Source organism: Hyperoodon ampullatus (assembly GCF_949752795.1).
Source record: "Hyperoodon ampullatus genome assembly, chromosome: 4".
NCBI lineage: Eukaryota > Metazoa > Chordata > Mammalia > Artiodactyla > Ziphiidae > Hyperoodon > Hyperoodon ampullatus.
In genome coordinates, this window is record NC_136917.1 from 7,314,469 (window position 1) to 7,386,557 (window position 72,089).

Consider the following 72,089-nt stretch of genomic DNA (forward strand, 5'->3'; position numbering starts at 1 on the left):
GTGTGTGTGTGTGTGTGTGATGCCAGCTTCAGCCCTCTTGATGCCTAGGCACAGAACACTTGTTTTAGGCCTAGCTAAGGGCCTTTGGCTGGAGTCAAGATGTAGAGTGTTAGGTTCTAAGATGAAAAGTATGGAGTTATACTTGTGATGGGCCATACATTTGCAGAGTACTTTTGGTGAGAGATTATATAATCACTTTTAGATAGTGTTAAGCATCTAAAAGAACTCATCCCACTGTTCACCGTGGAGAGAAAGAACTCTTCAGTATCACTCATGTTTGATTTTCTTTCTTTTTTCTCTTTAAAATAAAATCACCTAAATTCTCATCAAACCTGAAGACCCAAGCAAGCTTTTTCTCTTTAAGAATACTTTTCCAAACTGTATTTTTAGTCATATCGCCTGTACCTTACTGTTTAGCATTTGATCACACAACATTATCTATTATTCTGTAATTGTTTTGCAAGCTTGACATCTTCCCAATTCTATTACATGCTTTTTAAGACCACTTTTTTAAAAAGTTCTCAAGTTTCTAGCCATACAGATTAGTACATAATGAATATAAGTGAATACAACTGAAAGGTCCTGGTCAAAAATACTTCCCTTGAGTCAATTTCTATTTCAAATGCAGTCATCATTCAAATGTGTTTGAACTTTTTTTGGGGGGTGGGGGGTTGTCGTTGAAACTACTGCACATATTTATGATCATATATTTTATGTTCATGTATGTTTAAGTTTCATATAATAGTAGCAAGAAATAATAAAAGGAATAACACTACCATTCATTGCATAATTACTATATGCCAGAAACCAATAATTCCAAGTATCTTATGGGCACTATCTCATTGCATCTTCATCAAAACCCTAGATCACAGATCACTGTGAAAATTAAATGAAGGATTTTAAATAGAGTCATAAACACAGAATCTTAATAATGATCAGTGAAAGGGAGCAGAATATACAACCCCAAAACATGACTGCAGGAGTTCAGGACATACTACCCCAAAATATGCCACTTTGGTATGTTGATTATTTTGAACTGGAAGCACTAGCAATTAATTCAGCAGCAAATGCAGGGGGAGGCTTTCTCTGAACTGCCCTTATCTTCCTAAAGACATATCCTCCAAAAGAAACTCAGCTGTCACAGATCCCCTCCCCTAGAGTTTCATCAGCCAAGAAAGATAGAGTCTTATCACAGGAGATGAGACTAGACATTGACACCACAGCCAAACTGTGTCTCAAACTGTCATACCTCCCATCTATTCTTCTAAGACCCCATTCAACCCTTCCTAAAAATCATTCACTCTCCTCTAAGAGGCCTATATTTCCCCTCTCTTTTCCTTATTAAGATGGTATTTAATCATGAATTCTAAGCCACTTCAGGGAGTTACTAATTTTCCCTGGTTATCTCCCATATGTACATGAGATATACATGTTAATAAACTTGTTTGTTTTTCTCTTGTAAGTCTTTTATTACAGGGGTCTCAGCTAAAAATGCAAAGGAGCAGACAAAAATTTATTTTTCCTCCCTTACAATCAGCTGTCAAAAACTGTTAGCTACTATTTAATTTTCATGTTATATATCTTTCACCAAAACAACTGGAATTCAATAATTTCAGTGACCCATTTCTTGGTATTTAATAAAAATTAATAACCCCTCAACAACTAAGAAGACATCAACGACAGCATAATAAATTATTCTGACCTAGTATGGCTCATTTTCTTGCCCCAGGATTCTTCCCAGTATGCATAAGCATTTGCAATATTTCCCAATGACAGCAGACAGCTTGCTTAATTTTGTTCCTATGGCATCAAAACTATTCCATAAATAAAGTTTTTAAATGAAAGGCCTTGGGTGACTGAATTATAATGACCAAACATTTCAAAGCATCCACCAAAACAATCTGAGCCCTCAGAAGAGCTGAACACATTAATAAAATGGCCTCCCTGTGGAGAGAAATACAAAAAGAGCCACATTTTGTTTGTGTTTGAAAATAAAGCAACCAATTTTTCAGGGGTCCAGAACACTAGAGAAGGATGACACTCTTTGGTTTGGAGGATAGAATGATTAGGTGGTAGGAAGCACACCTGCATACCTCAGGTGAGTGCATATCAGAAAGACCTACTTTAGAGTTCTAGAAGGGTGAGCCATACATGCAAAACCTGAGGCAAACAACAAATGAGTTTGAGTATCTTTGAAAAAACGTTGCATACTATAGCAAAACTTGAAAGAAAGTAGGTGTTTCTTTAAGTTTTGGAATTAAGTACAGTAATTGCCATTATAATTCATCTATCATCAAAGCAAGCTTGTGGAATAGAGAATGGGGTGCTGTTCTTCAAAGCGCTTCTCTATTTCTCAGGGTTTAGCATGGCCCTTCAGGCAAAACCACCATAAAAGTCCCACCTGCTATTTCAGTGTAAACTTAAAACACTAATGGTGCTGAAGAGCAATACTGCCTTTGGAAAGCCATCTATCATCTGCAACCATACTTTATTTTCCAGGGAACTGAGATACTTCAGTACTGAAATGGAAATCAGTGGAGGAGGAAGGGCAGGTTTTCTACTACTTTCCAACCCATATTTTTCATGAAAGTAGAACTACAAAACCCTTTTCCAGCCCAGACTCTGTTAAGACCCCCTGGGTCATTTCATGTCTTGAATATCTCTACCTTGTTCCATTTTGTTTTTCACAGCTCTTCTTCACCAGCTCTGCAGTCTGAGAGCAAAATTTTAGAATCTCACTTTGACATACCTCATATCAGGGCAAGTAACAATTTCAAATAGTAGGAAAATCACATGGGTAATAAAATACCCAATTTTATATATTTAAATACAATGATATTAGTCTTCAGATGATCAGGAAAGAAATAATTTACTTATTAGATTATTTTCATATCCGTTTTACTTAATTCTTTCACACTATTCACTAAATTCATAGGTGCGCCAATAAGGAAAAAATGTTGGGAAACCATTCCTTTAATCCAAAGACATAAAATTGACTAACCAGTCCAACTTGGGTGAAAAATGTTACCCTTCTGTCGCATATTAATATTTTATTCAACTGTCTACATGTAACATACTAACAATAATAATAAAAACATCATCATTGAAAATTTACAATGGCATTGTAATGGATAAGCCCTTATCAGCCATTATTTTATTTAATCCTCATAGCAAACTCTATGTGGTACATACCATGTGTTATTTCACAAATGAGAAAAACGAAGCACAGTGTGGTTGAAGGCCCTTACCTAAAATCACATAACAAGTACACAGTCGTCAGGATTTGAACCTAGGCAGTGAGTGTGACAACCAATGACACACTCTAAAATTTCTCATTCATTTCAAAGAGAATTGTCTACTCCATTTCTTTCCCCATATGGGAAAATGAAATGGGGAGTAGGAATTTGATATTTAATGAAAACTAGTGTGCACTAAGCATTGAGACACTGTATTGTTTCATCCTGGTACCTTTGCAATTGTTTTTGTACAGCACAAAAACAATGAGGTGCTTCTAAAATGTTGGTGGTGTTTCAGTGCTTTACAATATTAACTCATTTAATCTGCATAATGACCCAATTAAGTAGATATTGTTTTATATACCTGTTTTCCAGTTGAAGCATCTTTAGCACAAAAAAATTAAGTAATTTAACCAAGATTATGCAGCTGGTAAATGGTAAGATATATTCATACATAGTTCCCCATAGCCATAGCCGATGTGAATCTTATTATATCAGTTCAATGAAGTGGATGTTTCCTATACTCAGAGGAGACTCTTTTATTAATACCTATGCCTTAACCAAGAAAAGCTGGTATATGACTTAGAAACAAGGCATTTCTATTTTCTATCCTCTGGGACTCCCATTAAATAAGTTTTTTCACAAGGTTCACCGGACTAATTCCAGTTTCTCACATAATTGCTAAGTTATTCCTCTTAGTTCCTTCTACAACAGTGGCTCTCAAAGACGTCTAAACAAAGCAAAGCCAGTTAAGCAGTTGTACATAAATGGGCAATAGTGGAAACAGTCTTCTCGCTGAAAGGTTTAATACCAGCTTCTCCAACAGACTGAGAAATGCTTTTGACAAGCTGCAAAATGCAAAATCATACTCTTCAAAACTCACTATTTGTATGAACTGCATGACTTAGTATGACAGGAATAGTTCTTGTTTTTGATATTCTGAAACTGGATATTACAACTAATATTGTTAATAACAAACTTATTCCTTAAAATATTGTATTTTCTTACATGTTTTAAAAACTAATATTTCTCTGAATTATATTTTTATAATTAAAAAATTGTGGTTATCTCTGTAAATTATCTTAGCAGCTGCCAAAGGTGCAAATAGTCAAATAAGCAAGTCAATAAAGGTAATCTAAGTAGCAGAGGTGCTACAGAAAGGTGAAATATTAAGTGGAGAGAAATTCCTAGTGAAACAAGAACCATAAGGGTAGTTTAATTGGTTTAACTGGGTCAATAGCCATAGTTAAATAAACCTGTGGCTACTGACCACACTGAGACAAAGAGATCCATTTCTACAAAGTACCTTTAGGAGTCTTGTCTTCTTTTTTATTTTTCCAAATGTTGACAAGAGAGATGAATGAGCAACCAGTCCTGCCAATTGAAACAGTCATCTTTTCAGTTTATCTCCAGAAGATTAAATGTAGTTCAAGAAAATTAATCATTTTATACAATCTAAAAATCTACATATTGCTGAAAACGTGTGATCAGAGTATTTTCATGATAAATTTGTAAAAGACCAAACTAAAGTCCTTTACTGCAGATTATTATACTTTGACCTATTTAAAACAAGCACTTAACCTGATACGTGTGCCACTATAACCAACTTCATGTCCACATCATTTCCTGAGAGAAACAAATATCTTATCAATAAGAACTGGACTGAGATTGTAAGCACCACGCGCAAGTATGGTATTTCCTCACTCACAGCTGTGTTTCTAACACTCTTAAAAGCAGTTATACCTTATGCCTTTTCAATTAACTTATCCCTTCCATGCAACAAACAGCTTGCTAAAAATGTCTAGATGGGGCTTCCCTGGCGGCGCAGTGGTTGAGAGTCCGCCTGCCGATGCAGGGGACGTGAGTTCGTGCCCCGGTCCGGGAGGACCCCACATGCCGCGGAGCGGCTGGGCCCGTGAGCGATGGCCGCTGGGCCTGTGCGTCCGGTGCCTGTGCTCCGCAACGGGAGAGGCCACAACAGTGAGAGGCCCGCGTACCGCAAAAAAAAAAAAAAAAAAAAAAAAGTCTAGATGCCAGGAGTTACTCACCAGTTCACCATTTAAGGTCACCATTCCTTTTTCTATAATTGCAGAGTTCAGTACTGCAGTCTAGATACCTGCTACATGTTTCTAAAACTCACAAGTACATTCTTTGGAACTCTAGCTCCTGTACTCTATGAAACTACATACTTGTCCTCAGGCTGAGTGAAGTTGCAATTATAAGAAACACTTGTTGGAGGAGGCTATCGAGAGGCTGTGACCACTGGTTGACCCTCAAGCTAGACCCAGGCAATTGGAGGCTCCTCACCCACTCCTTTGTCCTTGGAATGTATATTCTGACCATCATTCCCACACAAGGAGCTGTTTCAAGGACGTAGTCTTGAGAGAGTAACGTGCTGTTGAGACCATCTGGAAAGTAAGGCGACTTAACTCCACTGAGGCCTCTATAAACTTTTAAGAGTCCGCCAGGTGGGTGCGGAGATGCCCTCGTTTTGCGGCCGCCCAAGACAAGCGTCATACGTAAGTTCCCTTTTTCAGTAAACCTGCTCTAACCGCAGAACCAGCCCCCCCAACTGGCCCTGTCCTGATTCTAAGAAGATACTGAGCTGTTTTTCAGCGGTAACAGAACGAAACCGAAACTCACACAGCCGAAGCATGCGCAGAGGAGAAAATTTTGACCTCAACACCCGGAACCAAACTTCCCCCTCCCACGGAACCAAAGAATCAGGGCATGACCGGAAGCTGAGTGCCGGAACCCTTTCAAAAAGGACGGGTCCGGGGGCCTCCCTGGTGGCGCAGTGGTTGAGAGTCCGCCTGCCGATGCAGGGGATACGGGTTCGTGCCCCGGTCTGGGAGGATCCCATATGCCGCGGAGCGGCTGGGCCCGTGAGCCATGGCTGCTGAGCCTGCGCATCCGGAGCCTGTGCTCCGCAACGGGAGAGGCCACAACAGTGAGAGGCCCGCGTACCACAAAAAAAAAAAAAAAAAAAAAAAAAAGGACGGGTCCGTTGTCCAGGAGGTTGTGCTGCTGAAGCCCTTTTCCCACGCTTTTTCATAAATGGCCATGTTCCAGACAGAGCCTTCCAGTCAGAACCTGCACTGCCAGGACTCCAGCATACCAGCTGTCCTCCCCTGATTTATAAAAGCTGGACAGGTATGAGCCTTGCTTCCTGTCTCCCTGCCAGCCGACCTTGCAATAAAGCTGCTTCTTCTCTCAAAAGCGTGTGCCATAGTATTGGCGTCTATGTGCATCAGGCTGGCTTACGTGGCCATCTATCAATGTGGAGTGGTCGCCCTCTTTCTTCACTGTCTCCTTGCCCTCGCATCTGGGGGGCCCATTTGTGAAGCAACAGCACTCCCACTACCTGTCCTGTTTCTTCAGGACTCATCCTAACAAGGCTAGTTTATCCAAGTTTCATATCAGTCAGACAGAACAGGATCAATAGCTGATTCTCAGGAAAAGAGTCAGGTATGGTTGTGGGCTATGGACGTCTGCAAAAAAAAAGAACTTGCAGAAGAAAGGAAAAAGAGTAACTTATTTTCTTATTTAAGCTATTAAGTGAAAAGAGAACAGGAAAATTACTTGTCCTGCGTGAAGATCACAGCTCTAGTGCTACAGTTCTCACCTTGCACAGTATTCTCTTGTACTAAAGATGCCCCTTACTCTCATCCCACCTCTCTATCGAGCAAGGTACTAATGCCTGAAATTGCTTTCCATCTGTGATGGACATTCTTCTGCAAAGATTACATTTTGAGTTTGGAAAAATCCACTTAAAATATGTAATCCTTATGCAAGTGCAATCTGTGCACTGTACATCAAGCCTCTGCTTTCACACCAAAACCCTGATTCTGTTTTCTTTTGCCTGATTTTCAATCAGTAATTTTCCTCCTCTGATTCCAAGAGGAAGACCAAAATTCAAAAATTAAGTGTACATAGCACCTCCATAGTTGTATGTGCATTATGTATAATAAGATTATGGGCTTCTCCCCTTCAGAATATTAACTTCCAGAGGTCAGATAATGTGTGTTATATTCTGCAGGAACATCCCAATTTTCACCCTGGTACGCATACATTCACCCTAAATAGTTTCCCATTTAAAATGTCTTGCCAGAATCATGTGTCAGTACGTGTAGACTCATACCTCCCTATCCCTAAAGAGGAATAAAATAACTCGGTGTTTAGCAACCAGCTAAAAGCATACTGTGGCATGTTACCAATGGAATATATCTCTGGAAAACAATTCCTGTGGATTGTAAATAATAGTGTTGACCAATCACCACTAAAAAAAGGTAACAAAGTAATTGATATTTCTCCTAGAGTTACCAAGGGAATGGCTTGACTATATTTGTGAGAATTAAAAACAAATTGCAAGCTCCTAGTCTGTCCTCTGTCCTTATAAAGCACCAACAACGTTTTGTTGTCTCTCAGTACCCCATTTGGTGCATCTCAACCTGTTTTTTTTTATGTCTTAGTTTATTAAAATAAATGTTGTACATTCTCATTGTGGTCAAAAATAAACGATGGCTCATATTGTGCGTAGGTTCTTGCTCATGACAGTCCAGACTGCTAACAGATTGCTAATATGTTAACAGCTCTATTATAAGACTCTTAAGAATTCAATTTTTTTGTGCCATTTCTGAAGTCAAATTCTCCATGTTAAAGGAGTACTGCACAGGAACACTGGGATAGATGCCCAGACTCTTTCTGCATGCAGATATCTACAGTGTAATAGATCCAGATGGCTGAGAATTTTAAGGTAACATTCTTCAGGGTGTGCTGCTTATTCAGGTGTGCCCACTCTGGAAACCAGAATATTGATCTGAAATACTCAGATAGGATCTCTGCCTCCTGGTCCAGATCTACATATAATAAAATTTAAAGGTACCCTAAATGTAGAAGTTTCTGGAAATGATGGAAGTTAAAAAAAATTTTAAGAATGGCTGGACTCAAATAGTGAAATTAGATAATTTTTCAGTTTCTCCTTCCAAAGATACTGGTGAAAATCTTTAAATAGATGTGATTCAGTGTCTCTAGTTCTTGTGCGATCCAGATTTTTTTTAATATATTATTTACATTGGTTAATATCCCTTTATGAATTTTATGCAGTTTGTCCCATAGAGTCTTGGTATTGATATTGTCAAGGGAGAGTCTGACTTTAGATAGGAGCATGGATGGTGGCTAAGAGCATGAACACATGTCTGATACACGGAATGTGCTCCATAAAGGCATCCCAGGGAGGTTGCTCAAGATAATTGGTTCTAACTTTTTCAAAATCATCTGTTCTGTTTCACCAAGTTGCTCATTAGTGCTAGGAGAGTATTCTGTAGAAGACTGTCAGGGTCCCTCAATCTTCAGTTTACAGTGTCAGTGAGGTTCAGCCATTGATTTAGATTGACTCAGGTAACACACAAACAAATCACACTGAGTGCTTACCTGCCAGTCACTACAGCAAAAACATACTTTATATGCACAAAATTCCTACAAGAAGAATATAAATATTACAAATCTTACTCTGTGTATTCAACACAGTCTTTTCATCATCATCATCATCATCATAATGATAATAATAAATGAGATTTATTTGTTCATGAAACTGAAATTGTAAGGAGGGGATTTGGCTTCCGGCACAGCAAGATTCAGATGCCCAAACAATATTGCATGAATTCTCTTTACTCTCCAGTTGTTTTGTTTTCCATTCTGCTGACTTTATTTGGAAGCAAATTCTTTAAAAAAAACATTTAACCACGCCTCTGGATTTTCCATCCTAGTAGATTTTCCAGTAATTCCAACTAAGATCCTGGGCTGTTGCTTGCTCATTGATATTCTGTGATTGTGCCGAAATCATCTGCCTACCTCTGAAGCCACACCACAGGTTCAGCATCCTCTGAAACATGAGCATTGAATCTAAGGGAGGTTAGTTCACAGAAGAAACTCAGGAAGCTGTCATTGGAAGAGAGCTAAATGGAGCTGACTAAAACAACAGATATCCACTGTACTCTCACCTTATGGAGAATTACATTGAAGCTTTGGTAATGTACCAAGTAAGTAAAACCAAAACTCACACTCAGGCCTACTGACCTCAAAGTTACTCTTGACAACTGTCCCTTATTGTCAATCAGTACCAATTAAACTAGCTCTGATATCAAACTTAGGGAGGATTGTTTATTCAGATCCATTCTCTAGAACTGAAATGAAAGTAATTTAACAAGTGAAAGTACATATGTTTTCTTCAAATTTTTATCTGTAAAAATAATGTTTTTCTTAAAATTCAGATTTATATATGAATATCAAGAACTTCAGAGGTATATCCCACTAAGATACTGCCCTGCTATAAGGGCAATTTATAAAGGGCTTCAAGGTCTCAGAAAAGATGAACTATTAGTCAAACACATTATGATTCTTTTGTTGTAGCTTGGATTTTTTAAATTATTATTTTAAATATAAGTAATTAATGCCAAACTGATTTTCTATAAGCATAGCTCTGAAATATGACAAAGCAAAGAGCTTAGGCAGACAAAGTAGAGGGTGATTCAAAGACCTTCCTTTCAGTATTCTTTTTAAAGTATCTGTCATTCCTCATCATTTTTTTTCTTTACCCTTGACAGTCATTTTTAAAAAGCCTTTCTGAGATCAGAGAACAGATCAAGTTTCACAGAACTGGATATGTGTCTGCTCACATAGGAATGCAGCCTTCAATCCACGTTCTATGTCTTGTGCTCTAAGTCAGCTAACTAGCCTCTCACTATGACTTCTAATAAAAAATTCTCATTATACCACAGCATGCTTGGCAGAGCTCATACTGCTTTACATAAAACGTCTTCAGAAGTGAGGAAGAAAATATACATTGCCTCACACGGAGTTGTGTTGATTATGACATTATCATTTTCAAGATGAGAAAACATAGAAAGGTTAAGTGACTGTGGAAGGTTACACATTTCCTCTGTGTAAAGGAGGATGACAGTTTTGTTTGCAAAATTTGAAGAACTGGAAACAGCATTATCTAAGCAGTCACAGATTAACAGTCACTGCACCTTCTGGCTGTAGCACACTATTAGGAAGGCATATACCCTCACAGATCATGTGTCGTTGTTTTGGTCCTGTGTAATTAATTGTCACAATGATGCTTAAGGTGCTAGATTTTTTTCAGTTTTCACTTAGTTTTACATAAAAATTTACCAATTTATTTAAAGATCGTTCTTCTAAATCTCATGAAATGTTGGCATTTTTATTGTACAGGATAACTGAAACTCTATAACCTCTACCTTTAAATAATTTAACATGAGAAAGCAGCTGCCCTAAAGGGTAGTTCTAAGAACTGAGACTCCACTTTCTGAAAAAGAACAGCATCCATGAAAGCTTTTAGAGCAGTAGTTTCTGACTTGTTAAAGATACCTAAGAAAAGACCAAATCATCTTTTGAACCAAGCATAACCCTCCCACAAAACTTTCCTGTAATAAAAATATTTTAATGCTCTGAAGGGGGGGAAAAAACATGGAGAGAAGATACAGATATTTAGCTGATTCAACTAAAATCTGGTTTCTTTAAATTACCTTAAGTTTTTTCACTGATTTTTCCCATGGCACAATCAGAATGTCATCAACAGCAAGCCTACTATGTGAATGAACAGATGGGTTAATGTGAAGAGTGAACTTTTATGAGTAGAAGCCCAGCTGACACTAATTCCTTGATATAGCCTTCCAACTGCAGGGGCTCTATAATCACATCAACCATTTTTCTTAACTTTGACAAATTTTGAACCTCTGTTTTCTGCTTCATAGTATTCCAAAAATACTAAGAAGCCATTTCAACTTAGTACATGGAGGTCAGCTCAGTTCTTAAAGGAATTGTCTTTAGGAATGAGTTGATCAAAAACCCTTATTCATGGAATGTAAAAAGACTTCACCTGAGATTGTAATTATAAAATAATTATTTTTTATTCAGAAAATATGTATTGCTTGTGTACGAATTAAAAGTCATTGTGCTAATACAAAATAAATTAAAGTCCCTGCCTTCATGTTGTTTTCAAGCTAGCAGCGTTGGTTAAACATGTATAAAATTAATTTTAATGCAACTAGGATGTAATCCTGTCATAAGAGAGAGACTGTCTCCATTGAATTTTAGAATAGGAGTGGTCACTTTCATGTATGATTGTATAGAAAGGACAAAAAGGGTTGACTCTGTAGAGCAGGAAACATGTTAAGATCTTCACAGATGGTTACAATTTTTAATGCTGAAATGAGAAGCAAGAGGCATGGAGAGAGTAAGACACAGAAGTAGAAAGCCACATAGATTGTTCAGCGATATACTGAAACCAAACACATAATGGCTTGAACAAACGTTGGAATTCATAAAGCCAGACTAAACTAAAACGTTACAAGAAAAGTTTTCCTCTTTGATGAGCACGGTAGAGATAGTGATATGGAAGCCTGAGAGTAGCTTTTGGTATGTTGGAAATATTTTACTTTTTGATCTGTAGGGTACATTACAAAAGTATGTTCACACTGCGATAATTCTTAAGTTATACAGTTATGATTTATACACTTTAATGTAAATACATTAAACTTGTACTAAGAGTGTGTTAAAAATAAAATAAATAATATAAAATTTGACTGTGTGCAGCCTTGATTTTCTTATGAAAGCATGTTAATTAGTCCAGTAACTATGATAACGTCTTAACTATGTCTTCATTTAATAATTTCTCGTCTTTGAATAATTCAAAACACTTTGTAATCTGTGAACAGGGAGTTGAAAACCTCAGAAAGGGTGTATCCCAAGCATTTGAAACAAGGGTAGGAAATATCACTTGCAGAAACTGAATAAAAATCCACATAGTGGGCTGCCCTGGTGGCGCAGTGGTTGAGAGTCCGCCTGCCGATGCAGGGGACACGGGTTCGTGCCCCAGTCCGGGAAGAGCCTACATGCCGTGGAGCGGCTAGGCCCGTGAGCCATGGCCGCTGAGCCTATGCGTCTGGAGCCTGTGCTCCGCAACAGGAGAGGTCACAACAGGGAGAGGCCCGCGTACCGCAAAAAAAAAAAAAAAAAAAAAATCCACATAGCAAGGGTTAGATTACTCATTATGGAAGCTATTTACAACAAATAAATAATTTATATCTAAGTTATCTATAAGACTTCAGCGGTTCTTAAATATATACTGGCATTTTAAAATATGTAAAATGGAAGAAATATTTAGAAAATTGTAATATTTCAGGTGTGATGAGTTATTACAGTCATTTTTTTTAATGGCTAAGTAAAACAAAAGATATTAAGTAGAAATTTCCAGTCAATAAAAAGCGTGATTTGATTTTAATAATTGTAATATTCATTAGCTAGACAGAAATTAACTCCCTATATTGGAAAAGAAAATATCAAATACATGTGCCTTATGACATTGTCTCTTTGTTCTTCCATTAACTTCCTTTACTCATCAAAAAATCTACAAATGCTGGAGAGGGTGTGGAGAAAAGGGAACCCTCTTCCACTGTTGGCAGGAATGTAAATTGATACAGCCACTATGGAGAACAGTATGGAGGTTCCTTAAAAAACTGAAAATAGAACTACCATATGACCCAGCAATCCCCCTACTGGGCATATACATTGAGAAAACCATAATTCAAAAAGAGTCATGTACCAAAATGTTCATTGCAGCTCTATTTACAAAAGCCAGGACATGGAAGCAACCTAAGTGTCCATCAACAGATAAATGGATAAAGAAGATGTGGCACATATATACAATGGAATATTACTCAGCCATAGAGAGGAACGAAACTGAGTTATTTGTAGTGAGGTGGATGGACCTAGAGCCTGTCATACAGAGTGAAGTAAGTCAGAAAGAGAAAAACAAATACCGTATGCTAACACATATATATGGAATCTAAAAAAAGAAAAGAAAAAAAAAGGTCAGAAGAACCTAGGGGCAAGACGGGAATAAAAATGCAGACCTACTAGAGAATGAACTTGAGGATACGGGGAGGAAGAAGGGTAAGCTGGGACAAAGTGAGAGAGTGGCATGGACATATATACGCTACCAAATGTAAAACAGATAGCTAGTGGGAAGCAGCTGCATAGCACAGGGAGATCAGCTCAGTGCTTTGTGACCACCTAGAGGGGTGGGGTAGCGAGGGTGGGAGGGAGAGAGATGCAAGAGGGAAGAGATATGGGGACATATGTACATGTATAACTGATTCACTTTGTTATAAAGCAGAAACGAACAAACCATTGTAAAGCAATTATACTCTAATAAAGATGTTAAAAAAAAAACTGTTTTGTTACTTCATTCTTGAATGGTCCTACCTATATAGAGTGATGTCCTTTGTTAATAATTAATTTGTTCCAAATATCAGTAACCTGCCAAATATAAAATTAAGCAGCTATCATTCTGGATCATTAATTAGTATTCTCTGAGCTAGTATTGACATGATTAGAGTAGGCTATGGATAAAATTAGGTATTTTAAGCACCTCCAAAAACACCTGGGACATTGCAGGTGCTCATTAAATGTTTGTTATTACACTAGAAACTAGAACTGACCACTACCCAATACAAACTTACTGTTGATTAGTATCTTGTTAGTGTGTCATAGGAGGGGGCTTCTTAGTGTCTTTGAAATACACTGAATAAATCTGCCATGCAAAGCAAAAGCTAATGCTTGTTAAAAATTATCATACTCTGGCTTCTTTCATTCAGCATAATTATTTTGAGAATCATCTGTGTTGTTGCATGTATCAATGGTTAATTCTTTTTTAGTGTTGAGCAATATTTCCCTAGGAATACTCTAGAAAAGAACAATTTTGAGCTTTCTCCTGTTAGGAGAAGAAAATTTTCATGAATCACTGGAACTTCCATCTTTTTTAACAGTTAAATGTACCTTCTTGACCAAAATAGGCTGATATTACATACAACAACACAGATGGCTCTCAAAATAATTACGCTGAGTGAAAGAAATCAGATTTTAAAAAGTAATACTGTATGATGATGTCTTTTATATAAAACTCTAGAAAATGAAAACTATAGGTAAAAAAAAGCTGAGGTCAGGCACTGTAAGGGGAGGAGGGAAGGATTACAGAAGGGCATGAGAAGACTTTCTGGGGTAATGGATATGTTTACTACTTTATGGTGATGATTAATGGGTGTGTACATGTGTCAGCTGTACATTTTAAATATGGAGTTTACTGTTTACTGTATGTAAATTATACCTCAATAAAACTGTTTTTTAAAAGATAAATAATAATAACAACAATCATTATTTTTCCCTCCATATGCTACAAATATTTATTGAGTGGGTTTCCTGTGCTGGGTTTGAGCAGCTCAGTAGAGATTAGGTCAAATATAATTCTTGCCCCATGGAGTTTAGTTTAGAAAGGGAAACAGACATTCTTTAAATGTAAGTGTAATATGCATTACAAAGTGTATTGTGAAACTGCACGATAAAGAATTGAACCTAGTCTGGGGTTTAATCTGAGTGTTCCAAGACTTAAAAGATGAGAATCATATGGCCAGGCCAACAGTAGAAGAATGATCTTTTCTAGGCAAAGAGAATACAATATGCAAACCTTACAAGGTAGTAAGAAGTTTTTCATATAGCATAAAAGGTCCATGTAACCCAAGGAGCCACCAGAGAAGACTGAGAAGGTATAGCAGGGAAAAAAGAGTGGGTTATCGATTAGTAAAGCTCCTAAGTATATGTACTATCGGATAAATACTAAAAATTATTCATCCCTTATCTGAAATTCAAATGTAACTGAGAATCCTTTATTTTTTATTTGCTAAATCTGGCAACCTGTGTTATCAGGGATGTCAAAAGTAGAAAATATTTCAAGGAAAACACAACAATTACAAATCCTGTCTATGGAGCATTGTGCCAAGTGCTTTAAATTTATTTCCCTGTCTCTGCCAATTCCAGTGGTCACAGCTGGATCTACTGATGGCCTGATTTGAATTTCCTGGTAACCTCAATTTGTTGTAGGCACTAGAATAGACACGGAAAGTTTTAATATTTTTCTTTCTCAAAAACCCATCCAGGGCTTCCCTGGTGGTGCAGTGGTTGAGAGTCCGCCTGCCGATGCAGGGGACGCGGGTTCATGCCCCGGTCCGGGAAGATCCCACATGACGTGGAGTGGCTAGGCCCATGAGCCATGGCCGCTGAGCCTGCGCGTCCGGAGCCTGTGCTCTGCAACGGGAGAGGCCACAACAGTGAGAGGCTCGCGTACCACAAAAAAAAAAAAAAAAAAACCATATTGACCTAGCATTTTTGTATGATCCCTACTTTGCTGACAGCAGAATTATTCGAGAACCATAATGTCTTTCTAGGACTAAGCCCCTGCCCTAAAGTTTTGTCTAATTAGATTTATGCAAGTGCTAGTTCTTCCCTGAGTAACAGGGTCTCATTCCTCACATTCTCTTAACCCCCAGAATTCTAAATCACAATTGGCTATCACCATCTCAATCCTAATCATTATAATATTTAACATTTGCTGAGTTCTTACTATATGTCAGACGCTCTGCTGAGAGCCCTATATGAATTATCTCATTGCATTTCACAACAGACCTATAATGTTAATTTCATCAATTAGTCTTCATACACATGAAGAAACTGACACCTGCAGTTAAGCCACTTGCCAGGATAAGAGAATTGAGGCTCTCAGAAGTTGCTTGTCCAAGTTCAAAGTGAAATCCCTTGACCAAGACCACTCAGCTATGGATTCAAGATTCAATTTACATGACTGTCAACTAAGCCCAGTCTCTTTTTTCTTTTCAATTCTTTTATTCTTTTAAGCCCAGTCTCTTACTAAATAACCCTATATTCTCCCCCATCAACTGAAACATTTCCTTGTCATTTTCAAAGCCTGACTTTGGCCTGTTGTCTTGGCCATTTGCCCAAATGTCCCTCTAAGAAACAAGGACTTGGATCTTTTGACAGAGTGGTCTTTGTGTCAGAGTCTCCCTTTTCATCAACCCGTTTTAGCATGTCTTGTATGCAAAGCAACTCTCATTACCTCAAATGTACCAACTCTACTGTACCTCTAAAAAATCCACATAACATTTGGGTTTAGGATTCTCCTTTATATCTCAAACTATGTGTGGAATTAAGGGAAATGAGATGAATTGTGTATCTGGATTACACTGTGAATATATAGAAACATTGGTTTGTTTCATTTAAGTTGTGAATGTAATACAGAAGCTTTTTAAAAAAAATCTCTTTAAACATGTCTATTAACTCTCAGTATAGGCCCTGCTTCATTAAGCCTCCTTATTTTGACTACATTAGTACCTCCATTTCTGTTCCAGTTAGTTTATCAGACTGATAAAGTACAAAAAAAAATTGCTGATGAAACCATTTGAAATGGCAGATGAAATAACCTGGAAGATTTAAGGGAGATTATGTAGGCTCTAGGCAATCATTTGAGGGAGTTAAATCTCCAATGGCTTTAGAAAGATGAAAAAATTGCTTAACATTCTGGAATATAAGTTGAAGGACATAAGAATGTTTAGAAAATAACCAAAAAAGATAATGCTAAAAATAAAATACCTATTGTCGGACAGCATGGTGACTGAAATTTTTTCCCAGCAAGTAATTTTTTAAAAGTTTACTACACATTATTTTGGGACAGAAATGACATTCCAATACAGGATATACATTTGTTCTGAGGTAACATAAGTTCTAGATAGAAAAAAAAAATACTAGAAAGCTGATAAATGGGAGTATTTTCCTGTTATAATTTAAAAAACGGTAAGTCAAATATAATGAAAAACTCTCAACTTGGTTCATTACAACTAAAGCTACCTGTGGAGTGCTGTTGAAATTAATCTGAGGAGCCCCAGATTAACATCATCTGATGTTCTAGATTCAGGCCAAGTAAAGCTTCCCCCATTAAACTGTATATTATTCAGGATGCTTTCATTGCAACAATAGACATCCAACTCATGCTTACTTTATATAAAGCTTACTTGATGTAGCTCCTGTAACAGAAAGGCATGTAGCTTGGGATATGACTGTGCCCAGGGGTTCAAACAATGTCTTTATGTGCTGGTAGTTTGCTCTTCATCTTTAAGATCTGTATTTCTCCCTATTGGATTTACTATGTTTGGCCTTCTCCATGCCACCCTTTATAGTTTCTACCTCCCATCCCATTTGAAAGAGAGATACTCTCTTCCCAAGAGTTTGGGCAAAGGTTCTAGAATTAAGGTTGCTTACCCTGATTGGGTAAATAAGTCAATCCCTGCAGCAGGCACTTTGGTGAAGGAGATATAACTAGCAGATTGTTAAGCATGCTTAGATCCAGAAGTGGACTGAGTTCTTACTCCAACCAGTGGGGCTAAAGGGAAGGCTGAATGCCTTGGAAACTGGATTAAGACACTATCGCTGGGCGAAGCAGGAAGGGGTGCTGGAGAGACTAAAGCCACAAATGTTCCCTTTACCTTTGTTCCATTTTCTCTCTCTAAATAATAAAAAAATTGTTAGGGCTTCCCTGGTGGCGCAGTCGTTGAGAGTCCGCCTGCCGATGCAGGGGACACGGGTTCGTGCCCCGGTCCGGGAGGATCCCACATGCCGCGGAGCGGCTGGGCCCGTGAGCCATGGCCGCTGGGCCTGCGCGTCCAGAGCCTGTGCTCCGCAGTGGGGGAGGCCACAGCAGTGAGAGGCCCGTGTACCGCAAAAAAAAAAAAAAAAAACCGCCCCCCCAAAAAAAAAAATTGTTAAAACTTTCTTTTTTCCTCTGTATTTACACTTCACTGTAGCTCACACAGCTAAGAGTAGTTCCTTGAATGGATTACAGTGTTTTAATTCTCTGAGTCTTTGTACATGCCAGTTCTTACTTCGTGAAATTCCTCTCTCTCCCTTATTCACTCTTTCTCACTCTTATTGCATGACCAACTCCATTAATTCTCCATTTAAATGTCAGTTCCTCAAGGAAGTCTTGGAGTAAAGGTTCTGAGACTTTGATGTACCCGTTGTCCCGTTAGATTAAAACCAAACGAAAGCCTTTGCCTCATCGCACATGAGAAAGCATTTGCATCACTGGAGACCAGAAGCCCAGATCTCATGAATGTGCTATGTTGCAGCATAACCAATATTGAATGAGAATAGAAATGTACTGAAAATGGAGATGGGCAGAGAGGAATACAATCTGACAAGAGTGAGTTATTATGGCCAGAGGGCAAAAAACAGAAAAGTTTGTTGGAGAGTGAAAAGTTTGAAAGGCAGTAATTCCACGTTGGGTCTTTGTGTATTTTACAGTGTTCTACGGCTGCAGTGAGCCAAGTATAAGCTGACATTTGAAAATTCAAAAAACCCAACAGCAATAAAACCATGAAACCAGAAATTACTGTATAACTTAAAAACAACAACAAAATAAAATTCAAACATTCTGATGACTACTTCTAAAAGACCTTCTGTTCTCTTTTAAGAAAAAAATTTGAAAGACAGAGAAAGAAATCAAAAAAGGAAAAAAAAAAAAAAGATATTTCAGGCTCTTTCCCTAGGAGTTTCCAAACCATCACTTTTGGTCGTGTTCTGAAATTTTTTATACCTTTTTAAATTGAGGAATAATTGACATATAACATTATGTTTGAGGTATAGTACAGAATGATTTGATATTTGTATATGTTACAAAATGATCACAATAAGTCTAGTTAACATCTGTCAACATGCATTGTTACAAAAACATTTAGTCTTCATTTTTTTTGTAACTATGCATGGTGTTCTGAAATTTTTATACTAGCATAATGTTCAGTGAAGGTAATGCTTTAACAATTGATTTTTAGTTTTTTGTTTGTTTTGGGGGGTATTTTTAAGAGCAAAATTCTTTGAGTAAAATAAAGGGAATCTTGCTTTTGCTACCTGGTATGCTCTTCTCTCTGTCTTTGCTAACTTCTAGTCCACTTAAGATGTCATCTCAAATATCATTTTCTCCAAGAGAGGTTTTCCCTGAGCAATTTATCAAGATTTTGGTCTATCTGTAATGCTGTCATTAAATTTTCCTCACTTATCACATATTTTTACTTGGAGATTATTTGTTTTATGTCTGTCTCCCCTCACAGGCTGTGAGTTCATGACTGGCAGTGTTCATGCCTGTCTTGTTCCCCCATAGTATATTCAGAGTGTAGCCTAGTTCCATAAAAGTCACTCAATAAATATCTGTGGAATGGATAAATGCAACGCATCCTCAAGACTCAGCATAAGTATTTGGAACTCCAGGTAGCTATCCTTGATGACATCTGCCTGTAGATGTCCTTGCTCTTATTTCCAGAGCAGTCTGCATATATACCACTATCATAGCATATATAACATTGTACTATGTACTATGTAACATATGTACTATGAATCCATCATTATTATTCTCTCTCACCTTCTAGAGGGTACTTAACACAGTTCCTGGAATACAAAGAATACTAGATTGAATGTTGCTGAAAGAATGAATGTATAAATGAACAACATAATGAATATGCCATACATCCACCAGACTGCCAGGCACCACACTCAGCATTACAGCCTGGCTGAGGATCCAAGGAACGGCTATGTTGAACACCTCTGAAATGCACTCTTCACTTGAAAAGGCTATTACCCAGACAGAAAAGATGCAATTATAATAGCCTCATCCTTTAAAAATAGTTTTAAAGGTAATCCTTTAGTGTCCTCACTCCCTTATATGGTAAGAAAGTATTTTTAGCCACTTGATTCTGAAGTTTTTCAATGTAACAATATTATTAACTACACTTTTCATTATGTGAATGAAGACAAATAGTTGACACGTATGATTCAGCTGCTTTTCACCTACATTAAGTGAGAGTAATTCACAACACCTGAGTGGCATGACCCCGCCTGAAAAGAAATGTTAATGGAACATCCAAATCAAGACCTCCAGATCCCTTTCAAATGAAAGGGATGAGGCTATCTATTCAAGACTACCACTCCCTTTTTATTTGGGATTTAGAGGAGATTCCTATGCCTTTGAATAAAAGAACTTTCATGACTAATAAAATGCACTTTTATTAGCATCTAAGATATTACACATGGATTGTGTGTGCACATAATTGGGTAATATGTCAACTTCACATATGGACATATGGCTTACATAAACAATATATACACAAATAGCATATACGTATATAATACCCTATCTATTAATTTAACAGATATGTACTGAACCCCTATTATGTACCAAGCATTATTCTAGGCCCTAGGAGTGCAGTGGTGAATGTAGCATAGAGAGTTCTTATCCTTGTGGAGCTAACAGTCTATTAACAGAAGATAAACAGATTTTTAAAATTGATGTTTTATAAGGGATTGAATAAGACAATATGGTAACTAAGGAGGGGAGCCACTTTAGATATTTCATTTGTATACATATGAGTAATATACAAAATTTACTGAATATCTCAGTAAAACTTTAGCATATATTTTAAAAAACTAGAGTTTAATAACTTATTTTTTAAGGAGTCTAAAAATAATTCAGGGTAGTTCCATGGCTAGGTATTTCAGAAGTCAAATATATTAACTCTGGTAGACTTAAAAAAAATCAGATGATTGCAAATATTCAGATATTTCCAAAACTGTAGAATACTAAAGATGAGGCTGATATTAATGTGTTTTTAGAAAGTCATTCCCAAGTATGGCTCTGATAAGAATTATCTGAGGTGCTTTTGTAAAATATAGATTCTGGTTGCCCATCTTAAGATCTACATAATCACATTTTTGTGGGTGGGACCTGTCACTATAAGTGTTTAAATGCTCCCAAGGTGATTATGATAACTGGCCAGGTTTAAGATCTGTTCATCTAAGACGTTCAGTGTATGCATATCCAGAAAATAATCAAAACAGTGCTTTCCAGATTCAGGGAAATAAACCTGCCCGTTTGGTAAAAATGCAACCTACAGTTCCCAGCCCAGATATTCTGACTCACTAGGTTTAGAGAGCTGTTTGTCCAGCTTTTATAAAACTCCCTAGAGAATTCTGATATGCAAATAAGTTTTTGGAAATCATTGTTTTGAATAAAATATATTAGACAGGAAAAACTGCCTACAAGTACAAGCATGGTAATTCTTTGCACAAACCTGGGGAAGCCTACCAGCAAAATTTCAAATAACTTCTTCCTATGAAGAAATGCTACACAGACTATGTCAACAACTAATGTGGCTTCATAAGAAAATGCTGTTTTGGAAGAAAAAGGAATAGATGTGTATGATATCTGAGAGAAAAGTATATTTGGCTGGTTTTCTTTAGTATCTACTGGTTATTGCATTTAGATGAAAACAAAGGTTTTTATTTACACATGATAGAGGAGATTTAAGGACTTTTCTGACATTGTTCCTTATGATAATTACTGGGCATGAAGACCATAGTCATAAATATGTCATTCATACAGACATGAAACTTAGTCTGCTTTGAGTTACATTTTTCATGTTTGCTTCCCTATTACTTAGATAAAATATTTCTGCTCTACACCCCTTTTCTAGCTTCACCTAGCTTAATTTTCTAATGAATTTTTGTTCCTCTCAATTAATCACTCACACCTATTGGAACAAGACATTCCCATCCTGAACTGAGAATTATGGGAGAAGGAAAGGGTTTGAAGAGGCATCAATGTTGGACCAGGTGTAAGAAATAATGAAGGGAAAAGGTGTAAATGGTCAGAGAGATGGGGCTTCCTCACAGCACTCAAATGGGAGCTGTCTGGGTGGGAATGTGTATCACAGTGGCTTACTGTGGATATAAGAGATTTGTCATACCTTGGGTATCATCAGGCTTTGGTTTTTGTTTTTTTTTTTTTTTTTTTTGTGGTACGCGGGCCTCTCATTGCTGTGGCCTCTCCCGTTGCGGAGCACAGGCTCTGGATGCACAGGCTCAGCGGCCATGGCTCACGGGCCCAGCCACTCCGCGGCATGTGGGATCTTCCCGGAGCGGGGCATGAACCCGTGTCCCCTGCATTGGCAGGCGGACTCTCAACCACTGCGCCACCAGGGAAGCCCTCATCAGGCTTTGGAACAGGCAGGTGAGTGAAAGAGGCTCTATGAAAAGGAAGAGAAGAAATAGAGAGAGTGTACTACAGCCTATATTCACTGAAAAGTAAATACATTATAAACCTACAGTAGTTTAAACTGCATAGCACTGACTAAGAATTGACCTACAACTTAATGAAAAGAATTAGAACTTCTAGAAAAAGAAGCAACATGTGAAAATAAAGGAGCCATTTCAATTCAACTTAATACAGATTGTTATAAGAATCAGAAATTGAGTAAAACAGCAAAATTCAATATGCTGCTATTGTTAAAAGTAATATCAAACATAATAAAAATGTGTGTGGCTCCTTATCCCATTCTTTCATCTTGGTTTTGATACTATACATCTTGACTCACCACATAGTTCACATCTTTGATGGCAGCCCCCTGCAATTACTGTTTATTCTTCAGGCTTCCTTCTTTCTTCAAAGCTCCATTCTGGGAAGCCAAGTCTCTAGTCTGAGAAGTGCATTGGTTTCCTGGATATAGAACCAAAGAAAAGAAAAAGAGATAGGAATTAATGTACCCTTTCCCATTACACAGTCACTTTCAGAAAAAAAAATGTTTGCATTGACCTCAGGTTGACAATTATTAATATAAAATGTCTCACATTGTAGGTACATCCTACATTTGGTTTAAAAAAAGTTTTAAAAATTATTAAGAACATGAAATAAATTACAAAAAAGCCATTCCATAGATATTACCTAATAATATATAGTATGCTGGTTGATTTCTCTCAACCACACCATCTTTAGGTTTGCATTTACACTGGGCACCAATAGAACTTGATGTTGTTTAACTTAAAATAGTAGAAATTCCTTCACATATTCAAGAATGCTGAGAATCATTTCATTTCTCAGACATAATTTTGCAAAATGGCAAGAGCATGATGTTTCTAAGGAAGTTGCCTTTGACTCTGAAGCAATCACTATTTCTAGTTTTGTACGGAAATGAAGCCAAAAATATAATTTTATTATAGGCCTCTGACAAATAAATAGCAAAAAATAACCCACTGCAAAAAAATGAACCAAAAAATCCTGTTTGCTTATGTTCCTACAGCATCATATCAGTGTGTAAAGCCTGACACATTTAGATATAATGTTTTCATCTGAGCACTTATTCCAGGCACCTATAAACATGTGTAAACAGATTAAAGGACAACAATTATCCTAAGTTGCCTATTTTTTGGGCAGATGCAAATATAACAAGACTTTCTTATAATTTATGTTACTACTTGATTTTAAAAATACACACTTTATGATTTGTTGCAGGACACTGCTGTGAATAATCAACAGTTAATTAAAAACATTATACAACCAGAACATTTTTTGAAAAGGTAATTATTAAATGAATCTATAACTGATTTTTCCCAAGTGGCTTAATGACAAAGGAGAACATATTAATTAAATAAATAGTTATTTTGAAAAGCATCCTTTCTGTGGCCTCGTTTCTCCAGTTCTAACAAAGATGTTTCTAGTGATGGTACTCTTCACAAATGAACATTGAACACATCATTCACATATAATTTCAAACTATTTTCCTGTTCTATTTAATCCTCTAATTTTTCCAACTATAAAGGCCGAATATACTATCTACATAGTCTTTCTCTCTGATAGATCCAACAAGTAAAGCAATCTTTCTGAAAACTTTCTTACACATGAAAAGGACCAAGCCTTCCATTAATTAAAAAAAAATTTTTTTTTCAACTTCTATGTGGAAAACCTTGACAATTTTCAAAAAAATATTCTCTATTTGACTTTTTTTCTCCCTCCTCCAAAGCTCCTAAAAGTCTAAGAATGGAAATCTACTGCATTAACTTGTATACATATCAGCTGTTACTATCTATATTGGGGAATATTCTTTCATCTCTTTTATCAGGTTTCAAATGGATTAAAAGTTAATTTAAAAAGTATTAAAAAGAAAGACAGTGAAAAAAAAGAAAGACAGTGGCACAAGGTCAAATAAGTTTTTAAAGATACAAAGTTTCATATTTTTTATATTGGAAGAGATGCCCAATTCAAGAAAAATTTCCTAGTGACTAAAGAATGCAGGGGAAAATTTTATCTATCTATAACCTGACTATAGTGTGGAAAAATTAAATAAACCTTTTGTAGATCCACTTTATCGAGTAGGTTAAGAAGCATTTGTGATTACAGTCTTCAAGGTCCCCTAGTATTATACACGAGCTTGATCTATTTTTTAAAGTGCCCTTCACAACATTCTTTACTTATAGACTAGGACCTGCTCTACTCTTGCTTGTGTTTTTCTTTCTGCCTATTTTGCCTTTCTCCTCATCTCCACATTCTAAAATACTCCATATCCAGTGATATCATCTCAAAACCTTTCCTCTCTCAGGTCACCTTCCCCAGCTGCCTGACTGGGTATTATATTTTCTTGCTGATACTTAGAGCTTAATCTACATGTATTATGATTATGCATATGTTTGTTCTATGTATTCATCAACAGTTTAAGATTTTGAAACTACAGATATATCTGAGTCATCCTTAGCTCCCATAGTACAATTATATGCACAAAATAAACATGTTGCCTTGAATGAATTTGAATTTGGCTCCTTAATCTGTGGAAAGAGCATGAAGTTTTGGTTAAATGTATTTGGACCCCCAACAGCTAGAGCCAATCCTCATATGTGTGTACCTGTAGTCGTAAAGTAAGTTCCAACTTGAAAAAAAAATATGTTCTCAGTTATTATTATAATTCAATCCAATGCTGAAGTGTTTCAAACTACTGTCAAAATCTCACTATGGGGTTTCAGTTGAGTGACTAAGACGAAAAGACAGAGGAAAGAAAACAAAACATATCTAAAGTTCATGAAAATGTTTTGAGGACATCTTGAAAGTTATAATGTACTACAGAAAGGGTCTATGAAAATATAAGTAATGACTATACCAATAGCTCCTTTTCTGAGAGAAAAATAACAATGAGGATAAATATTTCTTTAGTACTTGCTCTATAACAAACGTACTAAGCACATTAGATTTATAACTTAATTTGTTATATAGTGGTCCTAGATTACTAGATAGCACTAATTTGTAATAATCCTATGCATTATTGTGAGCATGCCCATTTTATAGATGAGAAACTGAGTGTGAAAGAAAAACTGCATACTCACTGAATACACTTCTCCACAATTCCCAATGTTCCTGTAGGAAACAGGGGAATGTAACTAGTTCTGGACCATGGACTATGTTTGGAATTGATTGGTGCTAATCCAAATATTTAGAATGGGTGTGAGTTTGCTTAGCTCTTTCTTCCCCTGGAAGCTATCTGTTGAGATGGTGATGTCACAAGATTGAATCATGCTGGGTTGCTGAGTTATATGTGGCATTAAGCTACCCTGGAGCCACTGATCTGCAGCAGATTAAATGAGCAAGAAATAAATCTTTGTTGTGTTAAACCACTAAATTTGGGGGCATTATTTGTTACCACAACATAACCAAGCCAACCCTAATTAATACTCTGAGACTCCAAAATGTATTGTAAGTTGTAATTTTGGGAAAAAAGTTGAGTAATTTTGAGTTAAGTTCAGAGCTTATAATCTTGCACAGTATGCTTCTTGCAGAAAGCAGTTCCAAGTGGTTTCTCCTGAATAGTATTGCTCATGTTATGTGTGCAACATCAACAAAATATCCCTGGCTTTCTTTGGTGGGAACAGTGACTAGTGCCCAAGCCAAAGTCACTCTGTGAAGACCTGGATATGAGGAAAGTTGATGCTCTCTGAGATGGCACATTACCCTATTAAGATTGGCACTCCAGGAAGTATAAATTCCAGGTGCCCAGGAAGAAGCCGGTTACTGGAGCTCAGACTGAATTCTTTGAATAATGCTGAGCTCAGCTTCCACCTCTCCATGAGACCATCTATGCTACATGGGAAGTGTGAGATCCAGAAGAAATGTTAAGGTAAAAGACTGTTTCCCCTGCTACTTTACTTTCTCTGTGTCCTTATTATAAATCCACAGCAACAAAGACAATCTGGGGTTGACTCATTTTGGAAACCATAAAGAGTCTAAGTAGGGCTTCCCTGGTGGCGCAGTGGTTGAGAGTCCGCCTGCCGATGCAGGGGAAACGGGTTCGTGCCCCGGTCCGGGAAGATCCCACATGCCGCAGAGCGGCTGGGCCTGTGAGCCGTGGACGCTGATCCTGTGCGTCTGGAGCCTGTGCTCCGCAACAGGAGAGGCCACAACAGTGAGAGGCCCTCATACCGCAAAAAAAAAAAAAAAAGAGTCTAAGTAATGAAGATACTATTCCTTTTCTAAACAGCATGTTTTCAAAGTCTGGAATGATACTCACATGTTCATTAGCCTAGTTGTCCTACAAATTATAGCCTAAGCACAGTGCACTTTTAAAGTGGTATTTCACAATTACATTTCCAAACACAGATATCAATTTACAGTCAGTTAGAAAAAGATATCTCAGAATAAATGATAATCCAGGGATTCAGAAATGTTACGAATTGTGTTGCTTTTCTAACTTGCAAGTTTGCTTGTGTGTGTGTCTGTATCTGTGTGCCTGTGCGTATCTCTATCAGAAACTAAAAGGAATGCTGCTGTCTCTTTTCACAAGAAAGCCCAGTTTATCTTTAAAAAGACAGCTTTGCAACTAAAATGACCTAGAAGGACATATACTTCTTGGCATACTAATTGCTTTTGCTTGAGGTGGGAGAAATACCGTGTAGCTGGCTTTACATTTCCTAAGCTACATATGTAGACACCCCCCAATCCAGGAGGGAAATTTCACTTAATGTGTTTTGTGACTTTCAGAAATGATTACACACTGGACCTACAGGTACCACTATGCTTTCAGCATGTAGCTTTGCAAATGCGATAATTCTTTTTATAGATAAGTGACTGTACACTTGAAAAATACTGGGAGAAGGGAGGAAAATTCAAGGTTTATGGGCCATGGCAAGCTAGAAAAGTGATTTAAAATTTTCTTTAACTTTTAATTAATAATACTTGGTTTCTTCAAATATTCAGATAGAAATTATGGATGCCAAGTCCTTATTAAAGTGATGAGGTTACTGGCATTGGAATATAAGTTATACACAATGGGAAAACAATTAAAAACCCAAAAGCTTATATTTTCTTTGTTTATAAAAAGATAAGGGGCCTCCCTGGTGGCGCAGTGGTTGAGAGTCCGCCTGCTGATGCAGGGGATACGGGTTCGTGCCCCGGTCTGGGAGGATCCCATATGCCGCGGAGCGGCTGGGCCCGTGAGCCATGGCCGCTGAGCCTGCGCATCCAGAGCCTGTGCTCCGCAACGGGAGAGGCCACAACAGTGAGAGGCCCGCTTACCGCCAAAAAAAAAAAAAAAAAAAAGACCCAGAATCTCATTTGGGCTTCCCTGGTGGCGCAGTGGTTCAGAGTCCGCCTGCCGATGCAGGGGTCACGGGTTCGTGCCCCGGTCCGGGAAGATCCCATATGCCGCAGAGCGGCTAGGCCCGTGAGCCATGGCCGCTGAGCCTGCGCGTCCGGAGCCTGTGCTCCGCAACGGGAGAGGCCACAACAGTGAGAGGCCCGCGTACCGCCAAAAAAAAAAAAAAAAAAAAAAAAAAGATAAGCAGGGCTTCTCTGGTGGCACAGTGGTTGAGAGTCTGCCTGCCGATACAAGGGACACAGGTTCGTGCCCCGGTCTGGGAAGATCCCACATGCCGCGAAGCGGCTAGGCCCATGAGGCATGGCCGCTGAGCCTGTGCATCCGGAGCCTGTGCTCGTCAACAGGAGAGGCCACAACAGTGAGAGGCCTGTGTACCGCAAAAAAAAAAAAAAAAAAAAAAAACAGGTAAGCACCAGAGGGCAGAGAGTAGAAGCAAGAAGAACTACAATCCTGCAGCTGGTGGAACAAAAAACACACGCACAGAAAGATAGACAAGATGAAAAGGCAGAGGGCTATGTACAAGATGAAGGAACAACATAAAACCCCAGAAAAACAACTAAATGAAGTGGAGATAGGCAACCTTCCAGAAAAAGAATTCGGAATAATGATAGTGAAGATGATCCAGGACCTAGGAAAAAGAAAGAAGGCAAAGATCAAAAAGATGCAAGAAATGTTTAACAAAGACTTAGAAGAATTAAAGAACAAACAAAGAGAGATGAACAATACAATAACTGAAATGAAAACTACACTAGAAGGAATCAATAGCAAAATAACTGATGCAGAAGAACGGATAAGTGACCTGGAAGACAGAATGGTGTAATTCACTGCTGCAGAACAGAATAAAGAAAAAAAGAATGAAAAGAAATGAAGACAGCCTAAGAGAACTCTGGGACAACATTAAACACAACAACATTCGCATTATACAGGGTCCCAGAAGTAAAACAGAGAGAGAAAGGACCTGACAAAATATTTGAAGAGATTATAGTCGAAAACTTCCCTAACATGGGAAAGGAAATAGCCACCCAACTCCAGGAAGTGCAGAGAGTCCCATACAGGATAAACCCAAGGAGAAACATGCTGAGACACATAATAATCAAACTGGCAAAACTTAAAGACAAAGAAAAATTATTGAAAGCAGCAAGAGGAAAATGACAAATAACATACAAGGGAACTCCCATAAGCTTAACAGCTGATTTCTCAGCAGAAACTCTACAAGCCAGAAGGGAGTGGCATGATATACTTAAAGTGATGAAAGGGAAGATCCTACAACCAAGATTACTCTACCTGGCAAGGATCTCATTCAGACTCGATGGAGAAATCAAAAGCTTTATGGACAAGCAAAAGCTAGGAGAATTCAGCACCACCAAACCAGCCCTACAACAAATGCTAAAGGAACTTCTCTAAGTGGGAAACACAAGAGAAGAAAAGGACCTACAAAAAAAGCCCAAAATAATGAAGAAAATGGTCATAGGAACATACATATCAATAATTACATTAACCGTGAATAGATTAAATGCTCCAACCAAAAGACACAGGATGGCTGAATGGATGCAAAAACAAGACCCATCTATATGCTGTATACAAGAGACCCACTTCAGACCTAGAGACACATACAGACTGAAAGTGAGGGGATGGAAAAAGATATTCCATGCAAATGGAAATCAAAAGAAAGCTGGAGTAGCAATACACGTATCAGATAAAATAGACTTTAAAATAAAGAATGTTACAAGAGACAAGGAAGGACACTACATAATGATCAAGGGATCAATCCAAGAAAAACATATAATAATTATAAATATACATGCACCCAGCATAGGAGCACCTCAATACATAAGGCAACTGCTAACAGTTATAAAGGGGGAAATCAACAGTAACACAATAACAATGGGGAACTTTAACACCTCACTTACACCAATGGACAGATCATCCAAAATGAAAATAAATAAGGAAACAGAAGCTTTAAATGACACAATAGACCAGATAGATTTAATTCATATTTATAGGACATTCCATCCAAAAACAGCCGATTACACTTTCTTCTCAAGTGCGTACGGAACATTCTCCAGGATAGATCACATCTTGGGTCACAAATCAAGCCACAGTAAAGTTAAGAAAATTGAAATTAAATGAAGCATCTTTTCCGACCACAATGCTATGAGATTAGAAATCAATTACAGGGAAAAAAATGTAAAACACACAAACACATAGTGGCTAAACAATACGTTACTAAATAGCCAAGAGATCACTGAAGAAATCAAAGAGGAAATCAAAAAATACCTAGAGACAAATGACAATGAAAACACGACGATCCAAAACCTATGGGATGCAGCAAAAGCAGTTCTAAGAAGGAACTTTATAGCAATACAAGCCTACCTCAAGAAACAAGAAAAATCTCAAAAAGACAATCTAAACTTACACCTAAAGAAACTAGAGAAAGAAGACAAACAAAACCCAAAGTTAGCAGAAGGAAAGAAATCATAATGATCAGAGCAGAAATAAATGAAATAAAAACAAAGAAAACAATAGCAAAGATCAATAAAGTAAAAGCTGGTTCTTTGAGAAGATAAATAATATTGATAAACCTTTAGCCAGACTCATCAAGAAGAAGAGGGAGAAGACTCAAATCAATAAAATTAGAAATGAAAAAGGAGGAGTTACAACAGATACCGCAGAAGTACAAAGCATCCTAAGAGACTACTACAAGCAACTCTATGCCAATAAAACGGACAACCTGGAAGAAATGGACAAATTCTTAGAAAGGTATAACCTTCCAAAACTGAACCAGGAAGAAATAGAAAATATGAACACACCAATCAAAAGTAATGAAATTGAAACTGTGATTAAAAATCTTCCAACAAACGAAAATCCAGGACCAGATGGCTTCACAGGTGAATTCTATCAAACATTTAGAGAAGAGTTAACACCCACCCTTCTGAAACTCTTCCAAAAAATTGCGGAGGAAGAAACACTCCCAAACTCATTCTACGAGGCCACCATTACCCTGATACCAAAACCAGATAAGGATACTACAAAAAAAGAAAATTACAGACCAATATCACTGATGAATATAGACGCAAAAATCCTCAACAAAATACTAGCAATAGAATCCAACAACACATTAAAAGGATCATACACCATGATCAAGTGGGATTTAGCCCAGGGATGCAAGGATTCTTCAATATATGCAAATCAATCAATGTGATAAACCATATTAACAAACTGAAGAATAAAAACCATATGATCATCTCAAGAGGTGCAGAAAAAGTTTTTGACAAAATTCAACACCCATTGATGATAAAGACTCTCCAGAAAGTGGGCATTGAGCAAACCTACCTCAACATAATAAAGGCCATATATGACAAACCCACAGCAAACATCACTCTCAATGGTGAAAAGCTGAAAGCATTTCCTCTAAGATCAGGAAAAAGACAAGGATATCCACTCTCACCACTATTATTCAACATAGCTTTGGAAGTCCTAGCCATGGCCATCAGAGAAGAAAAAGAAATAAAAGGAATACAAATTGGAAAAGAAGAAGTAAAACTGTCACTGTTTGCAAATGACATGATACTATACATAGAGAATCCTAAAGATGCCACCAGAAAACTACTAGAGCTAATCAATGAATTTGGTAAAGCTGCAGGATACAAAATTAATGCACAGAAATCTCTTGCATTCCTATACACTAATGATGAAAAATCTGAAAGAGAAATTAAGGAAACACTCCCATTTACCACTATAACAAAAAGAATAAAACACCTAGGAATATACCTACCTAGGGAGACAAAAGACCTGTATGCAGAAAATTATAAGACACTGATGAAAGAAATTAAAGATGATACCAACAGATGGAGAGATATACCATGTTCTTGGATTGGAAGAATCAATATTGTGAAAATGACTATACTACCCAAAGCAATCTACAGATTCAACGCAATCCCTATCAAATTACCAATGGCATTTTTTACAGAACTAAAACAAAAAGTCTTAAAAGTTGTATGTAGACACAAAAGACCCCGAATAGCCAAAGCAATCTTGAGGGAAAAAAACGAAGCTGAGGAATCAGGCTCCCTGACTTCAGACTATACTACAAAGCTACAGTAATCAAGACAATATGGTACTAGCACAAAAACAGAAACATAGATCAATGGATCAGGATAGAAAGCCCAGAGATAAACCCATGCACCTATGGTCAACTAATCTATGACAAAGGAGGCAAGGATATACAATGGAGAAAAGACAGTCTCTTCAATAGGTGGTGTTGGGAAAACTGGACAGCTACATGTAAAAGAATGAAATTAGAACGCTCCCTAACACTGTACACAAAAATAAACTCAAAATGGATTAGAGAACTAAATGTAAGACTGGACACTATAAAACTCTTAGAGGAAAACATAGGAAGAACACTCTTTGACATAAATCACAGCAGGATCTCTTTTGATCCACCTCCTAGAGTAATGGAAATAAAAACAAAAATAAACAAATGAGACCTAATGAAACTTCAAAGCTTTTGCACAGCAAAGGAAACTGTAAACAAGACGAAAAGACAACCCTCAGAATGGGAGAAAATATTTGCAAATGAATCTACAGACAATGGATTAATCTCCAAAATATATAAACAGCCCATGCAGCTCAATATTAAAAGAAACAAACTCAATCCAAAAATGGGCAGAAGACCTAAATAGACATTTCTCCAAGGAAGTCATACAGATGGCCAAGAAACACATGAAAAGCTGCTCAACATCACTAATTATTAGAGAAATGCAAATCAAAACTACAATGAGGTATCACCTCACACCAGTTAGAATGGGCATCATCAGAAAATCTACAAACAACATATGCTGGATAGGGTGTGGAGTAAAGGGAACCCTCTTGCACTGTTGGTGGGAATGTAAATTGATACAGTCATATGGAGAACAGAATGGAGGTTCCTTAAAAAGCTAAAAATTGAATTACCATATGATCTAGCAATCCCACTATTGGCCATATACCCAGAGAAAACCATAATTTAAAAAGTCACATGCACCCCAATGCTCATTGCAGCACTATTTACAATAGCCAGGTCATGGAAGCAACCTAAATGCCCACTGACAGACGAATGGATAAAGAAGGTGTGGTACATATATGGAATGGAATACTTCTCAGCCATAAAAAGGAACGAAATTAGGTCATCTGTAGAGACGTGGATGGATCTAGAGACTGTCATACAGAGTGAAGTAAGTCAGAAAGAGAAAAACAAATAATTAGCGCATATATGTGGAACCTAGAAAAATGGTACAGATGAAACGGTTTGCAGGGCAGAAATTGAGACACAGATGTAGAGAACAAACATATGGACACCAAGGGGGAAAGTGGTGGGGGTGGGGGTGTGATGAATTGGGCGATTGGGATGGACGATTGGTATACACTGATGTGTATAAAATTGATGACTAATAAGAACCTGCTGTATATATATATATAAAAAAGTAAGCATCAGCTTTAGGAGATTTAAAAATTTCCCCCGTATAGGACATTATAATCAAGAACATAGCTGGTACCACCATCTTCAAGTAACTAATTTTCCAATTTTGCCTGCTCAGAATCCATTCCCACTGCTACTGGTAATAGAATGTATTTTATTTGAGAATCATCTCCCCTGCCCTCAGTTCATGTAACTTAATGTACCTGACAGTACCTCTTGTTCAAGGAGATAGTATGTGACCAAGGCTTATAAATCAGAGCATAAATGATCCCCTAGTATAAATGGTTAGTTCAGGTATAGAAACAATGCAACTCAGACTAATGAAGTTCAATTCCAAGACATTTGTTGCCATAAAGAAGAGAGACTCTAAATTAGACCTAGAGCTTGGAGAGTGATTTGCCTGAGTGTGAAGCCAACACAAAAGGAAGCTAAAAGACAGAGAGAGAAATGGCTCTTGATATCACATGAGCCCCTCGATCCAGCTACTACTCTACTACCTGGAGTTTTTCAGTGACTAGAGGCAATAAAGCCTCTTATTTTGCTTAATTGAGTTTGGTTTCAGTTTTAGTCACTTTTATTTGTGTTCCAATTAAGAAAATGTGGCAAGTAAAACTATACTTGATGACCATCCTTTTTTGGCAGGATCTGAAATTCACATACTACATGTCAATCAACATCTGGAAAAGGCCCATTGCTATTGATAAGACTGATTTCCTTTTGGCTTGCCGTAAATGGTCCATCTTTTGTTTCTCTTTCATTCACTCATTGAGGAAATATTTGAAGTCCACTATGTACTAGGTTCTTACACTATCATGGGTAATACAAGTCTGTGAACAACACCATAAAGTCCTGACCCTCACACAGTTTTATGTCTAGTGAGGGAGGCAGACCATGCTTCATGATAAATAAGACTAGACAGCAAAGGGTGGTGTAGGTGTATAGGAGCACATAGGAGAGCATATAACTCAAATTCAGGGGCTCAGCAAAGGTTCCAAGATGAGGTACCACATAAGACCAAAGGATGTGTACAAGTTGTCACCAACTGTATGCATGAGACAATCTTACTGAAAGAGAAAACACGAAAGGAGCAGCAGGTTTGAGGGGCTGGGGGAGCAGGGAAGTAAAATTTTAGAGAAAGATATCCAAGAGTAAATTACTAGGGATTTGGCTCTAGAGTCCTAGAGATGAAGATCTGTGAATCATCCGCATAATCTTGGAGTTTGAGGCCATGAGAGTAAAGGAGTTTCCTAGAAAGTGTAGAGACTGGAGAAAAGCAGGCTTCATGCAGACTCCAGGGAAAGACTAACATGGTCAAAGGGCCCTGAAAAGGCAACAAAGAATTATCCACAGCAGGAGATAGAAGAACGGCAAGTCTAGTGTCACAGGAGCCAAGAGAACGTGTTTCAAGGAGGAAGTAGTTGTTCCCAACAGTGACAAACAGTGTAGAGAAGTCAAATAAGGCCTGAAAAGTTGTCACTGCATTTAACATTTGGAGAATGGTTCATATCTTGGTTTTTGAGATCATTTTCAATGGAGTGGTTAAGTACAGAAGACAAATTACCATGTGTTAAGTGTTTGGTGAATAAGAGGTATTAGATTGGGAAAATTACGTATGAATATGATTATGTATTTGTTTAAGTTGATAGATATTTGAGGATCTTTAACTTTTTCTTTTAGGAAGAAGTCGGCAGAAGGAGAGGTTTCAGATCTAGGAGAGAAAAAAATTGCTAATAGATAATTAGGCACAAAGGACACGAGATGGAGATATAAGGAAACTAGCTTACCTTCCTCTTTGTATTGAAAAAGACAAAGCATGGCACTGCCACGAGCAATATTAAATCTTCACATACCTAAATATTATATAGCTCAGCTCAGGTAATCATCCCTTCCTTGTCTTCTTTGTCTTCAAAATTCCTGAAGGATTCTGGAATCGGATGTTGGCACATTATGTACTGGATGGTTTTACCTCTTTTCTTAAAAGAATAGAAAAGAAAGACAATCTAGGTAAGTAGACATGCCACTTTCTCATCATACTTTCATAATTTATACACAGACACATCTTTTTATAGAAAAATAAGTAGGCAAGAGTTCCAAATTGCATGATTTTTTTGACTTTATAAATTACTATGAAAATACATACACACACCACACAAAAACCTTATCTCTTTCTTTCTGTTTTTATCTACTCTGTCTTTCCAACTACCATCCATCTTTCTTCACCCACTTATTTTCTGTTTCTGATGAGAAAATTCAACTCTGTAATTACTCCATATTTTATATGTGTATCTTGTGTTTCTTCACTAAATCTCTATTCAGTATATTCAAAATAAAAATGTGGAAACGTTTCTTCAGTGGAAAATCAGGAATGAAACCTTCAACAGATCCTTAAAAATATATCTGAGGAAGTTACTCTATTAATGACATAAATAGGCAGATGTCCTCTGCAACTACAAGTATTTGACTGATTTTAGAAATATACTTTACTCTCTAGGGGAAAACATTTGGATTCTGAATTAAAGCATTCAAGCACAGATAAGATTAAATTCAGCAGATAATTAGCTCTTTATACAACTATCTTATATTCCAATCCACAAAAAAATTATACAGTATACAATGTACATTTAAGTTGTGAAAAGCTCATTAATTCCATTGCTGTTTTAACCAATGCTCAAAAAGAAAAATGAAGATATTGCTACTATATGGCTTAAAGCCATAAGTATCTTCCACATTCAATCCAAAGGACATTTCATGACAGATGGAATAAAAATGACATGGACTTACAGCAATCCGAAAATGACCTTATAGTTTGGTACATTTATAAGCTATTCCCACTTAAAGAACTTTTAAAAAGTATCACAGACATTTTCAATTTCTTCATGTATCTTTCTTTTGGCAGATGGAAGAAAGCCAAATAATCACTAACAATCCATCAACCATATACTGGAATTTATGCTTTAACAAACTGACTAAATAATGGCTCACACTTAGGAAAACGGACTTTTTAAATGGCCTAATTATAGTCCTCATCTATATTTTAAAGATATTTCTTCTGAAGGCTTTAAACACTGTATAATTAGTTTGACAGGTAATGCAGTATATCATGCTTTCGCTCTAGGGCAAACAAAACAAACATACCAACTAGTCTAGGAACAAGAACTCCCAAGAAGAGTGAGAGAGAAAGAGACTGGGACACTTCCTAGAAACAAAATGAATCTGGCATATTCCAGCCTCAGGCAGCCAAGGAAGCCACAAAGAAAATCAGAAAACTTAGGACAGAATTACAGATACAGAAATCGTTGTATAATGACTACAATTCCGCCTACTTTGAGGGGAATGTAAATTAAACCTCACAGGCTTCACAGGCAAAAGTAAAATGCATTGCAAAACTAGCCAACATTCTTTTCATGCTAATTCATGTTACTGGATTCTAGGAGGCACTATATACATGAAACTACCTGTCCACAGAAATAGAGAAATGAGACTCAGTATGGCAGGAAATATGTTCCTTGAAAGGAAATTAGAACATATGGTAGTAGCCAACTCTACTAATTTGGAAAATGAAAGTTTCTTTTGATTTTGAGTTAATCTAACCCTCCACGTTCACAATCAGAGAAATATAGTGACAAGTCTTATTTTATCCCTCATGGCACATTAAGGCAGAGAAAACAAAGCACAATCCCATATTCTTAAAATAAGTTCTATATAAACTACATAAATTATTGTAATGATCTTCCACTTTGCTTTTGAATGTGGAGACTTGGCCTTACTGTAGCAAATTTCGGCTTGGTTTTACTCTAAAGAGCTGGCTCTTTTTAAATGACTCACCGAGCTTGTCATATATCAGACAGTTGTTCAAAAACAGACTTGGCCTAGATTATCAAGAGTACAATTCAGTAGCCCATGTAGTAATTTTCCAAGAACTTAAAGTTAACATCAACTAAAGTAAAAAATCATCAGCATCAGGTCAACCAGATTCACAGATGAGCAAAACAAAAATATTATGTTTTTCACAAATAAAAGGTCACCTTTCAGAATGAAAATGCTTTGTGTGATCATGCAAAAGTAATCCATGTATTCACTTGTTTATCATTTTTTTTGTTTGTTGAGGCAAAGGGATTAAGAAACCAGTGATATTTTTCTTCATCATGGTTTATATTTATGTACTGTATCTACATTTGGAAAAGGTTGTTGGGTAACTATGAGTAGAAAGCAACTCTGGCGAGGTAAAGTAAACTTACATAGGGAATTATAAAAAAGAAAAAAAATATGAGGCACCAAACTTCATAAAGAGCAGGCACAAGAGAAGCTTGAGGAACCAGGGAGCAGAAACAATTGGATAATCACTTTAGGCCATCCTTCCATGAACTACTCGGGATTCAATTTCACAGGAGAAAAACCTGAGTTTGGGTTTCATGTCCATCTCTCGGCCGGTTGAGCATAGGTTACTTTGTTTAAAAGTCCCCCAAAGATTATACGTAATGAAGATATGCAGCAAGGGAGAGAATTTATAATTGGATATCTGGCCTGTAACTTACAGATATCCTTGGATAAATTTATTCTGTACTAAAATCATCCATAGTTTCTTTTCCTTGCAAATACGAAGACAGAATAATTGGCTTTCACACCAGTAAGCCTATATTGTACTTGCCTATATCAGATAATACATAATATAAATTGGAATTGAAAATTAAATCAAATTAGGTTGTTCAACTCAAGTCACTACTAATAAAAATAGGAAAGGAAACTAAGTTTACAGTAGAATAAGAGCTCTGCTAGATGCATATGGCTAATGGAATTTTTGATGAAGCAATTTGTGATATTCTACAGGAAAGAGAAAACAGATCTCTAGGCAGAGAAATGTTACGTGGCCCACTATGCATGCCAGTGTGACAGTTCACCATTGGAAAGCAATGATAAGTGTTTGTGAGTTGACCGTAAACTCAAATTTAAGGTTGGCTACTTTCTTTTGTCATAATATTCCTGATGCACTAACTCCTCCCATTTGTCAGATTATTCCTCTACCCACTGCAGAAGAGATCATTTTACTGCTAAAACATGGAGAAAACAACCACGACGACAACAACAACAAAACAACTCTCTTGAACTTTAGAGGACACTGAAGAACTCCCTATGGTATCATGGTATGTGTGTGTGTGTTTGTGTGTGGTGTGTGTAGGGATATCTTTTCCCGTATGTAAATATACCCTCAGAGATTTCTCTAAAATAATCCAGCTATACAATGCCTCTAAATGTTTGAAAAACAAAGTAGTTACAAACACATGAAATATTTGAAAATGTATTTCTGGACTACACCCTATGAGCAAATATTTGGATCCTTAAAGATGTTATATTCTAATATTTTTAATGCAATAAAGGAACTCAGTCTATTAAATTTCAAAACTTGCTTCTAATCCAGGGCATCCCCTGTGACTTTTAAAATAAATTTTAATGCATATTTGTGATTAAGAGTAATAAAGTAGCAGAGTTTATTTAAAACACAATAAAAGGCTTATTAAACATTGGTAAGTTGCTTGGGATTCTTCAGGGAGACTTCCTTCTCCTGAAATAGTGTTCTCCTTCTCTTCAGAGTTTCATGAACTTTATACACCTTGAGTGGGATTAGAATTCCGGCTGCTACAGTAGAAAGCTACTTTCAAAGTGTTTTTTTCGTAAATGGCTAGTATCCCAATAGAATAAATTGAAAAGGTCATTGAGAAACCTTTGGAATCCCAATAGAACAGGCAGGAGTGAGGCAACTGAATCCTAAGAAGAATTTGACCATGTTGGTCCACACTGTTTTTCATCCATTCTATCATGAAAATTAACACGGCAACAATATTTTCTTTTTCTCGGGGGCTCTTGCAACTCCTCTCCTCTGAAAAACACACCTATTTTCCTCCTGATGAAGCCAGTTTGCTAATCAGCCAAGGTGCACTAAAAAGTCAAGTGCAATCAGGTATTAAGAGACAAGTGATTAGGGAAAGTATTTAAGAATCATAAGCAGAAGTCATATTAAATGTAAATGCTTCTGTTTCTAAACTTAGAAGGTTTTGCTTTGTGACATTTAATTTCTGTTCTCACCCCTATTACCCATCTGCTTTTCTACTTAACATTCTACATTCACTCCGAATATCAGCCTCTCCTACTGGTTTCTGTCACTATGAAGCTAGTTCCTCTCCAGCAAAGTAGGTCTTAAAGCAGTTCTAGTGAATCCTTGTGGGGTCTAAATAGATGAATTATTTAGCCACTAGTCAATATGCTTTACGTTCAGTTTCTTGATTATAAAATGGAAATATCACTTTTTAAAACATGAATCTTTAATATAGTCAAATCAAGATACGTTTCATGGGAACCAACTTACGTTCCAATAACTTTTCAAGCTAACACATGGTAATAATGATTAAGACAGACATACTTAAGGACTATTCTGACATTGACCCATGGGAACTAAATGTGGACCATGTTCATAGGCTTTAAAGATTCTTCCATACAAATAGCATGTGTTTAAGATAGGCATTCATCATACAGAGACTTCTATCTTGTCTCTGACAATGTAAAGTGTAGAGAAATATAATTCATCAACACTAGGAAAGTTTTAAGGATTGCAAGCTAAATGAAAACTGTTTTCCCCTAAAACAGTATTTCTCAATAGTAAATGTTTAAACGTAAGTGACTGCTTTCAGAAATGTCCTCCTGGTACTTCTTGTGGGTATTTCTACATTCAGGTCAAAGGATTTGCATGCACCTGATTAACAACTGAGGAAACTTAATTTTCCCTTTAACCTATTTGGGTGCTTTTGTGGTGTTTTTGTCTTTTTCAGTTCTTTCAGTATCTGTTAACATCATCTTAATAGCATAGTAAACATTTTTTCAGGAATTTTCAGCTGAAGGCTTTTAATTTAGTTACCTTTGGTTTAATTAATTCATGGCCAACATTTGCCACGTTCTAAATAATATTTGGCTTAGTTCAGTCGTACATATTAAAGACTGTTTGGCAAGGGACTATAAGTGGTATGGGAATCAGGGAAAGGCTGCCTCTTTGGTATTTCATCTGGTATTGATTAGTGCTGCCAACCTTTGGGGAGAAATGGTCAAAATGAAGCCCTGTCAAAATTTATTAGAGCTGTCTTTGTTCCTTCAAACACTTGAACAGTTGTGATAATATTTAAGGAAAATAAAGTTGAATTTCAGGTCTTGCCATTGCCATTAAAAACAAATTAGGGCTTCCCTGGTGGCGCAGAGGTTGAGAGTCCGCCTGCTGATGCAGGGGACACGGGTTCGTGCCCCGGTCCGGGAAGATCCCACATGCCGCGGAGCGGCTGGGCCCGTGAGCCATGGCCGCTGAGCCTGCGCGTCCGGAGCCTGTGCTCCGCAACGGGAGAGGCCACAACAGTGAGTGGCCCGCATACCGCCAAAAAACAAACAAACAAAAAAAACAATTAGACAGGAAGCTTGGTTTTACCTGGGTACAAACTTACTTGAATATTCAGTACCTGAGGCTTCTGACCACTGTCACTGTGCCAGACCAAAGAGCAGCTACATCTTAGTGGTCACTAAACTTGCACTGCTTACATAGTATAGTTTCATCTTTGCATATGGATGATTTTTTAAAATCCTTTTACATATTTAGTGGTTATGATCCAATGTGCCATAAGTTAATTTAACTTAGTTTAAATCAAATGTGCAATGTTTACTTGAATTTTATTTCTATTAAAAGCAGATGTTGACTGTATGTAGGATTTTCAGATTTTCAGTCATGTAAGTTTTCCCTTCAGTCATCTTTAAAGCAGATGCATTTTAAGGGCTTAGTGTTAGGATCTGCATAGTTGGGGCGCTGAAAAGACAAATGACTTACAAATATGTTTTGCTTACATTTTGTTCTAGGACTAGCACTGCTATCAATGAAAAGTATTTTTAACTAGTCTGTTATTGAGAAATTAACCATATTTTTGCATTTCAGCCAAAATAAAGACTATATCTAATACTCTGTAAGATACAGCTAATATGTAAATCCGAAATTCACGTGTTTCATATGATCTGAATGGTATTTTCTAACTTAAATTAAAAATGCAATATAGATTCAGAAAGTTCCATATTTTTCTAATGACTTCACTTTATATTATTTTTGTTGAGTTGCATAAGGAAGCAAGGAATTGTATTTGTATTAAAAGCTTCAGCAAGCTGTTAGTTGAGTTTATCATATTTGTACATGATTGCAGATTAGTCTATTCCCACTTAAAGGAAAAATGGACACTATTTTAAAGTGATCTTTAATATGTTTTTATATAAACAAATTTGAAATACAGTTTACTTTGGTTATTTTTACATATCAAGTCCCACAAGTCTTTTATTTGTTTCTCATAAGTATAACCCTGGACCATGACTTAATGTTATCTTTGCTTTGTCTTTTGGGTGGCCTAACCTACATTAACATGAAGGCTGAACATTTTTAAACTTGTTTCCCCAAAAATCACAATAATGATTACTTTATTAATAAAGTCCTGTATTTGGGGGAAAAAAATGAGGAGCCTTTTTAAGACTACTCATGTCTAGACCCCAACCCAAACAAATGAACAAAAAGTTAAGGTTTTCTGGAGATGAGCCCCAGACCCTGGTATTATCTCAAAGCCCCCCAGGTGCTACCAATGTGCTGCTAGGATTGAGATTCACTACCCTAGAAAGTACACGTGTGCACACACACACATATCCAAAGTAGTAATTTCAAGTTTACAGTGAAGAGGATTTAAGTATTTTTCCCTGAGTTTCTAAGAATAATAGATATAGAGGTACCAAAAAGTTTCAGTAGCAAAATTTCTCATCAACTGTTTGTTGAATAAGAAATGCTTACTAATTTTTCAAGATGCATTAAGTGGCTAATACACCAAGATGAATCTTCACAGAGGATAGAGTAAGCACAAGCATTCCTCAGTTTAGGACCACTGGGGGAAAACCTGGTAGGTCCTCAAGAACCAAGAAATTTGTGTAGCAGAAACACATTCTTTAATATTATAGTCGCTTTTATTTTTTCTTAATACTTTCAGATATTTTCCAAATAGTTCTCAAAATGCTACTTGAAAACAAAGCACTATATTCTTGGAGGACATCTGAAATATGTTAAATAGTAAATTTATCCTATCACTGAAAGAAATTAGAATATTAACTTTTACTTGTTATTCTTGTTGGGTTTTCTCCCATCTACCATGAATTTGTTATCAAACCAAGGTGTTTTCTGGATGTAATTTTTCTGAGCCGAGTGAATTATTCATTTAGAAAACCTTTTTTTAGTTCTCTCTCTCTTTCTCTCTCTTCCCTTTATCATGATTCTCCTTCGTATAACACTGTCATTTGTATCTGTTATCTTCCTGTTCATTATCCCCCAAATTCTCTTCCAGGATCTGAAGTCCTATCCCATTGGTCTGTGTTTGGATCTTTTGTGTTTCTTGGTGTGAGTCAGGAAAGCAGGAGTGATTCAGATTATTCGTAGCACATCTGCCAAAAATGAATGTCTAATGTCATTAGACTACTAATGAAGACAGTGGGGCCTGAGTGGCCCAGATTAGCCTAATTCACAATAAAGGAACTCACAGGTATGAATGTGAAGATAAGGATGCAACCAATTAATTGTCATACTTTATTTTTCCTATATTATCTTAACGTCCCCACATCCCATTAGCTCTTGAACATCCTACTCAATTTCTACTGGCTCCAAACCCCCTTTTCTACTCACGGGATACAGAATTCCTTTAAAAATCTGTCCAAAGTAATTTTTGAAGTTTCCATGCACTTATATTCACTTAAAAATAATTTCTGGATTTTGATGCTGCTGATGCACCTCATTCATGCTTCGATTCCTGTATTCCACAACACTTCAACAATCTCTAATTAAACAAAGATGCTCTCCATGAGTTACCCACAGTGAAGCGCTCAGGGCCACAACATGTCCCTAAATGATTAAGATCTTTTAATGAACAAACTCTACTTCCCCCACAAGATGAAAAAACATTTATCATTTTTCTTGATCAGAGCAGTATTAGTCACCATTAACACATCCAAAACTCTGCTTGCTTCTGAAGACAATGTTCTGCTGTGAAATCTAGTTAAATCAGACCACATATTCTCTTATGTCTCCTCTGCCATATGAATCCCATTGTCTCCCCTCTTCCCAGTCCACAGTACAATAGTTAAACTAGGGTTCTGCTTGAACCCTAGTCACTGACACAATTTGAGTGATTATCCTTATGTAAGTCAGTGGGTGCAAATGACTATGAGAGAGTTGCTAGGGGTTGCCTAGTTCCACCTTTGAGTTACATAAATCTGAATTATGGTACCAGTAATGCTGCTACATGTGATTTTCTTCCACACACAATAGGAATTCCTTGAGAAGAAGGATTGTATCCCCAAAGCTTGACTCCTTACTGCAGTTCAATAAAGATGTATGGGACAGTTGTACAAATGAAATATTGTGGGATTATTTAGAGGTAGGAAAAGGGTAGGTATATCTGAAGCATACCTGTCTGTATTCCACAGCATTCTCTTTCATTGAGAACCTGGTTTTTCCCCTAGCCTAAAAAAATGCCAAAAATATAAAAAATGCATAAAGTCCTCTTTATCTTCTACTACCTTGGCCAACAGAGAAGCCATTGCTGCTCTTGTTCCCTTGGAAGAGCATTTCCCTTGGAACAGCTGAACAGTGCACTTACCTCAGCAATCAAGGTTAAATCTATCTCAAGGAGCAGTAATTCTGCACAAGTAGGGCCACACTGAGGGATGCCTTACTGTGCAACAGTTATCTGGGCCAAAAGAACATGGGAGATGTTGATGTGATTATTTTGTTTAATCTGATTTCTAGATGCTAAACCTGATAACCTGATATATAGCCTCTCTTCTGAGTAAAAGTATGATTGTTGAAAGCATAGCCAAGTTCCATTCAATTAGATTTACGATTACATCTTTTTCAGGAGGGAGGGGGAAATGATATTCTCTGATATTATAGCAAAGACAAAATTAGTTTTTTGCTCCTTAATATGCTCTGTAGCTCCAGGTTTCCACTTCACACTCAGCCAGTCACTGATCTTTTAAAAAACAGGGCCTAGCACAGTGCCCTGCACATTTATGTTTTCTTTTATTCAAATAAATATTTATTGAGTTTCTACTAAGTGCTCAATAAATATTTATGATAGTCTTATAACTCAAAGTCAGAAAGAAGATAAATAAGACTGTAGAAGAATAGTGGGAGGATAACATTACTCACTACCTGATGGACGTTTTCAGGGCAAGGACTGTTTTTAAGTACCTAGCAAGGTGGCTGTACTCAATAAATAGTTGCAGAAGTGAATTGTGAAGCAATCAGGAAAAGGACCTAAACGAAGAAATTAGGAGAGCAAACTCAATTTTATTTGAAAATGAGTTGAAAGGGTAGCTAATAAATTTAAAGAAGGACAGGGAAGACCCAATTTGTATCACTTGCTTACTCTTCTTGGACTTCTGCAGGAACGTGAGGAACTATGTCCCTTCTCTTGCTCGTCTTACAGTCTAGTCATAGAAGCTAGATATAAAGAAGGATTTGCTTTGTTAAACAGTGAGCACATTAGCATAGGGCACTATTAGAGAATTTAAGACTCAGTGTCAAATTTTAAAATGCCGACATTGTTAAATACATAGGACTGTAATATTACTGTTGGTTTCATAAAGATGGTAAGACTTGGGCTATTCTTGCTTAATAAATTACCTAGGTATTTCTCCTAAATATAGGTTCCTGATAAACTTCCATCTCTAAGAATAAAAATAAAACATTCCCCATGAAAAACATAAACCCTGTGTGTGTGTGTGTGTGTGAGTTTCAGAAGCATCAAATATATTTTATGCGTTGATCACAATTTATTTGCCAACCTGTGACAGGTTTTACACGACATGCAATGCTTGTCAGAAACCAATGATTTAAATACTTCGACACAAGTTGACTTGTAAAATAGTTAGTAACTTATAAAACAAGCTCTAAAATGTTACTCACTCACATTTATTTCACCTATGATTATCTTGTGACCACAACTATATTGTAAAATACCTGAATATTGATAACACTATTAGATATCTTTTTGCTTCCACAACAGTTTCTAGCATTATGCTCAGGAATTTACTAATTTACATAAAGACATTAATTGTTGGACAATCTGAAGCTATCTAATATGATTTCTAGGTAAGAAGATATTAAGAAACCTATCTAGAAAATTCTAAGAGTGGAAAAGGGAATATTTAGTTTTCTATAATTAAAACCTCAAACAATATTTTTTCATGAGTTGACTCTAACTCTGAAAAGATTCTAAAAATCTTCTGTTGGCCTGGAAAAGATGAAAAAAATATGAAAATAGGTATTATCATTCAGTATTCAGCTGCTTGAAATGTATTAGATTGTTTCAAACTCTGCTTTTAGCAATTAGGACTTTGAGCTTGCAAATACTTAGAAAATTTAGGCAACTGTAGGTATGAATGTTTTTAAAGTTTTAAATGTAATTGAAGCAATACTGAATCGATCTGCTTCACAACCTTGGGTAAAAATAATTTTAAATAAAAGAGCTAGGATTAAGCACTGAGAGAGGTAGATGAGTCACACGGGAGTTAGTCAAGTCAGTACAGAAGGCAAAATCAATTATGTAAAAATTGCCCTAAAATTACCTGGAAAATACAGTACACAAAATTCTGTGTACCCCATTTAATCCAGAAAATTCTTTGCACACTAAAATTTGAGAAACAATGAACTAAGGAAAGAACAAAAGAAATTCTATATACCCCTCTGCTTTAAATGCAATGATGAAATCTGTAGAGGTAAGCTGGGGTGAGTGGGGATTGCAAAGTGTTTGTCCTTACACATCAATTTAACCAGTTTTAACATTAAGCCCTTATCTCAAGTTATTTTCAGAGATTTATTAGCTGGTGTGAGAGGTTAGATTCCAAAGTTAGCACATCATGTAAATGTACCCTAGTCTATGACTCCACTAATCTTAAAAGGACCTCCTATCCCCAAACTGTCCCTACTGCCACTTCAGTGTACCTGATATCTCACAGGTCTTACCAAGGTAGAAAATGGTTTGAAGACCAGTGAAAAGGCAAATGCTTTATGGGAAAGGTAACTGCATCATCTTTGGCTAGGCGCTGAATTTCTCTGGATAGTTTAATTCATACTGTCCAGATCTCTATGTATAGTTAGTTCCATTAAGGATATTGTTATCTACTCGTGCTGTCCAACATGAAAGCCAGTAGCTACATGTGGCTATTTAAATTAAAATTAATTAAAGATACATAAAATTTAAAATTCAGTCCTCAGTCATACTAGCCACATTTCAAGTGCTCAATAAGCACATGTGTGTAGTGGTTGCCATTTTGGACAACACAGATATAGAACATTTCCAGCATCACTGAAACTTCTACTGGGCAGCACTGGTATAACCATGTATCTAATTGCGTCATGATATTATTTCTGTGGAAAACTCCACAAGTAGTTGGGGTAAATATTGTACTACAACTAACAGACTAGTAGTTTAATTACCTATAACAGATTCATTTACCTATAATTTACTTCGAGCTATTTGTCTCCATGAACATGATCCCTGTTTACAATGAATAATCTCATTTTGCTGATGAAAGAAATGTTTTATTTGTAGTCCACAAATAGAGAAATATTGTGCTCTGATGTTATGGAAATAGCAAGGTACAACCCAGCATATTAGGCTTTATAAAACATTTATTTCTCTCCTCTATATACTCTTTTGGCGGCAGGGTATACTTTCTATGTGATGCGTTGTTCTAAAATTGACCAGAGTATTGGAGCCAAAAATAAAATTAAGTATGGTGTCTGCTATTGATGGAAATTACACTACCCTTTATCCTGCACCCTTGGTGGTTGTTCATTTCTGGGAAAGTGAATTTGGGTACAAATGTCAAAAACATGCTAATCTCTACTGCAGGGAATTCATTTTCAAACACAAAGCTTTCTTGTTTGATTTTCATATTGAATGCTTGGGTTCAAGGAGGGAGGACTACACAAGTACGGCAGTTTATTGTCTTTTTCCCATCCAATAACATTTCCACTTTGTAGAAGTGGCTTTGCAGCTCCCGCAGTTGGCTGGTTGCCCACTTGTATCCAAAGCAGAAAAATAAATACATAAAAGCAGAAAAATAAATACTAATAAATGGACTTAAGACAACTTTTCATACTGGGTTCATTAATTTTTATTCCAACTCTGGTTCATTCATTCAACAATTATTACTGGGCACATACTGCATGCCAGACACTATTGTATGCACAAGGCAGAAAGAGCCCCTGCCTTTCATGGGGCTTTAAGTTTATAGAGCTTGAGTCAGTGGAAGGTAAGGAAGATAAGATAAAAATGTAAATAAATGCATAAATAAGATAATTTCACTTAGTTACAAATTCTATGAAGAAATTAAAACAGGCTAATGGGAGAAAAGTGACTAACACAAGGCGCTACTTTAGGTAGGATGCTCAAAAAGTCCTCTGTAGGGGGGGATGACTGAGATGACAACTAAATGATGAGTAGGCATTAGCTGTGCAAAGACACAGAAGTAGAGGATTTCAAGAAGACAAAACAGTATGTAAAATCCCTGAAGCAGAAATAGCCTCAGTGTGCAGAAAGAATATATTTTTGTAAAGGTTAGGATTGCTAGAGTGCAGGAGAGAGGACAATAGTAGGGAATGAGTTTAGGTGTAGGTAGAAGGAAGATACTAGAGTCTCATAGGCATGGTACTAAGCTAGGAATTTATTCTAATTGCAGTACAGAGCCATTTGAAGCACTTTAAGCAGGGAAGTGATACCTTCTGATTTCTGTTTTTAAAAGATCATGAAAACAACTTTGTGGTACTAACAGAAAATGGTAACGTGACTAGAATGGTGACAGAGGAGATGGGGAAATATTGATCCAGGATATATTTTGGATGTAAAGCAGACATAATTTGTTAATGGCTATAGGCAATGAGAGAAGAAGGGTGGTTAAGGATGAACCCCATTTTTGGCCTGAGCAAGTGAATGGATGGTGGTTCCATTTAACGCAAGTGTGGTTGTCATAAACTACTATGCTACACAATTAATCTTACATGGAAGATGACTAGCAATGTCCACTTGGCTCAGCACACCATAGACGGAGATATTTCTTGGTCACCAGTTTGGCCATGGCCAAAAGCATTCTGTGACCAGAGAGGAGATTTCTTATCAGGATTGATGTAGTTGCTAAAATATGATATAAAACCACTGTATAATATGTAATTTTATCTCAGCCCATCATGATAACCTTAACATGTACATAAACTTTTATGTATACTCTTAAGATAGCAGAATACTCAGATGAGAAAGAAATGGTAAATATAACCCATTTCCATATCTCACAGACCTGAGTTCAAATTCTTGCTTTGACACCCTGTAATCTTGGACAAGTCACTTAACCTCTTTAAGTCTCATCTGAAAACGGGGGAGATAACGTTGGCTTTACAGGATTTATGTGAGATTACGTAAAACACTTCACATACTGCCTGTGATATGAGAGATGTTTGATAAAGAACTGAGCCCCTCTTTCATTTCTTCTTACTCCTCCACTTCCAGGAATTGCCAGGTTGTCCCTTAGCCTCACCTAGCCCACCAATTTAGCAACCTTAGCATAAAATAGTGCATCTCTCCTGGTAGTTCCAGCAAAAGTTCCAGATTTGTCTTATTTGCATGTGTGCTCACCATGGCTGCTGAGCCTGCGCGTCCGGAGCCTGTGCTCCGCAACGGGAGAGGCCACAACAGTGAGAGGCCCGCGTACCGCAAAAAAAAATAAATTAAATAAATAAATAAATAAATAAATAAATAAATAACCCTAGAAGGCTATGTTCTATCATTAAGATAAAGACACCAAAACTTATCAACATCAAAAGCTTTCCTTATACCCCTTTTCTCTTAAATTCTGGCTATATTCATTTGTTGATGTAATGTTACAGCTATGTCAAATTGCTTTAGTGTTGCCCTTAGGGAGCACAAATGAGCTGAGCTGTTAAATGTATTTATTTCATACCCAACGATTATACCCACACATACTTTCTATGCTAACTACACTTATTTTTATTCTCTCTTGTTAGAAAGTTTAAAAACAGATTTTTCTGCCTTTTTTAAATTTAAGTAATTTAATTCAAATCTTCTCAAGTGGCTTATTTTTATTCATCTGTTATGTAGATTTATTTAATCATTAAAGTATCTCTTTTGTAAATAACACTAAAGAAGTTCAGCCTTTAAATAAAAATTTAAAAACACAACTCTTATCCTGAAAATAAGGAAACATTAAAAGTTCATGGGGAAATATTTTACACCTGAATTTTATAGGCACTTATCTTCCAGAAAATATTGATGAAAGTCTTTTGATGATGTAAAACAATAGTAATAGGTAATTGTATTTATTATAGCCATTTGCTTTGTTTATTGTCCGAAGTTAACTTTGTTCTGTCTAATGCTATTTTAATTAAATTTACACTGCAAGGAGGTTAATGCTGTTAGATGTTGGGTCAATATAGTTATGAGGCAGTTTATATTTATAATGACTCTCTTGCTCCTTTCTAGCAAAATTTAATGAACTATAAATTAAAACAGCTGAATTGCCTCTTGAAAATAGGACTAAGAATTATTTTCAAAAAATGAACATTCAAAGTAGGTTAACATCCATAAGTGGAATTGTGAGCCGGTTTATTTCACACATTTATAGTATGTGTCTGTGTGTGTGTGTGTGTATGTATGTATGTATTCTTGCAACCAAGCTAACTTGAGTAAGATGAGGTCACTTATCAGAAAAAATAAATAAAGCATACGAAACCCCCAAGGCTTATGCTTTCTCACATCAAGAGAAAATATCATCAAAAGATAGACACTTGGTGATAATAATGAGTTAAAAAAGGAAAACCTCGACACATGCACGCACACACACCAACTTATTAATGTTCACAATAATGAGCAAAGCTGAAGCTCTTGCACAGGTATCAACACATGATAATTGCAGCACTGCTGAAACCACAGAAGTAGTGCTCCACTGGGCACTGTCCACATAAGGGTACCCAGAAGGTAAAGGAGGAATGAAGTGCTGAGGTGGTAAAGCCACTTACCCAAATGGCCTTTATGGAAACAAACAAACAAAAAAAAAAACAGCTAGTAGTCTTGATTAACTGAGAAGTGAAATAGATTGGGGAATTCAGTAATAAAATGCTTCCAAACATAAATGAGAATACAACTTATTTTGGAAGATGAAAAAAAAATACAGTCAAAGAAAACTGTTAGGAGGGAGCAAGATAGGGAGGGTGTTTGGAGCAGGCCAGAGGAAAGGAACTCTGATTGTGGTGCTTCGAATTGAAAGTGTGTATATCACAGGGCTCTGAGACCAAGACAAAAGGGCTTAAAGATAGTTCCCACAAAATTTCATGTGCTTTAGAACAATAGCTAAGACAGTAAGTTCTGAGTCATAATTTATAATTACATCATATGTCTAGGTTTTCTACAATTTGGAATGGGAGATTCTGAACAGTGAATTCATTAATTTTTAATGGACAAAGATATGTGAATATTACATAAAATCTACTGAAAAGGTCATCTTGTAGTGGTTCCTTTGTAAAAAATAAAGTTAAGAAATTAAAATGTGTACAAAAAAAAAAAAAAAAGGAAAATCTCAATAGCCTCCAAAGTTGTACCTTCAGAATCTCAAAATCATTATGTCACTGTATTGGCAAGGATCTTTGTGACCCCTCTCATAAGTCCAGAGATAGTGTATACAGATAAAACTTCAAGGGCCCACCAACTAGAAGGTTCCAAAGACTCAACCATCATACTTTAACCATACAAACTGATGTCTGACAGACATATTGAAATATTCAATCAATCACATTATGACCTCATATTCCTTGATTTTTCAGGAAGAACAAATTATGTGTGAGGCAAGTAAAAGGATGGTTCTGCCATTTGGGGCAGGGCCTGACTATCTACTTCTTGGTCACTGGTATCAATAACATGGGATATGCTCTAAGATTCTCAAATTGCAAAAAAATAGATACCTTTAGGTTTTATTTATCAAAGTTAAAACCAATCTCTTTCTGAGGCATGGAAAACAATAAAAGATAACCTCTTCCTGCACAAACCCCTTTTAATAAAGGTAAAACTGACTTTTAGATCTATTGAATCATCCTTCTGCATCGCAGGTTTCTATTTGAATAAATGCAACGAGAATATCTAATGAATAAGCAAATCATCATCTAAAAGATATCATAATGTCTAAAATTTTAGGAAACAAGGTTCTAGAAATTTGTTTGCTTAGTAAGTACGTTCTGCAGGCCTACATTGTATCAGGTATGAAGAATAGCTGCAGGGAATATAGTAGTAATAATCCAATGCATTTGAAACAGAAATATCTTGCTTTCATGGAACTATATAAATCTAGTGGGGAAGATAAGAGGTTTATAACAACTATGATATGAAGATATAAATGTTCAAAACTAAGAGGAAGTGGTCCAGTACAATACAAATTTAGGTCATGAAGAAGGCATTTCTATTAGCTTTAAAATGCCCACATACTCCCCAGGCATCCATCACAAATATTTTGCACATATATATTTTGGTATATAAGTCAAATATTTTCTAACTTGTGCAAATTTTTTAAAATGTTAACATTTTGACAAACGATGAAGGGAAGGAAAAGTAAACAAGTTAAGTTGTCTGTTCTTTACAGGCTCCAACCCGGAGAAAAACACTAATACTCTACAAATGTTAATTACTGTTTATTATTATTATTATTATTATTATTATTACTATTTCTAACATTATTAACAGCCATTCCCTAAACCTGTGCCAAGGTATCTTGATAACTCTATATTCTGAATATAGGTCAACATTCCCTAAATTGCACTTCTCATAATATTAATTCTGTGAAACTTTTGTGTTAGTGTTATATTTAAAAAGAGAAGTTTCTTTCAGTGTCAAACATGTTTGGAAAATGCTGGGTTAGTCCTTCAGGGAGAATCTGCAGGACTTTTCTGAGCCTTTAATATGATTCTCCTAGAGGACACAGCAGTTACACAACTTATTTGAGCAGATAAATTTTTTCTCTCACTTCACTGAAAAACAATCTTTCTAATGTGTGCAATTTGAACTCTAAGGGACTTCTGTTAAGTCCAAGACTGGCTAGAATTCACTCCACTGCCACTCCTGGCCAAGACTATTTTAAGTTGATAACTAATTTCTCCCTTCCCCCTTCCTGCTTCCCTTCTTTCTTTCTTATGTTGCTCTGTTTATAAAACACATGGGAAAGGCAGATGGCACAGCATCAGGTTGTTTGAGGCTAGGGTAGTTGGAGTTTTTCCAGAAGATCCAATACTTTGAGAACCAATATCATTTTGCTTAGGACAGACATGGTCTGAGATGGTGAACCATGTTCTGAAGAGGGGAGAAGAGGGCTAAAGGAAAATATGAATTGTGGATTGTGTTTAGATCTAATATGATCCTCTTTCGTTTGTTTTTCTCTCTGGAATAAGCAATTAAACCAGTGCACTCTATAATATAAAGAAATTAAGTGATCAAGGTAGCAGCGCATACTTGTTCTTGAAGTAGTGAGAGAGGCATTCCAAATAGGCTGGAAGCATAATTTATTGATATACATTTCATTATGTATCAGACTAAGAATTCTCCACACCAGGACACTCATGATACTTTCTCTGAAACTTCTATTTCCAATTCTATCATCCCACCTCATACCAATTTTTCTTATGTTGATGTGACTCAACAATATTTTGGTTTGAGTAGCTATCAGGGCTGGGATTAGGATGAAGGGAATGAGATCCCCTCCTTAGGGACAGATTTCAAGGAGATGCCAAAAAATAAAACACTAATCAAAATAAGTAATATTTTAGTGAATGTTTTAAATTAAAATTAACATAAGAAAATCCATGATGAACAAAACATCAAAATTCTAAATAAAGACAGGATCATAATACTGATTTTTTTGTAACGTAGGCTCCATATGGCTCCACATGGCACCGGTAGATGCCTCTTCAAACAGAATTTCCCTGGTTTTGCACTGTCACTCTGGCACCTGAGGATACTTAGTTTGCAGTAGCTGATTTTTACATAACCCATATGAATAAGCACATTTGAACACAAATGGTTTAATTCAGTCACTTAAGCTGTTATCTTTGTCAGCAACCATTCAGTACTTAGTAGCTAGATTAAGCAGATTGTTCTTCTTTTTCTCTAAACTTGTTTGTGAATAGACATACTCTATGTGACAAGATCAATGGACAACATAAACATTGCTTATTAGAGCTCTGATGGAAACTTCAAAGCCCAGGAAAGTTAACACAAGGTCAAAGAAAGGCTGCCAGATTCTGAACACCTCCACGCTGCCTTTCCCCCCTCTCAGAAAAAAAAAAAAAGCAAGAAATAAAAGAAAAACAATATTTTGGGCAAATAAAAATCAAAAATCATGACACTAACTTTTCTTCTTTTATAAACATGTTAGAACTATTTTGATCATTTTTCTAGAGGTTAGAATGAGGGATTTGGTTAGTCTTGTCTAAAATAAATTTATGAGCCATTATTCTACTGCCCTCTATTGTTAAAAACTGAATAATAAGGTCCTTGAACAGGGTGAAATAGAGTGAAATGTCTTTTACAAAGCAGTCATATATATCTGTCTCCAATATATTTATTGATCACCTAGAGCATTCTCTGGAAGGTAAAACATCTGTAGTTTTTCTTTGGAAATCCAAAATCCATTAGCAAAAGTTTTTATTTTGGCATGTATACTTCAGGACACAATATGATATACTATTAAGATTTATTAAAATTAACGTATTTATTTCAATAAAATAATACACACACATTTAAATATAACTGTGCAACATAGAAATGTTCAAGGAAGAGAACAAAAGACCCCCAAATCCTATACTCATAGATAAACACTAGTGACATCTGATGCTGTACTTCCAGACTTTACTGTACACAATTTTATTGAATACTTACAAAAATATCACAACTATTCCTAAGTAAACTTTAGTTTTTACTCAATGTAAAAGGCATTTTATCTTCTTCTTGATTGGTTCTTTCAAATATCTTAAGAGTTCAATTGCTCAAGCATATCGCCCATGAAGATTTATGCCAGGAACAATGAGGACTATTATAAAAACTACCCAATAGCCTTGAGGAACATATAACAAGCACACATGAAACAACCAACTACAGAACATGAATGGCACCATAATGTTATAAAAATAAGTCACAACTAGAGAAATGAAATGCAGAGCAGCAAATGTAGTGGAGCTCATACCTGCCACAAAGATGGTTAAGGAAGGTTTGTTCATTCCGGAGAAAGCAAGAATGAAGAGGGGGCAGAATGATATTACTGCAGAGATGTCAAATGAAGGCTGAGTAAAGGTAATGGTGGGTTGTACCACAATGAGAATAATCATGATTCTTACTGAGGATAGTGAAGCACATAATACAAAACAAATAAAAAATAAAACACAAAACTGACCAGGCTCACCCTAGACTATGAGCTCCTTAAGTGCAGTAACTATTTCATAGAGTTTGTGGCATTTTCAGATCAAGATGTAGTAGACAGTAAGCAATAAGAAATGTTAAAGAGAAAGAGGAAATGATATAAAGGAAAGGAGGAAGATGGGATAAAGGTAGTACAGGAAGGAGGAGGGACAGTGACAGGGAAAGCAGAGAAGAAATAAAAAATAAAGAACAAAGAAGAAGAGTGGGGGCTTCCCTGGTGGCGCAGTGGTTGAGAGTCTGCCTGCCGATGCAGGGGACATGGGTTCGTGCCCCGGTCCGGGAAGATCCCACATGCCATGGAGCAGCTGGGCCCATGAGCCATGGCTGCTGAGCCTGCACGTCCGGAGCCTGTGCTCCGCGACGGGAGAGGCTGCAACAGTGAGAGGCCAGCATACCGCAAAAAAAAAATTAAAAAAAAAAAGAAGAAGAGTGGAAGGAAGGAAGGGAGAAAGGATGCAAGGAGGAGACAGAATCATAGGGAACATTGAGAAGTAAAATATTCATATATTCAGATATGTGTGTTGCTTTATTGGATAAAGAGCACAGCTAATAAAAATGCCATAAATGCAAATTAAAAAAACCTTTAAATTCAATCATTAATGTACCTAGGCAGACACTGAATTTTGAGCAGTTGAATGATAGTATGAAAATAATTGGGCCTTGGGTGGTATGTGCAGTAAATAAATTTTGACATTACCTGATCATGCAGAATGGTATTTGTAATAATACATTATTGCCAATGATACTCTTCCTATAACTGTAATGTACAGGATAATATTTCTAACACTCTCTAGCCTACTTAATCTGTCTGCTATTCATTCATCCATTTATTCATAGAGGAAATATTTATCGTATATCTGATGTGTGAGGGGCACTGTTCCAGATCTAACAAGAAAGTGAAGACCATTTCTTTATATATGTACATGTTCTGCACCTTATTCCGAAAAGGATTTAAGGCAAGAAAACGTGATTAATATATGATTGCTTCTCTTAAGAATGTTATAATCTTAATAGCAATTATATGCATGCATAACAAAACAAAGCAAAATAATCATTCTATGAACGCTCAAAGGAGTATAAGATGAATTCCAAATTGCTGAATCGGGGAAGTTTTAAAGAAAGATATGGTGTAAGAATAGAGATATGAAGGAATCACAGAATTCTAACAGGCAGAGGAGACAAACACATACTGGGCATTGGCTATAGAAAGTGAACTAGATGATCAGAATTATGATGGTTTCAAGGAACAACAGAACATAGAATGTGGCTACATTCCAGGTGGACAGTGGGTAAGTAGATAGTAGTGGTGATATACTTGCAGTTCTGGAAGATATTACAAAAATTAGGGAGATTTAAATTATTGACAGTTAAGAATATCATATGAAATTTATATTTCCTTTTCTTTGAAAGTAAGATTTCTATTCAAGACGGTGCAGGAGGAAAATTTTTAAAATTTTTATAAAGCAACGAATGCTAACAAGAGTACAAAAATGAATCACAGAAATAACAGATGGGAGTCAGAGAGACCATAGAGAAGGCTATGTAACATTGCAAAGTACCCATGATCAAACCTTTAATTTAGGTTTTTGTGATGGAAAAAAATGTATATTTTAAAGAATCAAAATAAATTTAGTGACCAGTTTTATGATGGAGAGTATAAGGAGGTGGATAAAAAGATAGTATTTCTAGCTTTAACAATCCATGATTTCAGAAGAATCTTAGATTTCAGAAAAGCTATTAATTAAATTGTTTTGGATATGATTTTTTTGGACTAGTGGGATATTTAAGAGAAGATATTACACAAAGAACTATAAATAGAGATAAAAAGACATTAGGACTGCAGGTACAGATTTAGAAGCCATCTTCATTAAGGAGTTTTTAGGTCAAGCAACTGGACTGAAAGAGATTTCCATGGGAGAGGATGCTGAGTTAGAAGAAATTATGATGAAGATACAACTTGGAGAATACCTATACATTAAAAGCAAAGAGAGGAAACAGAGGCATGAAGAAGATAAAAAAAGGTATGGTCAGACATGCAGGAGGTATAATTTGATTTACTGTTGATTTATACTGCAGATTAGTAAAAGAGACATTTTATTATATTGGATATATGTATTATATTATTCTATTAGGAATAAATATGACCCTGAGTAGCTAGCTTGATTTTATCTATAGGTATTATTATATTCTCTGTTCAAGGGAGAACTCAGAGGCAAAATTGTGGCTTAATTCTTCTAAATGTGTGAGTGTTCTTTGTATCATGTCATTTATTAAATTATCATGCAATAAAATTGACTTTTGGGTATGTATTTCTATGTATTTTAAAGTAAATATCTGTGTAAACATCACCATAATCAATATACAGAATAATTTCACGATCCAGAAAACTTTCTCATGCTACCTCACTTTGCAATCATACTCTACCTCCACCCTGGCCTCTAGCAGCCACTAATCTATTCTCCATCACTACAGTTTTGCTTTCTTCCAGAAAGTTGTCTAAATGAAACCATCCATTACAGAACCTTTGAGGACTGGCTTCTTTCACTCAGCATAACGCCTTTGAGATACACGCATGATTTTGCAGCAGTAGTCCATCCTCTCTACTTTTGAATAGTATTCCACTGTATGGATATACCACAGTTTATCTATTCACTCATTCAAGGACATTTGCATTTTTCCATTTTCTGGCCATCACAAATAGAGCTGCTATAAGCATTCATGTACAGGGTTTTGTGTGATTATAACTTCATTTGTCTAGGGTAAACACCAAGAAACGAATCACTGGGTCATAAGTAAAGTGTATGTTTAACTATGTAAAAAACTGCCAAACTGTTTTTTGGTGACATTTTGTATTCCCACCAGCATGTGAAAGTGCCAGTTGCTCTACATTCTCACAGATATCGGATATTGGCTATGTTAGATATTTTAATGAGTATGAAATGGTACTGCATCATGGCTTTAATTTTTACTTCCGTAATGGCTAATGGTGTTGAATATCTTTTCATCTGCTTATTTGCCATATATGTATATTCTCTGGTGAAGTCATGTGTGAGGTTAAAGGGCATTTATTTATTTTTTTTTTTTATTTTTATTTTTTATTTTTTTTGCATTACACGGGCTTCTCACTGCTGTGGCCTCTCCCGTTGCGGAGCACAGGCTGTGGACGCGCAGGCCCAGCAGCCATGGCTCACGGGCCTAGCCGCTCCGCGGCATGTGGGATCTTCCCAGACCGGGGCACGAACCCGTGTCCCCTGCATTGGCAGGCGGACTCTCAACCACTGCGCCACCAGGGAAGCCCAAAGGGCATTTATTTTACACAGTATTTTAATACCTGGCTCTATGTTATTTCTATATCTTATTTTGCCTCAATTTTTAGCCTGGTTTTAAGTGTATTCATTCTTTATTATATGCCTTCTAATAAGCCACTAAATATTCATGAAATAAGTCTGGGGAGTTGGATGAGAGAAAAAAATTATAGTTACATATAAATAGTTAAATATGCAAGAAATTGGATTAAAAACTAGGGAAAATTAATTAAATTCTCTCAAGAGCATTTTTAGTTTACCAAATCAGATTTGTAATTATACAGTCATATGAAGAGAGCTTGGGTGAGAGCTAGTCAGGAACGGAAAGGGTCCTATTTTTTTCCTCACTACATTTTTATAGAAAGAATTATTTTGACGGGTATCAAAGACAAAATGGAATCTGGAATACGTTAATCAATGAAATTCACATTTGCACAAGTGTTATAAATTCAAACAGAATGCTTGATTTTCCTTTCTAGGAGAGCTGAAAGCCTTAGGGTAAGAGGTGCCTTGTAAATAAACATTATTATTCCCCCAGGCTCTGAAGAGAGGTTATGGGGCATCAGCCAGGGTTTAATTAAAGAGTCTCAGCACTGCCGAAACTGTCTCTAGCATCTTTCTCGGGCTGCTTGAAGAACTGTCTAGCAAATGAATAGCTGAAAACCAATGTGGCATTTATGCTGTAATTAGCACAAATCAACCTGTAATACTACAGCAGACCTTATGACTTCCACTTCACATTTTGTTTCATATCATTGGCTAATGCAGAGCAATGAAAAATTTCCAAAAAGATGATAAATACTAAATCCCAAAGGCATATCTCTTTTATTTCCTCCAACTGACATCATGTATTTTAAATCCTAAAAATCAGGCATCACTATCTATAAAGACATTACTTTCAATAGAGCTAATCAGATAACAGCTTTGGAAATTATATAAGAATAAATGCTATCACTTAGAGAAACAAAATAAAATACAGGTCAGAGAACTGTATTGGAATCATAAAATAGTTCTTATTCAAATTTTGAAAAGTTTCCAACTCTTTCATGTGTAATTTAAGCAGTAATTTTTATCACAGCTGCATCAGATTTTCCTCAGAGAAGCTTTCAAGAATAAAAAAAATTGCAATGGAAATTTAAAACATAATGGTAAGAATTTGCCTTTACACATAAAAAAATATGATCTTTGTTGTGCCTGTTTTTTGTGGAAAAAATAATGCATTTTGTTGAATTTATTTAAATAATCTTTACACAGAGAAATGTTTCTGGCAGCTTTAAATCAAACTTTAATTTGGCATCTATTAAAATACACATCTTAAAATTGCTTGGTATATTAACTTTTTCACACTGACTAAATGCTTAATTTCCCTTTAAAATACCTTTTTATTAATCACTATTTAAATGAAAGTGCAAGTTCACATTAATATCTTGCCTGTGGCCAGAATTCCAATTCTCATTACCCATGTTACTATTTGCTGGAGATAATTAGAGGAGGAATGAGATATCATACAGTCCTTCTTAAAATTCACAATGCACCTTACAATAATGACTTCAATGTTTTTCCATGCACTAGAAAGCTTATGCAGCAATTATTCAGTCTCCTCCATTTTCCGGTGATGCTTCATCATTGCAAAGAGGAAAGAAAAGAGAACACAATTTGAGCAAGAAGGTAAGGCTTTGCATGCAAAAAAAAAAAAAAAAAAAAAAAGACAGGAAAGGGAAATTCTCTTGGGTTTAGAGCTACTGTGAAGGAAACCAAACCAGGTGAGTCAGAGTAAATGATCTCAAGGGCCAGCCTTGATGCTTGCAAAACGTCAGGAGAAGGCAATGAGCAAGGGACATGACATGAGACTTAAAAAGGAGCCTGGCATGATGGTAATCCATAAGGAGATCTGATGCAGGGACAGCGCTTTTTCCCTTTCCACAAGGTGATGAAGGAAGGTAGGAAGGAGGGAGGGAGGGAGGAAGGAAGGAAGGAAGAAAGGAAGGAAGCAAGCTTCATCTGCTGCTCCCCATAGCTCCCCATCATCGCCTGAACTAACCATGCCCCCACACACACAGCCCCTGCCCCAATACGTGGAAAAACTGTCTTCCATGAAACCGGTCCCTGGTGCCAAAAAGGCTGGGGACCACTGCTCTAAACCACTTAAAACTCTCGTATATTGTCAGAGTTGAGCATCCCATATGCTTAGAACTATTAGATGATACCTTATATTCAGATGTTGGAAAAAACCATGTTTCTCACTAAATTTCAACGAATCGGCTTACTATCCATCATACCATATATGGGCAGGATTACACAGAGGTTGAGAATGGAGTCCTGAGTTCAAACCTGGTCTGCCACATATTAGCTGGGTACCCTTGGATAAATAACTAATTTAAGCCACAGTCTCCTAAGGATAACTGAAGATAATAAATGTGCATAATTGATAGCATTATTGGGAAGTTTAAATGAATAATAACAGGTGAGATTTAGTATGGTGACTAGTCTATGGTGAACACCCAATAAATATCATAATAATAATAATTCTTATTATTATCTGCTAACAGTAGGATAACAGGCAGGAAGCACCAAACTTTTTTAATGTACGCTACTCTTCATCTGAAAATTAAGCTATAAAATGACAAGTAAGGACATGTTTTCATTGCAAATTTTAAATATGATTTCCATCAGAAAGGTCACTGTATGCAAATGGATTATTTGTAGGACTATTTAAAAAATGCACGCTGCATTTTTGGAGTGAATTTGGGATCAAATCAGTTTCAGTGATACTTGGAGTTATTTGATTGTCTCAGCATAGGATACTGTTTTCTTATTTTGGTTTCTGCTACCTGCCTTCACAGTGCCTCTCTGCCACTGTCATCAGAATGATACATTGATTGGATTGATCATCATGATGATGTGGCTCAAAATTTGTCAGTTGTATATTTAAAAATTATTTCTAGTACTTGGGACCTTCTCAGCAAACCGGAAGAGATTCATTTTAATGTATCTCACAAATCTCCAAAACATGGACTATTCTGTCATAAATAGGACTATATATAAGATGCACATTAAATTAAAAAATTAAATTTCCTTAGTAGGTATGATTCAAATTATAACCATTCAGATGGTTATAACCCAAACAACACATCCTGAGCATCTCTCTGCTATGTTCTTAGCTCTAGTCTTAGGAATAAATAACATATTTGGGGAATTTTTAACATATAGTACATATTATAACATTAATAAAAATGGCAATATAAAGAATGACTTCCACCATTTTACTCAGTGATGTAATAGCTAACATTAAGTCAATACAGGGCACTTGGGTTCTGTTCTAAGCTATGTTATATGTATTAACTCACTTAATCCTCTCAGAAAGCCTATGAAGTAGGTAGTATGATTATCCCTATGTTATAGATGAAACAGATACAAAGAAGTAAAAAAGGGATTTCCCTGGTGGTCCAGTGGTTAAGAATCTGTCTTGTAATGCAAGGGATGCTGATTCGATCCCTGGTCGGGGAACTAAGATTCCACATGCCATGGGCCAACTAAGCCCGCGCACCGCAACTACTGAGCCCACTCACTCTGGAGCCCACGTGCCACAACTAGAGAGAAGCCTGCATGCCACAACTAGAGGGAAGCCTGTGCGCCACAACGAAAGATCGTGCATGCCACAACTAAGACCTGACACAGCCAAAAAATAAATTAAAAAAAATTTTTTTAAAGTCACATAGCTAGTAAGTGGTGGCACAAGGTTTAAACTCAGACATTCCAGTTTCAGTGTCTACACTCCTAATTACCTCATAATTTTCAATAATGGTAGTAACAACACTTTTCAAGTTTTCCTATGTAAACCAGATGTAGACTTAATATCAACTTTTACAAGCAACCCTGTTATTTTTGTCGTATTAATTGCATAAGTCATGTATGTTATAATGGATGGAAGAGCAGGAAACAATAGAAGACATTTCTGAGATTTATTCTCATGTCCTATCTACTCCAGTATTGAGTCTAGCCTGCTTTCATTGTGATGAATCTTTCTTCTATCCAGACTACTTAGTTTTCAGGACTCATATCTCTCAAAGCAAATTTCTTCTAGATTCATGCACCTCAAAGTAACCCTACTTAATTCTATACCCAAGACAAGTACCTTCTCTGAAGTCCACTTAGATATCTTCCAAAACTGAAACACACTCATATTTCTTCATATGGGAGTTTCTGTGCTTTCTTCCTGACCATCTGACTGACTAATACCATCCTGACTAATGATCATTCATTGTAATACCCACCACTAGTAGAACTATGGGCTCTGGAACTAAATCACCAGTGTCATCATACCCAGGTCAGCTCCTGTTTTTTGTTTTTGTTTTTTTTAATTTTTAGTCACATGTAAACTGAAATATACCGTATCATCAATTATCAGTAATATCCCATGAAAGTGCCAGTGCAAATGGTATAATTCTGGGGGATGATCAGAGGCTCCATTGCCCCTTTTTTCCTCCACGAACTCTCCCCTTCTCAAGGAGATCTGTTACCTGATTCCTCTGCCAAAGTCCCCTGACCATTTCCAGGATTCATGTCTATGTCCATAAAATAATCCTCTCTAACATAAAATGTGAAAATAACTAGAAGTAATGATTGAATAATCAAGAAAACAAGAGGAAAATTAAAATTGCAGCTGAAAAAAAAAAGAGAAAACAAACTGACTGTGTTAAGTATTTTCTATGTGCCAACTATTAGGAAAAGTACTTTTTGTGTATTATTTCATTTAATCCTCACAAAATACCTATGCCATGAATCTGTTAGTGTGCTTATTCTACAGATAAGAAATCTGAAGTTCAGTGTATTTAAGTTGCTTGCCTAATGTGATACATTTTGTAAGTATCAAGACTGAGATATAAACACAAGTCTGTCTGATTTGAGAATAAATTATTTTAATTCTGCAGCTAGTAAATAACAGAACTGAATGCCTATTTAAAAAGCAGTTCACAAGACTCAGATAGAAATTTGGATTGGTTTTTTAAATTATGCCCTATATTAAAATTAAAGTTAAAGTAATATCAGTACTATGTTCTATGTTGCAACAAAGTAAATGGAAAATTATACTCATGATCAGAAATTCAAATTACACCTTGCAGAGTGATGTCTGGTTGAATGCAAATGAGCCTCACTTTGCAAAATGCCTATTGAAGAACTCAGTGTCAGCAAAAGTAAGATGCTTACATTGATAAGAAAAGAACTTAACATTTGTTTTGGATAAAAATAAGTTATCAACAGGAGATGAGGTCCCTTTTATGAGGTGAGCTATTTTCTACTACTAGGGTGAGAAGTCAAAGTTACTTAAAAAGTTTGCTGAGCAAGCATGCAAAGTTCATCACATTTTTCACATTCTGTGTGATGGTGGTTGGTGACTAAAACCCATACTTGGAAAAAGTATTTTATTAGCAATGATTTAAAAATTCTAGTATTTATTAACTCAACTGTAGGTAAGTACCACAGGCTATGTCTACATGACAGAGAAAAATATGAACCTATGTCCCCTACATCGGCAGGCGGACTCTCAACCACTGTGCCACCAGGGAAGCCCCTAAGATCTACTTTTTACTTCTCTTCTTGTTTAGAAAACAAAGTGTTTTTCTCTTACAATTATCTCTTAGAACTTGATTCATATATACACTTATATATAAGTTCGAAATCTCAGATTTATCTCTTTCTGACTATCCACATGACCTCAGACAATTTATTTAGTTTTTCTAAACTTTGGCTTCTCATCTTTCAAATGGGAATAATATAAGAACCTATGTCATTGGGTGGTGAACCTATGTCATTGGGTGGTTGATACTATTAAATAAGATACATATGCAAAGTGCTTAGCGCATTTTCCAGTAAACACCAGCTATTAGCATTATCAACACTATTTCCCCATTTCCATTCAAAATAGTTTGGTGCTCTTTAGCAGACAACTTGAAAGGTGATTTGACTGTGTTTTTGATGAAGCTGACTCACCTGGTTGAATCTATCAAAATAATTTGTGGCTGTAGATTTAGCCTAAGTTGCATGTACCGTAATATTTGGTCTCAGGCCAGGTAATTAGATTTTCTGATAGCTGTCCCACTGGGCTATTTAAGATGAATGGCTTAATAGCTTTATTCCCACCTTAACGCCCTTGGTCAGGAGAACTAACCAGTGCAGGAAACTCCAATGCCACTGTGTTAAATAAAAGTGATCTTTGTAAATTTTTCTAAGTAAAGGCTTAGTATAAGAAGCACTTTTTATTGCTACTCTATTCTTTGTTTCCAGTTTCTATTAGGGTTTTAGTTTTAATGTATCTCTTGGTAACAAATGTTCTCAGAGTTTCAGGCCACTAGCACAGAACATTGATATCCCATTACAACTGGATTTCCAACTATTTTCTTACTTTCAAACCCTTGTTCATCTGTCTTGAGATACAATTATTAAAAACAGTCAAGGCATAATCACAACGATGCTACTTAAGTGACTATTCTCTGCAGGAAAGCTACTGCAGTTTTTGAGCAAAAAGAAAAAAAAAAAATCCAGGAGACATTTCATGCAGTATACTTTCTGATTCTCTCAGTGAAGCGTATGTGAGCACTTCTAGTCATAACTTATTTTTGTACAAAGAATTGTTCCTGCCTAAGAACAGAATTGCCCAAGGGAACGTCTTGAGATTTCCCGGTATAGAAAAAGAGTCAGTCATACTCAGATTCAATTTACTTCTGTCTCAGGACAGAAACACAACTAGGGCCACTCATAAAGTCAGAGGTCACTCTCTTCAAAGTCTGCAGGTTCAGACAGGTAACAGCAACTTCTAACCTATAGTTGATGCCTGCCATGTAGAAATAGGGTCTAGTATTGCAGTATTTTGACATTTTTTTTCCACAGGAAGAAAGAAATGTAGACTGTGAATTTCGCGACTTTTAAATGCCAGTAATGAATTCACATATTTAAAATATATTTTGTGTGTCACACTAAACTATCAGGCCAGACCTAGCTAATGAGCTGCTAGATTAAGACTTCTGCTTTAGGACCTGAATGACTGCCCAAATTCATTTATTCAGAGATCCTAATGTGAGCGTAAAATAGTGCTAGAGACAGTGAGATACTGCATCATTTCGCAGCTACCAAAGGCAGTATCCGTGCATCTGATCACAGTTCTGGTCTTTATTAACCACTGGCTTAATGGAGTCCATTGTAGGGAGGCCACTGTGGACCAGAGGAACTGAGCTATTTCTCTCTATTGGGTGAAAAGTACACTCTTTGCTAATGCCATGACAATGAGCCAAAGAGCCATCATCTTTTAAGATCTTCTCTTGGTCTCTATCCTTTAACTGCTGATAATAGGATGATAATAATCTTCCTTGACCGGGTTCTAAATATTTCTTCGTATGACTCCATTTCATGTTATTCCAGACCCACAAGTATCAGAAAGAACCGTCACTGATAACACGTCTGAACCTTTATCATAGTTCTATATTATTATATTAGGGTTTTTTCTTATCCTATGAATCAACTACCAGCTCCTGATGACCGTCCTGGAAACTATTAACCAAGAACAATGAACAATGGTTATCCCATCACTTTTTGAAATGATAACTTTTTTCAAAGTAACTATTTTACAAGCAACTCAGTGTGTAAGAAGAAAGAACTACTCTTGATGCAGAGAAAACTCGCTTACTCTCAACCCTTCTGTTTCTTTCTTTTCTGTCTCTTTGTCTCTGTCTCTCTCTCTTTCTCTCTCCTTCCTAGCACATCTTTAGATATTCATGGAGTCCTAGAGTACAACAAAGAACAACTTGAACCTTGAACATCCCTATAGAGAACACAATGATATCACTTGCTTCAATCTATGACTAAACACAGAATGTACAAATGTGTATATGAGTGTGTGTGTGTATCTTAAATCGACTACTATTTTTGTGTAACATTATAGTTGAATTGACAAGCTACTCTTCCTATTGTTCCTTTCTTCTTAATACATCTTCCTTTAATATCTACTTTTTTTTTTTTTTTTTTTTTTTTGCAGTACGTGGGCCTCTCACTGTTGTGGCCTCTCCCGTTGCAGAGCACAGGCTCCGGACGCGCAGGCTCAGCGGCCATGGCTCACGGGCCTAGCTGCTCTGCGTCATGTGGGATCTTCCCGGACCGGGGCACGAACCCGTGTCCCCTACATCGGCAGGCGGACTCTCAACCACTGTGCCACCAGGGAAGCCCCTAAGATCTACTTTTTACTTCTCTTCTTGTTTAGAAAACAAAGTGTTTTTCTCTTACAATTATCTCTTAGAACTTGATTCATCAACTATTCCCACCTCTGTCTCTTTCACTCTTCACTTTATCATTAAAAAAAAAAAAAAACTATCAGTCTTGAATTTCTACATAAAGAAGTTCTTAAATTTGATGTTACTTATTACCATTGCTTACCATGTTAACCAATTTCAGCAACATTTTTTCTAGCTTTATTGAGATATGCTGACAAATAACAATGTGTGAGTTTAAGGTGTATAAATATAGTGATTTTAAATATGTATATATTGTAAAATGGTTACCACAATAAGGTTAGTTAACACGTACATCACTTCACATAGTTAAAATTTGGAGGCGGGGGGCGTTACGGTCAGAACTTTAAAAATATACTCTCTTAGTAACTTTCAAATATACAACCCAGTACTGTTAACTATAATCACCATGCCGTACATTACATCCCCAGAACTTATTCATCTTATAACTAGAAGTTTGTACCCTTTGTCCACCTTCCTCTATTTTCCCCTCCCATTCACCCCCCATAGAAAGGGACAGAGAGTTTATTTAAACCTATTTCAATATGTTTAGACAAATAAACATATGTTATAATATTGATACATTTACAATGCCAACTAAAAAGTTTCCATTTCACATTGTCTGGAGTTGTATTAAGTGTTTTTGTCAAGTCATAGTTTTATTCATTCTGTACAAAGCCATCATATTAAAAGGGAAATGATATCAAGCTAGAAGAATAGGAAATGTAATGTGAAGTCTCTGGGCTTGAAGGAGGTAGATAATACAGTACACTGAGTCTCTTTGTTGTTGGTTGGGCAATATTTATCTAAATAGGAATGTGTTTTAGAAGCAAATGGAAAGTACTTGGGGATACGCAGAAGAAAGACAATGTAAAATCCATGAAATCTGGGGGCTGTCTGCATGCTACCAAGATCTTGAGGAAAAATAAAATAGGGAGAATCCTTCAGAATACTAGAATGCATTATTTGAAACACAAGAATAAGGAAAGCTGAAGACACAGAGGTTAACCATGGGGTTAAGTTTTCAGTTAAGGCTGAGATGCATATGTACACTCACAATTTCCTTGCGATATCCCACTCACCACCCTCATAGAGTCATGGCAATAAGTAGTTACAAAGCCAAATGTAATCTATTCAGAATCACTTGGGGGACAGTGTGTGGAAGAATTTGGAACAATTAGTTCCTCAAAGTGAGACTATGAGAGAAAGAAGACTAAAAAAAATTAATTAATTAAAATAAAATAAAATAAAAACATTTAAAGTGAGCACCTGGGGTAGTATCAAATTATCTTTTTCCAGTATACCTGGCCAATTCAGTGGTTAAAGTCATGCAGCTGCATCTCTTCATTGCCTCATCCTTTTACCTGTCATCATCTTAGGAATACACTTGAGAAAGGATGTATTCATCTAGATGAAAATCACGCTGACGCTAATTTTATCATCACAAAAGATGATATTTAGCTCCTTCACAATATGTTTACTTATTATTTAATTTTCTTGTCTCATTATATAGGCTAGCATTTTTAAAACAATATTGCATAATATGTTAATAGTAGGAATCTTTATTTAGTTCTTATATTTGTAGGAATATCTCTAGTGTTTGTTATATTTAATGTTTTCATTTGATTTAATAGAGAAAACTATTTACTAACCTTAAAAATCCTTCTAGAGGGAATTTAATATGTTTATGTGTGTTTTCAGGAATGTGTATTTAATTTTCTCTAATGATGTTTAGTAACACCAAGATAATTTTGTTCTGTTTATTGATGTGATTCAACACACAGATGTTAAACCAACCTTACATTCCTGAGGTAAAACCAACTAAGTCACAAAGAATTGTGTCTTATACTGTTAAATTCCCTCTGATAATAACTCATTCAGTATATTTATATCCATATTCAAAAGTGAGCTTATTCTACAATTTTATGTTTCAGTGTTGCCTTATTTCCTATTATGCTTCATTTCCCTTTTTTACTATACTCCTCTCTATTTCTAGAAGATCATGTCCTTTTTTGGGAAACCACGTTTGACAGAGTGTTTTAGAACCAGAGGGAAAAAAAAGACAGCAAAAATGACAGTCAAGAAATGGAATGCTAAAGACAGAATATGTGCTGTCACTTAGAGAAAATGTTCATGTAAAGACACAGGGGAAATCTTTCATTATACTTCCAGAGTAATAATTATCCATTAGGCAGCATGGTCTGACAATATGTCTATTTTTATATCTAAGTATTTTCCCTTATGAAATGAATGAGTGAACTAAAATTAATAATTAAGAGCAAGTGAACATTAAATTTAAATTCTACTTTATCTTTAAACTTATTGCCTGTCATTTTAGAACACAGATCCAAATATTTGAGTGACCTATTTTATGAGACTTTAAAGGAAAAAAATCCCTTATGTGAATTTTTTACCCTGAATATATGCATTTAATATATTTAGCAGTCTACACATGTTCACCCTAAAATTAATAGAGAGAAACTTGAAAAACAGCTGATTTCTAAAAATTTGGGGCTTATTCAATTATGCTTTTCTGAAGAAAGGGAAAGTTATGGAAGAAATTAAAGTTTTCTTTAAAGACCATAAATCTATTGAAAAATGTCAAAACTTCTTATAAAGATTAACTGTTTAAGCTTCACTGCACCTCAATAAGGTGGAAATCATTTTTTTTTGTTTAAATAACTGCAGTTTGTCACTTTATAGACAAACATAGTTGGAGATAATACAGTAATTTACAATGCCAAAATTTTTTAATGTAACCCAATTACTTTTATATGAATCAAAAATAATGCATATAAAGCAACAACACCAATTTAGCAAGAAGACAAATAAACCAAAAGAAACTCATTAAACACGTTAGAATGAATGTCTATCATGAAAGAGAAAGGGAGGTAGAGAGTAAGGATAGAAGACAGGAAAAAAGGAATTTTGTAAAAGCTTTTCATTATTAAGCTACTTTAAGTACATAAACCAGATTTTTTGAGTGTCACCTTGAAGCTTTTAAAGCTTAATTAGATGTTGACTAAAACAGTTTTCTGGTTGTACTAGAGTGATACAACCTCTAAAATCAGCTAGTTAAAAAACCAGGGACAGATTAACACGCTTGAATAAGATGCCCCCTTATTTTTGTGTGATTAGGGATATTAGATAGTTCTGATTCAGAAATATACAAGCTATGGAAAAAATTCCTCAACCTCTTGTATCCACATTCTTTTCTCCAAGACAAACAAGAAGATACTGAGAGTTCACTTTCTACCTAAAAAAAAGTCTCTACATAGAGTTTACCAAGTGCCAAAGACTGTGGGTCCTACTGGGCCACTTTAAATTAAAAACAGAATTACTATACGGTCTAGTAACCCCCTTCTGGGTATATTTCCAAAAGAACTGAAATCAGAATCTCAAAGATATATGTGCACTCCTATACTTATTGCAGCTTATTCATAATAGCCAAAATGTGGTAACAACACAAATACCCATCAACAAATGAATGGATAAAGAAAATGTGGTATATACATACAATGGAATATTATTCAGCCCTAAAACAGAAGATAATCCTGCCATTTGCAGCAACATAGCATAGATGAGCCTGGAGGACATTATGTTAAGTGAAATAAGCGAGTCATGAATGGACAAATAGTGCATGATTCCACTAATATGAGGTATTTAAAAGAGCCAAACTCATAGGAACAGTGAGGGAAATGGTGGTTGCCTATGGCTGGGAGGAGGGAAATGGGGAGTTGCTATTCATTGGGTTTAAAGTTTCAGTTACACAAGATGAACAAGTTCTAGAGATCTGCTGTACAGCATTGTGCGTGTAGTTAACAATATGGTATTGTGCACTTAAAATTTTATTAACAGGGTAGATCTTGTATTACGTGCCCTTACCACACACAAAAATCTTTTTTTAAACAAATTTTAGATGGAAAATTTAATCTCTGGTCTCTCTTTGTGGGGAGAGTAGGAGCTAAAACACTGTCAACTTCACATTCACATATAGCCACGTTTGGTAGGTACTGAGCAGAAGCTCCTCCCCACCTCTTGGGCTCCCTTCCTGTCATTAAGACAATATAGCAGTTAAGTTGCCACAATCCCTTTCTCTCTTTATGCTTCCTAACACTGAGGTGGAGGGTCTGTTCATAGTCATCGTTGTGCTTGCATTGCTGTTCTCCTAGAATCAGAAAGAATGAGATGTATTATTTGTTCCCATGTCTGTCAAAAGTGGCAAAATTAATGATAAACTGAAAGGCCTGCCCTATTCCAGTATAAGTGGAAGAAAACAATTCTCTGTATAGACGTGCAGATTCCATTCAACCAGCTGCAATCAAGTTATCAACCTGGTTCGTGAATGCATTCAAGTTTGGGGTCCCTGCTCTATGAAACTGAGGTACAGCAGATAACTATAGTAACTACTAAAAGAATCAAGACTTTCTATTTTTCATGATGAAATAGAGGGTTGAGGACTACTGAAGGTTCCTAAACTATAATATTACCCAATTTCCTTAGTTTTTTGGTAAACTGACTGAATTACTCAACTAGGCATAAAACTTTAGGAAAGAAATAGTAGCAACCCTTATGGGCTATTACCCCACACCCCGAATTCAGAAACTCTTCTGACTGCCTTATCTCCATGGCAACAAAATATTTGGTATATTTAGTAATTTTCATAAAACTTCAATCAAGCCTAATAGTGTTTACTGTACAAATCACACATTCTTTTGTGTTGTTATTGTTGAAAGTTTCCATGGATTAACTGGGAACATTACATAGAGCACAGGATCTCAAACTTTAGTATGCATCAAAATCACGTGGAAGACTTACTAAAACACAAATTTCTCAATCCCATTCCCAAATTTTCTGATTTAGTCAATCTGGGATGGGGCCTGAGAATTTTTATTTCTTCCAAGTTCTCAGGTGATGCCACTGGTCCATGGTTCACATATGAAGAATCACTGAAGCCATAATGCATTTGTGAAGTAATACATTACATTTTTAATCAGAGGTTATAAATAAAATTTGTCATGGTAGATATTTATAACTTCAAATAACATTTTTATATGAAAGCTAAATAGCTTGACCTATGTATTAGCACTTCTTAATGGATAAAACCTCTAAGGATTCTTTCAATACTTTTATTTGGATAAGCAGCCTCTGGTTAGCATAAAAATGGACTTCCATAGCAAGTATCATTTTTTTGTGTGTATCTTTAGGAAAACTATGGAGAAAAATACTAATATATTAATACCTTGCAAAAAGGAAAGATATCTAGCTCAGAATTTTACAAACAGTTTATTGATTTTTAAAATAGATCTATACTCAGGATTGTAAAAAGCCTAAAAGATTTTTTTTAAAGATTGCAAAGGTAAGTTGTCTTATTGAAAATAAACCTTTAAAAAACTTATATACACACATATTCTCTAATATCCATCACTACTCACATTGAAAATTATATATTTCACTCAAGTCTATGTAGTACAATACAATATTTTATGTCTTAGGTAAATTATATTCTTGAAGAATTTATATAAAATGCATTTGAAAATATTCATTCATATTAGCTTGCCCATAAGATGAACTTATATTTTCTATTGGTTAAAAAAAATTAAAACTTGTTAACTACATTGAATGCAGCATCTAAGCTCATTTCCACAACAATTTTTAATACTGAAGATGTCATTAATATTTAGCTATTTAAATACCCCTTACATCTTTTACAAAAACTACAACTATCAAATTCTAAAAAATAAAACTAAGAGAACTGCCCCTCTTAGAATATTTCATTAAAATACCTTATTTTTATAAATTTTAATGCTTAATGGGCTCAATTATTATTATCCACTTATACATTCTTAT